The 60,948-nt window shown below is 39.0% G+C and overlaps 2 protein-coding genes and 1 long non-coding RNA gene across 3 annotated transcripts; 1 reads left to right on the forward strand and 2 right to left on the reverse strand.

The window, feature by feature from the left end:
- Positions 1–19,333: 19,333 nt before the first annotated feature.
- Positions 19,334–21,534, reverse strand: LOC127427457 (uncharacterized). Its single transcript, XR_007894944.1, has 3 exons — positions 21,456–21,534; positions 21,271–21,345; positions 19,334–19,891 (listed from the first exon to the last, which is right to left on the reverse strand). It is a non-coding gene; the product is annotated as an uncharacterized LOC127427457 (long non-coding RNA).
- Positions 21,535–32,381: 10,847 nt separating this feature from the next.
- Positions 32,382–35,779, reverse strand: LOC127427452 (suppressor of cytokine signaling 3-like). The gene is made up of 2 exons (XM_051675070.1): positions 35,566–35,779; positions 32,382–34,620 (listed from the first exon to the last, which is right to left on the reverse strand). Exon 2 carries the CDS (start codon positions 34,444–34,446, stop codon positions 33,772–33,774), a length of 675 nt encoding a protein of 224 aa, XP_051531030.1. The 5' UTR covers positions 34,447–34,620; positions 35,566–35,779; the 3' UTR covers positions 32,382–33,771.
- Positions 35,780–37,195: 1,416 nt separating this feature from the next.
- On the forward strand, positions 37,196–60,524 carry LOC127427446 (CDP-diacylglycerol--glycerol-3-phosphate 3-phosphatidyltransferase, mitochondrial-like). Its single transcript, XM_051675056.1, has 11 exons — positions 37,196–37,319; positions 40,193–40,394; positions 42,705–42,782; positions 43,763–43,859; positions 45,016–45,205; positions 45,516–45,694; positions 50,508–50,923; positions 51,467–51,542; positions 53,669–53,817; positions 54,530–54,694; positions 57,984–60,524. Exons 1-10 carry the CDS (start codon positions 37,204–37,206, stop codon positions 54,647–54,649), a joined length of 1,623 nt encoding a protein of 540 aa, XP_051531016.1. The 5' UTR covers positions 37,196–37,203; the 3' UTR covers positions 54,650–54,694; positions 57,984–60,524.
- Positions 60,525–60,948: the final 424 nt, after the last annotated feature.

The following is a 60,948-nucleotide window of genomic DNA, read 5'->3' on the forward strand; positions in this document are numbered from 1 at the left end:
TGCCTCAATTCGGCGTGGCATGGAGGTGATCAGTTTGTGGCACTGCTGATGTGGTATGGAAGCCCAGGTTTCTTTGACAGTGGCCTTCAGCTCATCTGCATTTTTTGGTCTCTTGTTTCTCATTTTCCTCTTGACAATACCCCATAGATTCTCTATGGGGTTCAGGTCTGGTGAGTTTGCTGGCCAGTCAAGCACACCAACACCATGGTCATTTAACCAACTTTTGGTGCTTTTGGCAGTGTGGGCAGGTGCCAAATCCTGCTGGAAAATGAAATCAGCATCTTTAAAAAGCTGGTCAGCAGAAGGAAGCATGAAGTGCTCCAAAATTTCTTGGTAAATGGGTGCAGTGACTTTGGTTTTCAAAAAACACAATGGACCAACACCAGCAGATGACATTGTACCTCAAATCATCACAGACTGTGGAAACTTAACACTGGACTTCAAGCAACTTGGGCTATGAGCTTCTCCACCCTTCCTCCAGACTCTAGGACCTTGGTTTCCAAATGAAATACAAAACTTGCTCTCATCTGAAAAGAGGACTTTGGACCACTGGGCAACAGTCCAGTTCTTCTTCTCCTTAGCCCAGGTAAAACGCCTCTGACGTTGTCTGTGGTTCAGGAGTGGCTTAACAACAGGAATACGACAACTGTAGTGTCTGTGTGTGGTGGCTCTTGATGCCTTGACCCCAGCCTCAGTCCATTCCTTGTGAAGTTCACCCAAATTCTTGAATCGATTTTGCTTGACAATCATAAGGCTGCGGTTCTCTCGGTTGGTTGTGCATCTTTTTCTTCCACACTTTTTCCTTCCACTCAACTTTCTGTTAACATGCTTGGATACAGCACTCTGTGAACAGCCAGCTTCTTTGGCAATGAATGTTTGTGGCTTACCCTCCTTGTGAAGGGTGTCAATGATTGTCTTCTGGACAACTGTCAGATCAGCAGTCTTCCCCATGATTGTGTAGCCTAGTGAACCAAACTGAGAGACCATTTTGAAGGCTCAGGAAACCTTTGCAGGTGTTTTGAGTTGATTAGCTGATTGGCATGTCACCATATTCTAATTTTTTGAGATAGTGAATTGGTGGGTTTTTGTTAAATGTGAGCCAAAATCATCACAATTAAAAGAACCAAAGACTTAAACTACTTCAGTCTGTGTGCATTGAATTTATTTAATACACGAGTTTCACAATTTGAGTTGAATTACTGAAATAAATGAACTTTTCCACGACATTCTAATTTATTGAGATGCACCTGTATATATATATTGAATATATATATATATATATATATATATATATATATATAATATATATATATATATATATATATATATATATATATATATATATATATATATATATATATATATATATATATTCTACAGTAAATCTTATGAACTGATGAAAAAATGGTGTAGTTCCTCCCAGATGGATTCGAAAGTCTCCAAATGTCTGTAAGACCAAGATTTTTACACATCCTCTGAAGTGTCAACATTGCTCTAAAGCAGGGGTCGGGAACCTATGGCTCGCGAGCCACAAGTGGCTCTTTGTTAAAAATCAAGTGGCTCGCCGGGTGTCTCACCATTCACCAACAAGTGATCGTTTAAAATTTTCTAGAGAGAATTGTCCAGCAGAAAGTGTGGATGCGATTGCAAAGCTTGAAGTCAATGACACTGTTTTGATTTCCTTTCTTCCAAATTTGTCGTACAGCCTACTTCTGGTGAACAAGGTTTGATATGAACATCCGCCAAATGCGGATTTTCATGCAGAGTATTTTGCTGATGTACCAGCCACTGTGGAAGGCGACCAGTAAGACTTCTCTGAATGATATATTACAAGAAACTAGACACAAAGATGCGTGTTTGATGAAACGTGATTATATTTTGAAGAACAGACATAAGAAAAGCCGCCGATACACATCTGATTTTATATGTGCGCAGTGAGCTCTGCTGTTCACGACTGCAATGAAAGCGCTTCTCCTAGACTTGCACATGCATAAAGTTCTGGGCCTCGTTTCCCAATAACTATTGATCTATTGAGCATTTTCTACGAGTGATTTTATGAACGTTCGTTATTTTTTATGTGCACCCAGGGTGTGATATAGCACCCGCTGGTGCCACCTGCAAAATTCGACGAGGCTCAATCCAGTTCGCAAGCTCCTCGTCCAAATGTATTTCATGCGTGAGTAATTTTGCTCATCTACCCACAACAGGCAGGTGACATGTAAGACGTCTCGGAGTGACACAAGAAATGCTGTTAGTCAAAAAGACGTGCTTGAAGAAAGACACTTTATTATATTTTTAAGAACAGACAAAAGAAAAGCCGTCAATGCTCGTGTCTGATTCGCTGTTTTTTCAGAGGCGTGCAACGGGACCCTGTTTCATGGAGCAAGCGCATTTTTTCTCTGTTTCATTCGACTGAAAACTGTTTGGAAGAATAATATAATCTATGAGAATGCTGCAAATGATCATCTCATGAGGTGCTGTGAGTTTAGTTCGCTTTAATTTCGTTTAAAGTGCAATTTGAATTTAGAAATATCTTGTTTAAGTTTTTCATGTTTCAATAAATTAATTTAATTTTTAAAGCAAAATCAATAAAGCAAAAATATTCACTGACCTTGGGGGTTGACCATATAATCGGATATCGCAATATTTTAAATGTGATTATCATTCAAATATTTTTTTACATATTGCCCAGCACAAAAGGGAAGTTAAATATTTCATGAACAACTGTAAAATTAAGTAATTTTATGGAGACCCGCACAAATACGTGTACTCAGTTCCATATTGCAACATGTTACCTATTAATTTTTGCATATTTGTTTTTGTGTAGTCTATGGGCAATAGAAACATTTTATTTTATTGAAAAACTTTGTTTAGAAAATAGTAAATTATTCATTTGTGGTATGGCTCTTTCATAAAAATGCATCAACCAAAAATAAAAAAATTGGCTCCTTAGTGAAAAAAGGTTCCCGACCCCTGCTCTAAAGGGTCTACACACTTTTGCATCACTATGATCAAGGACTGGATCCATTAAAATATTGAAGTCTCCATCCAAATACATATCATAAAACGATCCCAGCGGCTTGTAGCTTCCCCTCAAGAACTATGAAAAAGTTATGATCATCAGCGTTGGGTGCATAAATACTAGCCAAAATAAGGTTTTGCCTCTGTATTTCAGCCAAAACAATAATGACTGTTTGAGACATTTAAATTGTAAATGCTTACTTATCAGTGTGATGACTCCTCTGCTCTTACTTGAACCAGCACTGCAAAACACATTCCCACCCCATGCCTTGCCAAGTTTTTCAGCTTCCTGTAAAGAAATGTGCGTTTCTTGAAGGAACTCTATCATATTTTTTACACTTAAGGAAAGATACAACCTTCCTTTTGTTGGGCCTCATGTATTCAGATAGAAGACAAAGGCAGGCCTAACACAGTCGTAAAAACCTAACTCAAGCCCCCACATTCCAAGTCGTAAATCTTACTGATAAAAATCATGCCAAAATCAAACAAAGGGAGTCCAAAACAGACTGCAAATCCCATGAAGCCTTGCTCACTAAAGGATCGAACTCTCAACTCCTATTGGATGAGGCACACAACAGAACATCCCTTAAACATGACATCATCAGGAGTTGAAATACCTCTGAAATGCTTTCGTGATTTGCTTCCAGCGACTTTGTTCACCGAGTATAGACGTAGTTTATTCGCTGCTCTCAGGTGCAACCTCGTGGCACAAGGAAGTAACGTCCGACTTGAAACTGTGGCCATACAATCTCCATCTCGCTGGACGAGTTGAGATTACTCTGTGTTCAACCAAACACTCTAACGGATCCGAAGGAGACCGCCGAGCAATTCGCATCTTCATCCGTTTGCCTACAGAAGTGAAGAGATTAAAGATTTCTCTTCCATCTTCAATCAAGTCAACATTTCTGAGTTCTCCGCCAGCCCGCCGAGAATCAACAGCCGTACCGCCCACCGACAGAGCGAGGAAACGGCCTCCCGTCATCACCTGAGCCTCAAGGAACCGGGTCAGAGTTAAAGGACGGAGGAAAACACATTCTACCTGTGTCCTCATGCGATTCAAGTAAGAGGTTTACGTCTGGGCAGAGATAGAATATTATAGTGTGTTATTCTTGTGTTTCAAGGTTTTTGCTTGTACAGTTTACGGACCGCCATGTCCGCTCATTATTAATACTCAGGGTATTAATTATCATGATTTTGTTTTGCTGTATTGTGGTCCAACCAAATTGGACTGTTGTGCAATTTCGCCATCGCGGGTGAGACAGGTAAACTGAGTTCATCCATTAAATAGTCAAAGTACAAGGGACTGTTTACGAGCCGTCCACCACGTCTCTGAGTGATGAACTAAACAGCTGCTTTCTCTCCCACGATCGCAAAATCGGCTTTAGGGCCGTCACTTCTCTCTCTCTCTCGTACTAACCACACACACACACGCAGGCACGTGACCCCTCACAAACATTCTGTTACACATTTTGGCTCGTAGATAGCTTAAATGCTAAAGCCCAGCTTTGTCCCTAAGCTATCGTACAAGCGGATACACGCGGTAACTGGTAGACGCCATCTCCGCCCCCATTCGCGGTCATATTCCCTGGCCGGAAGTCTCGCGTGACATACTCTCCACGAGAGTCACGTCCGCCATTTTGTGCGCGTCCCTCCTTACAAACACACACACACACACACACACACACCTTGTGTTATAGAATTATTTTTATTTCCATATCTAATCACATCACTGTTTAGTTTGTAGTTGTAAGTCGGAAGTTTATTGACTGCATTGTACTAATTATTATTACTGCATAAATAAACTTTGTTTATATTACAAAGAGAAGTGTTTTGGTTTGTTTTGCATACGCCTGTGTCATGCTGACGGGATGTCAGTGCTCGGATTCAAACCTTCATTGTTTTTTTTCCAGAAAAATCGATATTCTTCGGATGTCGATTTTCCTAAGAAAACTAATATTGAGACTGTTTTACTATTTGGTTATTAGTCCCTGATTTCAGGGTGGTGCCCCGTCAATGTTAATCCTTATTAATATTCTATTGATTTGTGATTGATAATTATCTTTGATCAATTAGTATTAATTTTAATGTTTCATCGATGTTAACAATTATCTTTGATAATTGTTGATTTAAAGGATTTAAAAAAGCTAACATTGATTCTCAATGTTCTATTGATTTTAATAATTATCTTTGATAATTATTAATTGCTAATAACCAAACTGCTCCTAAACGTAGCACACTACATTTACTGGAGCCCCATATGAGGTTTTAATGAGTTAGATTCAACTGATTAATTAATAACTAAAGAAATAATTATTTCTGATAGTAACACTGATCTAAACAACCAGTAAAGCCCTACACTTTTTATAAATGTCACAGAGAAACTCACGGAGGCAGGGATATGGACTCAACAGTGGGGTTTTATTGAATAGGTGAATGGAAAAGCAATGTAAACATCAGTTGAGTAAATCCAAGAGCAGGTAAGTATTTGCAGACAGGGAAATAATGCGATGTACAGATGAATAGATAACTCACAACAGTCCTTTGATCCTTGCAGGTAACTTTGAAGCAGGAGAGTCACAACACTGGACGATAACCAGAGGAGGAACCAACACATAAACCCAGATGAGGAGAACAACAGTGAGGTAAATATCCACAGAATATAACACCAGGTAAGTACTAACAGGTAAGTTAGTCAATACTAGGAAGTCCATTGTTTGCTCAGAAACTTTGACAAGTACAGACATAGAGAGTGTGTAAAAACTGGGTATAAATGTGTCGGCAGTGAGGGAGAGAGAGCGGAGTGTGGTGTGAGAGAGGGAGTCCTGTGGATCTGTGACTGACCCCCCCCAAAGGGAAACTCCTGGTGCCCAAAAATGGATGAGGATGGCAGGAAGAAACAGATGACAGGGAAGGATCCAGGAGGTGATTGAGGACAAGGAGGAGTTGGCAGATGATCTGGTGGCCAGGGAGGAGTCTGCAGATGATCTGGAGGCCAGGGAGGTAACCACTGGGCAGGGACTGGGTCAGGAGGCTTGGGAGATGGCCACAGAGCAGGGACAGGAGGCTTGGGAGACAGACATAGAGCAGGGACAGGGTCAGAAGGCCTAGGATGCGGCCACAGAGCAGGGACAGGAGGCCTAGGAGACGGCCACAGAGCAGGGACAAGGTCAGCAGGCCTGGGAGGAGTCGGAGGGTCGGAAATTCCCCTTGTCCAAGATGTCACACGGGGCGATGGTCGAGCCAGTGACTTGGGGGGAACCAGCTGATCAGGAGGAGGAGGAGCTAATGTCCTGAGTGGAGCCAGCAGAGGAGAAAGGGCCATCGTGCTGGACAGAACCAGCGGAGGAAGGGCCATAGGCAGATCCGGAAGCGGAGCAACAGGAGTAGGAGCAGGCTGAGTCATAGGAGGTGGAGTTTCTGGGGTTGAGGGTGGAGCCAAGGGAGGCTTGATGAAGACAGGCGGAGCAAGAGGAGTAGGGATTGGAGATTCAGGAGGTGGAGATCTTGGTGAAGCGGGCTGGGCCGTAGGAGTCTCTGAGGGCAGAGCCGTTGAAGGCTCGAAGGCAAGTGGATCCAGGAGAGTCTCGATGGGCGGAGACAAGGAAGGCAGAGCCAGAAGATGCCCAAGGGGCGGAGCCATGGAAGGCTCGAGGGGCGGAGCTGTGGGAGGCGGAGCCAGGGAAGGCTCGAGGGGCGGAGCCATGGAAGGTGGAGCCATGGAAGGCTTGAGGGGTAGAGCCGTGGCAGGCTTGCAGCAAGGAGCCGTGGCAGGCTTGGAGAGAGCTGGTAGTGACTGGGAACTGACCTCCATGGATGTAAGTGCCAGCATCAACTGGGGAGCAGGAGTCCTTTTTCTTCCCCTCCTCTTCTGGATAGCTGGGAGCGCTGTTGCGGGAACGGTCGAGGCTACAGGCATTGGCTCTGGCTCGTTTACCATGGCAGGCATGGGTGCCGGCTCGTTTACCGTGGCAGGCATGGGCATCGGTAGCGGCCCGGGGTTCCCGCCATAACCCACAGTGTAAGAGGAGAGTGTGATCTCCGTGGTCATTGCCATTGACCGTGGCAGAGAAATCGACCACCGGAGCTTGGAGAGGGTTAGCCCCCCCCCAAAAAAAGGTGTATTTAGGGGGAATGTTGGGAGAAGAGTTACCTTGGGGGTCATGGTGATGGGAGTGACCTTCTCTGTCCAGCGTGTCAATAATGGCGAGGGGTAATGGATGGCCAGCATGGCTTGGACATATTCCACAAAAGAAAGGTTCTCTACCTCCGGAAGAGCTGTACATCGGTGGAAGTTCAGTCCCATTCCATAAATGGATCTGAGGTAGGAGTCAGATAATGTGGTTGGTGTAACGAGTTGACAACTTTGTTGTATATTCCAGAAAAGGAAGATCTTGTCTGAACAGCTCCAGAAATAAACCAGTCAGCTCCATGATCCTAATGATTGTGCTCGGTGTTGGTGGAATATTGGAAGCCCCCACTGAGTCCTTTTTGGTGGTCTGTTCTTCTGTCACAGAGAAACTCATGGAGGCAGGGATATGGACTCAACAGCGAGGTTTTATTGAACAGGTGAATGGAAAAGTGATGTAAACAACAGGTGAGTAAATCTAGATATAGTAGTGTTGCAAACAGCAGGTAAATAACTTCCAGACAGGGAAATAATGCGATGTACAGATGAATAGATAACTCACAACAGTCCTTTGATCCTTGCAGGTAACTTTGAAGCAGCAAGAGAGTCACAATACTGGACGATAACCAGAGGAGGAACCAACACACAAACCCAGATGAGGAGAACAACAATGAACAAAGAGTGTGTGTGAAAACTAGGTATAAATGCAGTCCTTGATTATTCACTAATGATGTGCAGGTGTGTGTGATCAAAACCTCAGGGAGACTGAGTGCTGTGTCGGCAGTGAGGGAGAGAGAGTGGAGTGTGGAGTGAGAGAGGGAGTCCGGTGGATCTGTGACAATAGAGTGTCCCAGCCCATTAACATTCCACATGGAGAGAAACATTTTACCTACATTAAAGTGTGACATATTGACATGTAAAGATAAATTGTGTACCCAAGGCAAAATAATATAGACCACTTTCCAACTTTGATGTAACAATCAAATCCTGAACAACCCACAGAACAGAAAAAAAATGTACTTCAACCCTGTGCACAACAGTCCCAACTGGCATCCATCCCCTGGAAATCCAATGGTCTATGCGCACTCTTGATCTACCGGATTGCTCAAGTCCGGTGTTTTTGTTTGTTTTTTTCTTCTTGCTTTGTTTTGTTTTTGCTTTTGTTTTTTAACATAAAATAAGCCCCAGTAAATAATCACATCGAACCCACAAAATTAACAAATGAACTCAACAATAAGTCAATAAAGGGAGAAAAAGAAAAAAGAAAAAAAAAAGAGTAGAGTGAGAGTCAGTGGGCAGCCAAAAGAACAACAAACCCTCTCAGGCTGTATCAGTAAAATGCATGATGTGTAGTCTGTATTGTTTTTGTTGCGCTCTAAATCCTTGTGGTGGCGTAGTGACTCACCTCAATCCAGGTGGCGGAGGACAAGTCTCAGTTGCCTCCGCATCTGAGACCATCAATCTGTGCATCTTATCACGTGGCTTGTTGAGCGCATTACCATGGAGACATAGCGCGTGTGGAGGCTTTACATTACACTCTTTGAATCTGTCACGCTTTGTTTGAGTTGATCTAGCAAAGTCTGGAAAAACCATGATGTTGTGGTCCTCCCAGCACAACTTGCCTCTATTCCTCGCTACTCATAGAACAAAGTCTCTGTCAGCTGACTGCAAGAATATTGCCAGGATAGATCAGGGTCTGTCACCCACCCTGGGAAGCTGACAGAAAACTCTGTGAGTGCGCTCAATTTCTTGTGATCAGTGTGGAAAATTTCGCCTCCACAGATGTGATCGTTCGATGTATTTCTGCAAGGCCCTCCATGTCAGTCGAGATTTTTGTCAATGCTGCATAAATGTTCAAGATTTCTCGACCTACTTCACGAAGCTCACTGCCACCATCGACTGGACCTCCGCCATTCTGATCCTGTGAGGCGTCCAACATATGAGAATGTAAGTGCTTTTTAATGTCCCGACAGGCTGACGATTTCACATTTTTTGACATCCTGCCCTCCCAGCACAGTTAGCAAACAAAACTATTACAGATATCACTGGTTAATATTGCTTAAAACGATAATTGTAGCAAAGTTTAAGCAGAGCTCAACTTTAAGCGACCAAACTTCGCATAGCGTCACATGACTCAATGTAGCAGCTCTTCAAACTGATTAACCTGCTCTAGACAGGGGTACAACTACCAATTTTCGAGGATGGATGCAAGACATACACTCTTAACAATAAAGATTCCAAATATGGTGTTTCACGGCGATGCCACAGAAGAACCATTTTTGGTTCCACAAAGAACCTTTCAGTGAAAGTTTCTTAAAAGAACCATTTTTAAGAATCCTTTTCTAGTCCAAAGAACCTTGTTCCACTACAAAGAACCTTTTGTGCAATAAGAAGAGGTAAAAGGTCTCTCATGGCACCATGCATAATGATAAAGAACCTTTATTTCTAAGAATTGACATTGGCGGCCCACTTTTGCCTTCAGAGAATTTATGTTAATGAATTGATTAAAGTATTTGAATAAAAGGATGACTATATTTTTCATACATTAAAAAAAAAAATGCCATAAACATGGTTCATTTCTGACACTGGTGTGTTCACACTGAAATTGCAACAAAAAGAACAGTACAACGAGTACCTGGAGGATGTACTTCTTCAACCGAAATAACAGTGTGAAATGTTGGATACTTTACGCACTTAGAGGTCGCAGCTTGCCCTATTTGGCGGAAGGGGCAGTGTTACCTGGCCGCTGTACTGGCCTGACAAAAAATGGTGAATGTGGCAATTACCAAAACTTGTGTGAAGACAGCATGTTACAAATGAGAATTCAATGCTTTATCATCACTCCATGCTGTGTAAATATGTAATTTTTTTTAGATTTAAGTATTGCACTAAGTTTGGCTAATGTGCTAAAGCTAGCGCTAGCGGCAAACCATTGTGTGCATTTGTTGAAACGTCACGTCCATCAACTAAAAAGCGGCGAATGCTTCCATGTAGTCAAATATTTTAGTGTTCCATTTGAGACGATAATACACTTTGAAAATTCCTACACTAGATGGCCAAGTGCATAGTGTAAGTGCACAGTTTATTGTAGCCTATGGTGTGTCATTTGGGACAGCTTTTGTCAAGCCAATAACCTCTAATATTCTAATAGAATGATTAGGTTGGACAGGGATGTTATGTGTGCAAGGAGGGTTTTTCACATTTACTTCCCTCTGAAATCCAAATATGAGTCATATTAGACAGGAAATGGCCAACAGTCATGATAACTACTGTAGTTGTCTAATCAGCTTGTAGTCTTTTGTTACTTAGACAAAGGAAAATAAAAATATTCTAGTAAGTGTGCCTTGGGTCTCCCTGGGGCCAGAATTTCACCATATTTCTGGTAATTCAGGCCTGCTAGTTGTGTCTCAATGCCAACACACACTCACAAAAGCACACACACATGAATGGCAGGACTGAGGGATTCTGTTTGCACTAACATGACACATCACCATGAAGTCACACATTGCTTTGATAAACTGGCTCAGTTTACCAGAACAAACAATTTACAATGAATGGAATCCCAGCTGATCTCATCTGGACCTCCCATCCCCCAGGGCATTATCAAAAACAGTTGTTAGTTTGTCATATCAGCTCCACAGCATCTGGGAAAATGGCCAGATGGAGAATACCTGGTAAAATTAGAGATCAGTGTTTCCAAGAAAAGGTGGCAGGAGATTTATTTTTGTTAAGTTGATTGTGATGTTATAGGTGAAAGAAGGGGAAAGAATGCCAAGCAAAACAGAGATAAAGATGACAGCCAAGTGGAGTAGATGAGGATGGTACACATTTAAAAACTGGGAGAGAGAGAGAGAGAGAGAGAGAGAGAGAGTACAAATCATCATAAAGCAAAAATATTAAAATTAAAAATTAAAGTCTTTATCATACACTATACCAATCGAAAATTTGGACACACTAGACTGTTTAAAAACATTCCAGGCAGCACCTCAATAAGTTGGCTGAATATACAGAGCTGTAGGCCATGTCCACACCAATATATTTTCACTAGAAAATTTATTTAGCTATTTATGCCTCTAATCCACACTAGAAACTGTCGAAATCACTCTATATTATATATTATATATATATTTTTTTAATATGCAAATAAAATAGAATGGAAGTAGAACAAGGAGTCCTACAACAGATGGCATGGCCCCCACAGAGTCCGGATCTCAACGTCATTGAGTCAGTCTGGGATTACAGAAGCAACTGAGACATATATAGTTTTGATGACTTTACTGTTATTTTAACGTGAAAAATAGTAATAGTTCACGTGTCCAAACTTTTGGCTAGTATGTCATTGCATAGTCCTGTATCATATACTAGAGGTAGACCGATATATTGGTTTTACCGATTAATCAGTGGCGATAGTTGCTTTTTGAAACTATCATTATCTGTAAAAATCGATGGCGATAGTTGCCGATAGTTTTTTCTTCACTTGGTCATTTCAAATTAAGAATCCCTGGTGTGTTTTTGGCTTGTTTATACTTAAAAGTCCCGCGTTATTCACCAAATCTTAATTTTTTTCTGATTATTTTTGGGACTTTAGTTAAACAATAAACTGCAACTGGGATTTTATTCATAGTAAGGAAAAAACAAGACATTGTTTGACATTCTATAAATAAATGTTAAAATCTACCTGCCGAATAATTGGTTATCTGCCTTTCCCACCACCTTAGTTATCATATCGGCAAAATCCACTATTGTTCAACCTCTATCATGTATGTCTCACATGAAACATACTTTTACATTTCTAGATCTTTATATGGGAAAAAGAGGATGATGAAGAAGGATTACAACCGCTTTCATAACATTACATTTAAAGTGGACAAAACTGCTGCAAAATTCATATGTGTAACCTTTGGTGCTTTTAGTGTTGAAATTAATAGTTAGTGAGATGAATAAGCCTGCATACTTCATCAATGGTCATGTGATTTCCAGACATGGAATTACTATGAGGAAACTCTATCACTCTTTTTTGCCAGATGGCCAATGGGAATGAGACTCCATCTTTACAAATTGGTCAGCCCACAGTCTCCTGAGATGACCCTGCAAACCAGTTTAAGGCTTTGTTTGTTTGCATCGTTCTGTTTTCTTCATCTCTAAAGTACTTTGAGAATAATGGGGTCTTGGCGGCTTTCTATTTTTGTAGCTATGGTATTTTGAAATAGTTTCAGGAAGGAAGATACATTGTATAATGGCTGTTCCGTTTGCGTCAGTGTTGTAGACGCTGCACTAGCAATTGCTTTTCCAGGACCAGCACACAAAGAGAAGTAAGAGAAATTGGGAAACAGCAGAAAGGACACGCACAATTCCTCAGTTCAATTTCTGTATTCGGTGATGTTGATTACATGTAAAGTTCTCATAAAAAGAAAGATAACTCACAATTGAGATCTCTTAAATTTCTCAGTTGTGGAGAGCAAATGGAGACTTTTGCTGTAGTCTTCAGCTCAAAAAAAATTCTCTTCAGAAAAGGGCTGCAGTAATCTCACATGTCTTCTCATACTGTGCTCAGATGTGCCAAAATGCTGAAGTCTGCAGTCAAATGCTAGAAATTTCAATATGAACTCATATATTTCTCATCAAATACTTCCAAGACCAATTTATCTGTGCTATGCCATCCACATTCATTTTTATAGCTCTATAATCTTACTGTATGTCAACAATGAACAATCGTCTCATTTGTTTCTATTTTTATTTTTCCTAAGGAATTTCAGGAGAAACATCTGAGACAACATTGATGCTTAAATGAAACATTACTCATTAAGTCTCCAGATTCAAAGGGCAACCTCTTAGTAATAGCATTTTCCAGGGGTCACTTGATGCTATGCGAGAAGCAGACGTGTGAATCACAAGCTCTGTGCACTTTGCTAGTTTTTTAATTATTTTCATGTTATAACCGGTGAGATTCGATATGCCCAGTTACATATTTGCTCTTTGAGGCAAACATGGCAAAGAAGTCAAAATCCTCAGACTCTGGAGACATTAAAAGACACTTACGTGTTCAAGCTGAGGCCTCTGACGGGCCTGCGAGCCGGGGACTCGATTTGGAAGGCATGTCGGGAGAAGAAATCCAGCATCAACTGTCCAACTTCTCGTGATGCTGACGAAGGTTGTCGCTGACTTGGAGGATCTTGCTGTAATACGTTGATCGATTACGGCGATGGAAGCAAAGATCTCTGAGTTGGTCACACGAGTGACAGATATTGAGAAAAGGATCGATTATCTGGAGTCATTGGAAAGGGAATTATCCACTAATCCGCCCGCATCCAAAACAGACTTGGAACACATTTTGGAAAAACTGGAATATCTTGAAAATATGAGCCGAAGGAACAATATACGGATTTTTGGAATTCCTGAGCATGAAGAGGGCAGAGATATGGTGAAATTCTTGGATGAATCTGCTCGACATAACAGGCCATAAGCTGGAAATCGAGCGAGCTCACAGAGTCCCGGCACGGAGATCTGCTGAGGGAGACAGGCCGATCAAATCTGGCCAAATTTCTGAGATCATCCGATAAAGATCTCGTGTTGCACCAGGCGAGGAGCAAAGGAAAACTTTCTTGGAAGAATCACAATATTTTCTTGTTCCCGGATTTTGTGAATTCGACAAGAGAGAAACGCGATCGGTTCAAGGAATGTAAGAAACTCTTACATCAACGGAAGATCGCTTTTGCACTGATGTTTCCGGCCAAACTGAGAATAGACACCAAGGATGGCAGCAAAGTATTTTTATGCCCCAAAAAGGCACTGGCCTTCATACAAACTATGGGTGAGTAAACCATCGGGCGTTTCTTATGTGAGTGGACTGACTCGCTTTTCAGTGACTCGACAGTCTAAGGAAGCTGGGCGCCATTTTTTGTTTCTTTTTGCATTGGCTCCGAGTGTGTTTTGTGGCATGACATTCCAAGAAACTTTCCAGAAGATCGTTTTTACACTGAAGTTTTGATTGAGAATGAACACTATGGATGACCGCAAAATATCTGCATGCTCATATAAATGACGTCTTTTATAAAGTTGACGGACTGAGTAAGTCATGGTGTATTTTATTTACGTGGCCTCCGAGTGAATTTGACTCTTTCTTTTCATGCTGGTGAGTGGTGGTGGTGTAGTGGACTAAAGCACTGATCTGGTAAGCAAAAGGTTGTTGGTTCAGTCCCTACAGCCACCACCATTGTGTTCTTGAGCAAGGCACTTAACTCCAGGTTGCTCTAGGGGGATTGTCCCTGTAATAAGGGCACTGTAAGTTACTTTGGATAAAAGTGTCTGCCAAATGCATAAATGTAAATACTCCATTTGACAGTGTGTGCATACGCAGGCAGTTGGCACATGCGTGCCACGTCTGTACGTGACACTGGACTATTTCTCTTCAGGAGTTTAGACCTATAAAGATATCTTTGTAGTCACTTTGGATAAAAGTGTCTGCCAAATGTGTAAATGTAAAATGTAAATGGTTCTGCCTAGTGGCTGGAGTTTGTTTTGTGGAATAACACTGCTTCAGGACAGTGTTGTGGATGAATCTGTTCGTTCTTTGTGCTTATGCCTCCTGTTGGCTGGAGTTTGTTTTTGTGGAGTATATTTAAGGGACATTAGAATGATTACGTCATCTGCTGCACTCATAACAGCTGGCTCACTGAACAATGTTTATCTGTCCAAGGAAACTGAATGGCTTTATATCGGCTGGAATATGTTTTGTGGAGGAACACACCTTCAAGACAGTTCTGTGAATTAATCTACACGTTCTTTGTGTTTATTCTGCCTGTTGGCGCTGTCGTGCGCGGGGTTAATGCGCACATTTTTCTTTTTTCTGTTTGTTTTGTTTGGGGGGAAGTTCGGGGTATGATTGTTGCATTAATGGGGAATGTGGTCTGTATAATTTTGCTTTTGACATACAATTATTTTTTTTTATTATATCAATATGTAAAATGTTAATGTAAATGGATTATCTCTCTCCACATGGAATGTGAATGGGTTGGGGCACCCCATAAAAAGAAGGAAGGTTATTTATTTTCTTAAGCGTAAGCAAAATGATATAGTCTTTCTTCAAGAAACGCATCTTTCCCTGCAGGAAGCTGAAAAATTTGGAAAGATATGGGGTGGTCATACTTTCTTTAGTGCTGGCTCGAGTAAGATTAAGGGAGTCATTACATTGATAAGTAAACATCCACAATTCAAATTTCTCAAACAGATTAATGATAAATTAGGAAGAGTCATTATTGTTTTAGCAGATATTCAGGGGCAAAGATTGATTTTGGCTAATATTTATGCACCTAACGCTGATGATCAGGGCTTTTATATAGATCTTGAAGGGATGTTGCAAGCCGCTGGCATCCTCATGATATAATATTGGGAGGAGACTTTAATTTATTGATGGACTCAGTCCTTGATCATAGTGAACAAAAGTGTGTAAACCCCCTAGAGCAACACTGACGCTTCACAGGATGTGTAAAAATCTTGGTCTTGTAGATATTTGGTGACTTTTGAACCCATCTGGTAGGGACTATACATTTTTTTCATCAGTCCATAAGATTTATTCTAGAATAGATTTTTTTTATATCTAAGTCACTAATTTCATCTGTTGTTGATTGCTCAGTTGGAAACATTTTAATCTCAGATCACACCCTGGTAAATTTAGAGATGTTGCCACACACAGAGAAAAAGAAATCATATAGTTGCCGCTTTAGTGTATCCCTTTTGCAAAATCCTGATTTCCAACAAATGTTAAAGACTGAAATCAATGTCTATATGGAGACCAACTGGTCCTCAGTATCCTCTGTGGGCATGGCTTGGGAGGCACTTAAGGATGTTCTTAGGGGTCGGATCATACAGTATGCCTCATTTATCAAAAAATCTAAAGCACAAGAACTTGTGGAGTTGGAAGGGAATATTAAAAGTGCCGACGCAGAGCTGAAGCACCGAATGTCGTCTGATGGCCTCAGAGAACTGACCCGACTGAAATATAGATATAATTATTTTTTGTCGCGGAAGGTGGAGTTTTGATTATTCAGGGCAAGACATAGATATATGAAGCAGAGAGAGTCTTTTTCTACCATTCCCTCAGTGAAATCTGCTGGTGGTGAAATTTTTACCTCAGCCATTGATATTAATAATGTTTTTAAAGAATTCAATATTGATCTTTACAGTTCCATGTCTTTGTCTACTTATGAAGATATTAGAAACTTTGTGGAACCATTAGAACTCCCTAAATTGATGACTGAGCAAAAAAATTCTCTTGTTTCTGAGATAACTTTGGAGGAGCTTGACCAGGTAATTAAGTCTTACCTACAGGCAAGGCTCCCGGGCCAGACGGCTTTGTCGCTGAATTTTCTTAGATCTTATGCTACAGGATTGGCTCCACTTAGAAGTTAGAAGTTTATACAGAATCATTAAATAATGGAAAGCTTCCCCCTACCATGAACAGTCTGATTCTTAACAAGGACAAGATCCAAGTGAGTGTAAGAGTAATTTCCCTGTTCCAGCTAGATGTAAAAATTTTGGCAAAAATTTTGGCTAACCGATTAAGTAAAGTTATAACAGCTCTTATACATATAGATCAGGTGGGATTTATTCGAGGCTGCAGCTCTTCTGATAACATCAGGCGTCCAATCAATATCATGTGGTCAGTGACGAATGATCAGACTCCGATCGCTGCCATCTCACTTGACGCTGAAAAGGCATTTGATATGTTAGGATGGGATTATCTTTTTAAGATTTTGGAAATGTATGGATTCGGGAGTACATTTATTGGTTGGATTAAGTTACTTTATAGACACCCTGTAGCAGCGGTACAAACAAATGGATTCATTTCAGATTATTTGACTCTGGATAGGGGCAATCGGCAGGGCTGCCCTCTTTCCCCTTTATTGTTCTGTTTTGCCCTGGAACCATTAGCAGCCGCGATAAGAAAGGAGGATGATTTTCCAGGGGTGATGGCGGGAGGTGTGGCGCATAAGCTTCTGCTTTACGCAGATGACATTTTATTATTTGTCTCTGAACCAACTAGATCTATGCCTTGCCTCCACAGAATTATTAATTCCTTTTCCAAGTTCTCAGGATACAAAGTTAATTGGTCTAAATCCGAAGCTTTGGCTCTGACCGCGTACTGTCCAGTAACGGCTTTCCAGCCAGGTGCCTTCCAATGGCCCAAACAAGGCATTAAGTATTTGGGGATTTTATTCCCAGCAAATTTGTCTGATTTAGTTAGTGTTAATTTTGACCCTTTAATAAAAAGATTTTCAAGCGATGTGGGCAGGTGGGCTTCATTACATTTATCAATTATTGGGAAGGTTAATGTTATTAAAATGAACTGTATTCCAGAATGTAACTACCTGCTACAATCTCTCCCGGTAGATGTCCCCCTCTCTTATTTCAAGCAATTTGATAACATAGCGAAGTCCTTCATTTGGAATGGTAAACATCCCAGATTACACTTAAGTAAGTTACATAGGCCGATGGACAAAGGTGGGCTAGGCCTACCCAGGATTCTGTTTTATTATTATGCATTCAGTCTCAGACATTTGGCTCATTGGTCGCTTCCACCTGAAAGAGCTCCTCCCTGGTTCTGCATTGAACAAGAACTGCTTGCCCCTATTTTGCCATTGCAAAGCCTTTCCATCAAACTAACCAGAGAAGTTAAATCACACCTCGTCATTTCTCATTTGCACTCAGTATGGACAAAAGTGTCCAGAGTGTTTAACTCAGATAATTATCTAAATGTTGCCTTGAACCTATGGCTAAAACCCAAACTATGCATTAATAAGTCCCCTTTTTGTTGGTCAGAGTGGATTGCGAGGAGGGTTAATACACTCTGTGATCTTTATGAGAGTGGTGTGAGGAGATCCTTTGAAAATTTGGTTCAATATTTTGGGATCCTTAGATCTCAGTTTTTTAGATATCTTCAGTTACGCCACTTGCTCTGTATTATTTTTGGGAGTAGCATACACCCCCCTAAAGTAGCAGATACTCTAGGAGAGGTGATTTCTGCTTTTGGAAAAGGTCATGAGGCATCAGTGTATTACTCTCTGTTAATTCAGAGTCTGGGGGACAGAACTTCGACTTCTCTCAAGAGATTGTGGGAGAAAGATTTGAACTTGGTATTGGAGGAGGGAGTGTGGAATAGGATTCTAAAAAACATTAAGTCTACATCTAGAGATGCAAGGGTCCATCTGATGCAATTTAAGATTTTGCATCGATTATATTGGACCCCCTCTAGATTGTATAGGCTGGGTTTAAAAGACACACCCACCTGTTGGCGTTGCCAGTTGGAGGATGGAGATTTATTACATGCCTTCTGGTCTTGTTTGAGGATTCAGGAGTTTTGGTTGAGAGTCCAGAATTTTGTTTCCGAGGTCCTGGGCACTCAGGTTCTGTTTTGTCCCAGACTTTGTGTGTTGGGCGATGGGGGGTTATGGATATAGCTGATGGGTATGTAAAGAAGTGAGTCCTCACTGACGTGATGATCGGGAGACAGATAATTGTGAGGGGATGGAAGTCGACAGGCGCTCCCTCTTTTTATGAATGGTGCACCGAATTGGGCAAGGTAGCGTCATTTGAAGAGATGTCATACAGACGGCTTGGCAATTCGGCTGCATATGATAAGAAATGGGGCAGGTTTTTGGCCTTTTTGGGGGGTGCTCGGTGACGGGCTATGGAGAGAGACATTTTGTTTGGTTTGGATATATATTTGTTAAATTAGATTGTTTATATATATATATATATATATATATATATATATTTATTCTTAAGTGTTTCCTTTTAAATGTTTTTTTTTTCTTTTTTTCCTGTATGTGTGGTTATTTTCATTTTGTGTTGGACCACTGGTTGTGTGTAGCGGGGGGGTGTTCAGGGGAAGGGACATATCATTTTATAAATTGATTCAGTGTGTGTATGCTCTGTTTGTGTAATCCTGTTTGTTTGAATGAATAAAAATTGTAATAAAAAATTTTTTTTTTAGTACATTTTAGTTTAAGACACCTAATATATATTTTTTTTTTTTACCTTTATGGACAAGCTTAACTGCTCAGTCACTATGAACTGTCCTTATTTGGAAAAGAGGTGCAGAAAAAAATCTTCATAATTTATCCTTTAGAAAAATAATAATAATAGCATACAGGTTTGGAATGAAATGAAGGGGACAAAATAATGGCAGAATTTTTATTTCTTCTGTTCCTTTAAGCATGAAGAACAGGTTAGTCTGGGACAGTTCTTGTGTTCATCTGTTAGGCAGTTTTGTTAGAATGAGAGATAGTCAAGGGTGTGACTGCTGGCCATTGAACAGAATTGCGTCTATAGCACACGTTTGGAACTTCTGAATGTACAAAAACACATTTCTTCAAGCTTACTGGTTCAGATGAATCATGCAATTTTAACTACATCCAGGATTATAGACTTACAGTTCATTACTTTGTTTAGACCCAGAATGTTTCATTATGCTGGACAACAACCACTGATACTCGCAGGAATATAGACAATATTTTTACATTTTAGATTGAATCTTTATTGTCCACTCTCATGGAAATTTGCCTTTGGCCCCCCACAAAGTGGAATAGTATACAAGACAATACAAAAAAATGCAAACATTCACACTCTATATCTTCTATAGCCACTTGTCCTATGCAGGGTCGTGGGTAGTGCTGGAGCCTATCCCAGCTGTCTCGGGCCGAAGGCAGGGAAACACCATGGACAGGTGGCCAGTCCATCACAGTGCTTTATACCACCACATTAAAAAAATGTTTTGAAAAAAATTCAATATTCCAAATACATTCAAAATCAGTCAATTCTACTAAACAAATAACAAATTGTTAGATTTGAAAGTTTTAGCACACTAATTGAAATAGCACAATCAGCTATTGATGGTTTGGTTTCTCGTTATCAGGAACAATGAAGATTCAAACAAGGCTGAAAGAAAGTTTTTCTTTAAAACAGTAAATGCGGGCTGTAATTACTGTTATAGGAATATCTTTAGTAAAGAGAGAAGAGAAACACCATATCAGATATCCGTTCAAATCGAAAAGAAATACGCCACCCTTGGAATGGCAGTGCTTTTGTTCCAGTAAACTGACAGTCCATCACTGCAGGTCATAAGGTGAGACAGAAGTGAAAACACAGCAGGGCAAACAGCCAAGCAATCTGACTGGCCTAAAAGAAACTTTTTCTTGTCATGGACCCACTCTATATTTGGTGGCCTTAACTACTATGTACTTAACCATTTGATACAATGTACTTATTATGTACATACATGTTGTTGCATTGTAATTAAATTTAAAGAACTTGCAATTAATTACATTTGTAGTTACACTGTTAACTTTACCCCTAACCCAATCCTTACCCCAAAACCTGACTCTAACCCCTAATCCTAACCCTAACCTTACCCTTACTCCTAAACCTACCCGTACCTCAACCTCAGTAGCGGCAAATGTGGGTATTTTGCATAACAACATGTAGTAAATACATAGTCTTGTATGTATTTAATGTTAGTACATAGTAGTTAAGGCCACCTAATATAAAGTATGACCCTTGTCATTTTTACTTTTAGCAGTTCTCTATATACTTCCCGCTCAGTTATGTTATTTTACAGTAAAAAATATCTACAGTAAACATCCTTTAAGCAAGACACATTTACTTGAGAAGCACAATGACTTAAGATATTAAAAGGATAGTTCACCCAAAAATAAAAATTCTATCATTATTTATTCACCCTCATGTTGTTCTAAACCCATATAACTACTTTCATTTTTTTTCTGTGGAACACAAAAGGATATGTTTAGGAGAATGTACAGTCTCAGTCACCATTCACTTTCATTGTATGGAAAAATATGCAATGAAAGTTAATGTTAAATAAGACTGTATTTTCAGAACAATCTTCCTCTTTTGTGTTCCACATAAGTCTTATGGGTTTCAAACAACATGAGGGTGAGTAAGTAATGACAGAGTTTTCATTTTTGGGTAACTATCCTTTTAATATCTTAAGTCATTGTGCTTCTCAAGTAAATTAAACTTGTTTTGAGGATGTTTAGCTATTTTTACTGGAAAACAAGTCAAAAATCAAGAGTAAAACTTTTTTTTTGCAGTGAACTCTCACTCACCAGCTTCGGTATTGCAGGAGTCAGCCGAGTGATCTCAGTGAGGTTTCTTCCCATCAAAATACGCCTACATGTAACCTGTCAGCACACAAAAAACATACTGCCTCAGGCGATTGCATGCGAGTGAGTGTGAGGAGTGGTTTATTTATGTTTGAGAAACGTATAGAATAGCTTAAGGTGTTACCTACTCTTTGTCCAACAGCGCAGACAGGAAACCTCTCTCATCTCTTTGGCTTCCTGTGCTCAGATCTTTCAAACATTCGGCAATCTCTTTTTCTTTCTGTTTTTTTTTTTCTCTCTCTCTCTCTCTCTGTCTATGCCATTGGTTATTTGGTTTTCTTTGAACTTCATTGTGTGGTCTTTTTCTGTCCATGTTTACAGTTCAAATGTAAAACGCATTTTCAGTTACACTTAGTTATCACCACAGAGCTATGAATATCTGTTTCAATCTTCACACTCTGCATAAAAAATATTTTCCTAAGTTATTTTCAATACAATGATCTCCATTTTATTTCATAATGTATGAAACAATTACATTAAAATCAGTTTATTTGTAATGTCTAAATGTCCCTTAATTCCGACAGAGAGAGTTACTGTTGCACATAAAACATGTTCAAAACAATACAAGGAATGCAAAAAAAAAAAAAAAACACTAAAAAGCAGGGTCACTTGGTGCGTCATGTCCCGCACAATAGAGGGGGTAGAGCAGTTGTTTGGTACAGGGGCCACATCGGGCTTCAAAGGAATAATTCACACAAAGATTCTATCATCATTTACTCACCCTTATGCCATCCTGGATGTGTATGACTTTCTTTCTTCAGCAGAACACAAATTAAGATTTTTAGAAGAATATTTCAGCTCTGTAGGTCCTCACAATACAAGTGAATGGATGCCAAAATTTTGAAGCTCCAAAAATAACATAAATAAGCATAAAAGTAGCCTAATCAATGTGACTTTAGTGGTTAAATCCATGTCTTCAGAAGAGATATGATAGGCTGGGTGAGAAACAGATCAATATTTAAGTAAATTTTTACTATAAATTCTCCTTCCTGCTCAGTCAATCTCACTTTAACTTTCATTTTCTTCTTCTTTTGTTTTTGGTGATTCACATTCTTCATGCATATCGCCATCTATTGGGCAGGAAGAATAATTTCTAGCAAAAATGGACTTAAATATTGATCTTTTTCTCACCCACACCTATTATATCACTTCTGAAGACATGGTTTAACCACTGGAGTCATATGGATTACTTTTGTGCTGCCTTTATGTGCTTTTTGGAGCGTAACAATTTTGGCTTCCATTCACTTGTATGTATCTACAGAGCTGAAATATTCTTCTAAAAATCTTAATTTGTGTTCTTCTGAAGAAAGAAAGCCATAGACATCTGGGATGGCATGAGGGTGAGTAAATGATAAGAGAATTTTCATTTTTGAATGAACTATTTCTTTAAGTAGCACATGGGGGGCCACATTGAACTCCTTTTGAGATTCAATGTTCCACATTGATTTAGTTCTTGTATCTTTTAAGCCCAGAAATAGTTGTGTTCTCATTCTAATTCATGATGCACAATTTTCTGAAGTTTGTGACTGGTGGAATGTTCTGCCTGAAGTATTGCTCTACAAAGGATGATACTTTTCTATCAGGTATTAGAAAAAACTTGATAAAGGCTAAGCATAATTATAAATGATTTTATCATCTCTACTTTCCTGGTAATTTATTATACAAATGAACAATCTCTACATCAGGGGTCGGTATTATTAAAAAATATTATTATTAAAAATGTCACTGTTTTATTCTATTACATTAATACTTTTAAAGCTACTCAAGTTATTCAGCCAAAAGTAGTGAGGGGTTTACTCGTTTCCTTGTTATTGTTGTTTGATTAGTAGCCTTTATATGACATAGACAGTGCTCAATTTGTTTACATGTACACTTCAAGTCCAACATTTTGATGCAAATACGCTTTTTGTCCCACTGTTTACATTCACTTTAGACCAAACCAACTGCGTTTACATTAATGCCTCACCAAGACAGGCATTGGCAGAATTATAAAGTGTATCTGATCATTTAGGCACATGTAAAGTGCACAAACATTAGCCGTCAGGAAGAAAAAAAAGTCAATCTTTTATATTTTATCTAGATCAACCAACCAGTGGTTGTCTTGCTATCGTGATCGATGTAATGAACACCCCTGCTCTAGATGCAGAACATAGGCTAAGTATAGAAAATTACTCAAAATTTTATCATCGATATCTCTTCTTTTTTTTTTCTTTGTTTTTTCAGATAAACATCAAGATTATTTTATCGCCCAGCCCTATTGATAACATTGCCTTAATCTCTCACATCAACCCAATAATCTCAGTGATAGATAGTTAATTTACAGGCTACATTATAGACACACAGAATCTAGTAAACAGAAATATTAAATTTACCTCGATATGTTTCTTAAAATTAGAGGCAGGATTAATGCTGATATCTGGCTTGAGCAAGCTAAACTCACATGACACAATCAAGCAATTGGCCTTTTTCATGGCGAAAAGCCCTTCCTTTCAGGTGCGGCCATGATGTTCAGGTGTTGAACTGTGTTTGAGGCATCCTCCACATCCATAACAGTTGACACCGGATCTACAGCTGCCGTTCAAGTTTTTTACGTGTGATTTGATTTGACGGGAGTCACGAGACTCTCCCTAGCCAATCATTTTGATAGATAAAAATAAAAATCAGGACATGGAAGTAGCGAACACGGAGGGAAAATAGCGCAGTAAAAGTACAGTTACAGCACTTAAAATTTACTCAAGTAAAAGTATAAAAATGTTAAACTACTTAAAAAAGTACAATCCCTTGGAAAAACTACTTAATTACAGTAATGTGAGTATTTGTAATTCGTTACTTTACACCCCTGATAAGTTCTCCTTTAATGGGAATGTATTGGTGACAGAAATAAGAGCTGAGTGAATAAGACATGCACATACATGTAAGGATTACGAGAGTTAAAATATGTTGGAAATCTACAAAAATGTTGCAGGATTTATTTAGCTTCATTACCATTCTTAAAGGGATAGTTCACCCAAAAATGAAAATTCTCTCATGATTTACTCACCCTCCTGGCATCCCAGATGTGTATGACTTTCTCTCTTCTGTAGAACACAAATTAAGATTTTTAGAAGAATATTTCAGCTCTGTAGATCCATACAAAGCAAGTGAAAGGATGCCAAAATTTTGAAATTTTTGACTACAAAATCCTCATAAAGGGAGCATAAAAGTAATCCATATGACTCCAGTGATTAAATCCGTGTGTTCAGACACGATATGATAGGTGTGGTAGAAACAGAACAATATTTAAGTCATTTTCTGTCATAAATTCTCCTCCCTGCCCATTAGGGGGAAAATATACAAGAAGGATGTAAATCACCAAAAACAGAAGAAAGAGAATGAGAAAGGGAAAGTAAAGTGATAATTGACTTAGCAGGGAGGACTTAAATATTGATCTGTTTCCTACCCACACCTATTAAATCACTTCAGAATATTTTAATTTAACCACCAGCGTCGTCTGGAGTACTTTTATGTTGCCCTTATGTGGATTTTGGTGTTTTAAAATTTTGGCACCCATTCACTTACATTATAAGGAACTAAAGAGCTGAGAAAAACTACTTAAAATCTTCGATTGTGTTCAGCAAAAGAAAGAAAGTCATACACATCTGGGATGGCATGAGGGTGAGTAAATGATGAGAGAATTTTTATTTTTGGGTGAACTAACCCTTTAAGAAATGCAAAACTAAGTGGCTTGTATGTGACTATTTAAGTTCATGAATGATACAAGGACTTTGTGTAACTTGATCTCATGGCTAGAAACATATACTGTATTTCCCAAAACAATGGAACAGAGAAAGTTTCTGACATTCAAATGAGGGTAAGCAACTCTTGATCAGTCACTCTGAACTTCTGTTTGTAATCCTTTTTTGGGCATATCACTCAAAATAAAGCTGCCTGCTATTGTTAGATAAACAATATTTACGTAATAATATTTAACAGTATATCTGTGACTTTTTAGTCTAGTGGTAGAGATTCTGACCACATGGTTGGGACCAGGGTTCCAATCTTGACCCTATATACAATTATTTTTTATTTAATTTAATGTAATTTATTTATTTTATGAAGCAAACTTGCAAATGAGCTTACATCCAGAGATGTCCATGTACTTTTAATGTATGGAACAGAGCAGCTTGGACATTTTTCAAAATAATTATCTTTTGTGTTTTTTCAGATTTTCAAGCAACACGAATTAGATGATGACAGAATTTTTTGTTTTAGGTGTACTATCCCTTTAAGCCAAAGGATCTGCAGAAGGTGCAACTTGGTCGGACTGACTACATGAGTTCTGCAACTTCATTTTTACACAAAGACAAAAAATGTTTTTCTATAATACAGTACCTGTGCAATGTAATTATTATTATTTGGAAGTTGCACTCCTTCAATCCACTTGGCTTTACATTTTTAAATAGGGATGACACTTCTGTTCGAAAGGAAAGTCTAATTTTCTTTAGTTAACCAAAATGAGTCAGTTAAACATGCACTCGTATTGCATGACAGTGCAATGATGGAATTAGTACATTTTTCATTTGCATGTTCGATAAAATTCAACATGCAATGGAATTGTACCGAGATCGACCCAAATAAAGTGAAAAGCAAGGGCACATAGAAGGAAAGGGTGCCGAAAAGAAAAAGACCAGCCAGAAGGGGGGAAATGAGTTCTTACAGTAAAGGAACGCGTGAGTTTGTGCATGAGCTCCCGCTCTGCACCTCCCCTTCCTGTCTAAATGTGTCCTCTCTTTCTCTCTGTCTCTCTCTCACTCACTCACATTGCAAGAGCAGTAAAGAGTCAACTCAATTAAAGAGCCCCTTTCCTGGAAACTGAGCTCTGATGGCACAGGAGGTATGAAGGGAATGGGAACCATGTGTGTTAGATGGGGAGGGGGATAGTTGGACTTTGTTCCTTTGCAAGTGCGTGTGCACGCGTGAGGAGTGAGTAAAGAATTGTTTGGATTTGAGGATAGGGAAAGAGCGGGAAGAAGAGTGTGGTCTTGGTTGTGACTGGGTGAAAACTGAAAACACAACCTATTGTCCCTCTTTCATTCATGAGTCGTTGGAAAATAAGGGCAGAGGGAATCTCAGCTCTTTCTTTTGCTCGCCACTCAGTAACCCCTCCCCTTTCCCCCTCAATATCTCGGACATACTCAAGTAATTCCTCAAGCCATTAGCTGTTTGACCACAAAGTCCCTGTTGTAAATCTGTCCCATGAGGCCTCTTTCATCCCAGCCCGCATTCTATGACCCCCACAAGAGTCCTCTCTAGCAGGGAACATAGAGTAGGTCCAACCAACACTCCCTCACTCAACCCTCTAACTCAAACATGCTGCTTTACAGAGCACACAGGTCCAACTAACAGTCCGAAGTAGATTGTAACCTTTAAAGGGATCTAATCTAAATCTAAAGGCTTATTTTTGGGTAAGCAGGGTATGCAGTCATACTGGAGGGAAAAGAACTTCAATGTATGTCTGAAATATTATGTGTTTGATTTGTGACTCTGCTGTACATTGTTTTTATTTCTGCTTTGTCTGTTGGCCAACAGTAGCATCACAAATGCATATGTACAATGCAAAAAACATCATATTTACAATCTGCATTTTTGTCTTGATTGCTCTAAAAATATCTACCATAAATGTTCTTAAAGGTGGAGTGTGTAAATTCTGCACCAATAGTGGCACTAAAAAGAATTGCAAAAATATTCACTGTTTCCACACTGCGCCCCTCTTCCATTGTTCAGACAAAATATATATATTTACTTGTTTTAAAAAATAAAATTTTTAGCAAGAACACATTATTTGAGTTACATTCTCTAAAAAACAAGTCTTAATATCGTATGCAATTTTGTTTCTCAGGTAAATTTGTCTTATTTAAAAGATGTTTACATATTTTGACTGGAAAACAAGATGAAGTCTTGATTAATAATAGAATAGATATAGAATAGAATTGCAGTGCAGAATCAGCTGTTTTGTAACAGACTTTTGCAAAGAGGTTATAATATTAAATGCCTTTTTGAAAAATATGTAAATAGGAAACCTGACTTGGCATTTGGAAAACACATTGTATTTTGACAGTGCATGTATACAGTGCATGTATACGTGCATACTTTGAATGTGCATGCCAAGATTATCAATAGATCAAAGGGACCTACCTTTTTCTATGCTGATGATGTCATTAAGCTAAAGCCTGTGGAAACCATAGGGTAACTGAAGGACACTGGAAACACACATCATCAAAGTTCCATAAATATAGCCTATATGAATTGTGTGCATTATTTCATGTCTTATGAAGCCATACAATAGCTTTGTGTGAGGAAAAGATTAAATTTAATCAATATTCACTGAAAATCTTCCCCTCTTCCATTGCTATTACACTTCATTTACACTTTTGCATATTTAATCATGCCGCATTATAATTGGTCACAGGATACACAAGAACAAAAGGTGTTTGGCATGACGGATGTGAAACTCCCGTGATACGTCTTGGCACTCCATATTTGAATATGCAAACCCAAATTATATTTGAGAGCTGTGGCAGAGGGTATGATTTTCAGTGTACATTATGATAGAATTACATTTTGGGGTGAACCATTCCTTTAAGTGAAAATAGTACAAGAGAGAAGAAAGAAGAGACAGAAAGAGAGAAATTGAGAGAGAATGGAGAGCCTCCCTCATTCTCTTTCAGCAAAGTAGCTTTCAGCAGGAGTAGACTCAATGCTTTGATGACAGCAAAACCATGTTAGTTTGCCATTTTGCTTTCACTGGGAAATTTTTTGTGACATGTTGTTAACACAATGCTTTCATTCTATGCGATTACCATTAGACTTGATTACAGACTTTATAATCATGTTGTGCAAATTTGTGTTTCACAACAAGGATCTTAGTTATCCTCACACATCCTCCATCTTTTACACATGTATGCCTATATGCATGCACACATACACACATTTGCAGAGTCTTCCCGGGGCCCCTGCAGCAGGCCAGGATGTATAAAAATGGCCTCACATTCCTTTCCTGTTAAGTCAACCACAATATGGGACTGACACACACAAGAGGACTGGACTGTTTCCCAGTCCGATATACACACAGTCACACACACACATGTATGCACATATTAGACTACATCCACAATAGGTGATTTGCAATACAGCTCATAACTTATCTGTTAATCGTAATAATCTGTGTCCGTAATAATCTCATCAGGAGTATCAACATATCCTGGTTTACAGTAAATTTGCGAAATTAAAAAAGAATCAAATTCAAAATAAAAAATTAAAAGAGAGAGAGAGAGAGATCACAGAGGTGATTTACTGTAAAGCCTCAACTGAAGCTGGTATTACGGCAGTAAAACATAAACATCCTGTAGACAATTACTGCAACTGTATTTTCACTTTTCTGCACACACATAGCCTATATTTTCTCATAGGTTGGGGTGCTTAGTTACTGTATACTTACTGTGCAGATCTGTCATTTTATCTGTGAAAAAAATATTCAGATAAATTCAAATAAATAGAAACAGTTGTTTTGGGTGAATTGTTGTTGGGAACAAAGATTTTTAGAAGGATATCTCAGCTCTGTAGATCCTTACAATGCAAGTGAATGGGTATCAACATTTTATAGCTCCAAAAGCACATAAAGGCACATAGAAATAATCCATACAACTCCAGTGGTTAAATCCATGTCTTCAGAAGTGCTATGATAACAGATCAATATTTAAGTCCTTTTTTCTATCATTCTCAACTTTCACGTTCACATTTTTCATCTTTTGTTTTTGGCGATTCACATTCTTCGTGCATGTCATCATCTATTGTGCAGTAAGGAGAATTTATAGTAATAAAGGACTTATTATTGATCTGTTTCTCATCCACACCAGTCGTATGGATTACTTTTATGCTGCCTTTATGTGCATTATGGAGCTTCTAATTTTTGTTAGCCATTAATTTGCTTTGTGAGGATCTACAGAGCTGAAACATTCTGCTAAAAATCTTTGTTTGTGGTCTGCATAAGAAAGAAAGTCTGGGATAGCATAAGGGTGAGTAAATGATGAAAGAACTTTTATTTTAGGGTGAACTTTCCCTTTTAGATGGCTCTTCTTTACCACTGGTTGCTGTCTTGTTCAAATGTGTGTGGAATTTACAAGCAGAACAGAGTAAAGGAGATGCTAATCTCTAGGATGTGGAAAAGTTTATTGTGAAATCCTAATAAAATACTGTACATTACACTAGATAAGTCATCTCTGAGTACTTTTGCACTTAAAGCATTCATATTCCTTTTTGTACAGAATGGAAATGGAAGTGATACATTATTTGACTTCTCATGTATCTAGACCTACTATAACAGCATGCAAATAAAAAAATGTTGATTTGTATGCTTTCCAAAGTAGCTATAGATACCAATCAGCAGAATCTATCAGTGCTGATTGTGACTTGCTTTAATACCTCTATATACTGTATATGCCCTATTAAAATCTGGATTTACTTTTATAGTTGAATTAACTATTATTTTTATAGTTTTATCAAAATCTTAGATAGTAATACACTGATATACAGTATGACCACACCACTACAGATTAACACTATTAATAAGAACTTCTGAAAAGACTGTTATTGGCCCTTTTTTTTTTTTTTCCCCCAAGCTTATCTTTCAATTGTATAAGAGCGTTTGTCCTCGTATGCTGAAAAGACTGCACTGTAAGAAAGAAATCTTATCGTTTTGGGCTGTATTGGGTTTGCTCAGGAAGTTTATCAAGGCTTATTGGGTTTTTTTTTCTCTTAGACATTTAATGGTTTGAGTTACTACTTTTACTATGTGTTAATTACCACCTAATAAGAGGGCAGAGAGCTGATAAAAGCCTTTACTTAAATGGAGAGGAGAGAAAATTAATTGGAGAGGGGTTAATCAATTAAAAAAGTAGAAAAGCTCAGGTCTTAGATGCTGAAATGCATGATCTGCAAAAAATCTCACTAGGGTATACACTGGAGTATTACTGGATTAGTGATGTTAAAGCGACACTATGTAACTTTTTTTTTTTTGTTAAAAAATTACAAACATTTATTAATGAGAGAGTGCAACAAAAATCCATCTTCCAAAGCATGTCTTTACTTTGCCCAAATACACTTTGATAAACCTATAATAATGATTTATATTTTAGAACTGTCAGGATGGATTTCGCGGGAAATTGCATACAGACGTCATTCGCCCATGCAAGTTTACGTCATATCCGTACAAGAGAAAATAAGCTCTGGCTACTGTACTGCGTTTATGGTGTGGGAGTAGTGTGAAGCTGAAAGTTTGTTGTCACAACAAATGAGAAAAATTGACCATGGATCATTCAAAACGGCAAACCTTCGGGGAATCACCGGTGTAAAAACAAAGAAACCCCGAACAGAGCAGAGTCTATAAACAAAAAGGGAAAGCGACTGAGTTCGCAGTAAAACCCAAATCAACATCAGCTTGGCTTTTCAGAGGTGGCAACAACTTTTAAAGGATTTAAAAGTGACCCAGCGATGGCTTTTTTCTAACTCAACAGGTAAGATATTTTACTGATATGGTTTATGCATAGTTCTGTAATCACACACACACACACACGTCTGTGTTGTGAAATACAAGAATTATACTGTAATCGGTGCAGAACTTTTCACTTACTAGCACACGTGAGTATTTTTCTTTATAACAGCAATGATTTATATAAATAAATCCTTTAGTCCTAGGCTTGCCAAGGACATGTGAGTCTTGAAATGATGTTGACCACTGGTTGGTAACAATGACAGTCTATAAATTAGTTAATACCGTGGTCTATTTGGCCAGAATTTCCTGTAGTTATAAAAACTTTACAATGTTTGATCTTATCAGACTGGCAATCATTATGTCTAATGTTAACAAACGTTGCCTAACTTTTGTAATTCATTTATTTCAAAACATCAATGTTTCCAGTAAGTCAAAACAACAGCATAAGATATGGCACTTATCAGCTCAGATGACATGTTTTCGGATATCCGTCTTTTCCTTTCTTTCATTATTTATTTGTCCATTCGCTCTGATAAGATGTCCTAGTGCCTTGAACCACATTCATCCGCACAGAGGAGCAGAGTCTAAGCACAGCCAAAACAATGTTCTTCTGCAAGATGCATGCAGTTTTATTTTTTTAACCGCTAGAGGACCAAAAGTTACATAGTGTAGCTTTAAAGGTATACTTCACACAAAACTTTAAATTGCTGTCATAATTTTAATAATCTCATGCCTTTGTCATTCCAAACCTGAATGACTTTCTTTCTACCATGGAACACAAAATGAGTTGTTTATAGCAGAATGTTCACGCTGGTTTTTTTTCCATACAATGACAGTGAATGGTGACCATGGCTGTCAATCAGATGTTCAGAGAATAACAACATAAACTGGAGTCTGTTTCTTACACAAAGCTTTAGAAGACTTGGAATATCATGCACAAGCCGTATGGACTACTTTTATTATGCTTATTTGGAGCCTGACAGCCACTAGTTTCCTCAAAAATTTTAATATTGTAACAAACACATGCTGTATCTGTTTCTTTTGTCCGTGGAACACAAAAGAAGATGCTGGGGACTGATAGTCACAATTGAATGATGACTGAGGCTTAACGTTCTGCCAAACATTTCCATGTTTCACACAAAAGGAAAAGTCATTTAGGTTTGGAAAAACATGAGAGTGAGTAAATGAGGACAATGTTTTTTATTTTATGGGCGAACTCTCCATTCAAGATCACTATAAGTAGAGGCAGATGGTTACATTTTGATAAAAAGAGAATGCACTCAGTGACATCCTGTAAACACTCTCACATACACTTCAAGGTAAGCCTCAGACCTGTTTTTATGAAAACAACAGCAGTTGTGGTAATTTCACGTGTGTGTGTGTGCGAGTATACAACAAGAGGAAAACAATGCTTTCTTCAGCAGTTGTCTAAATTCAATCATGAATACTTAACTTGTGCATGCAGACTGTGGTGTGGAAGAATAAAGTTCCAGTTGACAACAAGAATGTGAGGCACTCGTTGGGGTCCGTTTTGTAAAAATAGTGCTCTTTAATATAAATTATGGAAACATCTTATAAATATAAATATGTGCAAAGTTTCTTGCTGCATTTTCTATTTTAATGCCTTTGTTTTCTGATCTTCAAGCTTGCACTGTGGTCATCAGACCAGACCTTAAGATGAGACATCTTTATAAAAGACAGAGTAAAAAACATGCTGTCCTATTGGTGGCCACACATGTAAAAACCTTGATTTGACAAAATATGAAACAAAAAGACAATCTACAAGTGGAACCATAAGCCCTTCCATAGACTCATAATACATTCAGTGAATAGCAGACTTCAAGTCCTGCTAGTGAAACAAACACTGTGTCATTGTTTTGAAGCATAACTGATTTTTCATGAGCACATAAAGTACAAATGCTTCTCCGTGTGATGAGAGAAGTCACACAGTCCTTCATGTCAAACACAGTAAATCAGTTAAGAAAGATTTTACATACTGTGCTTGTACTTGTTTCACAGTTTAGGAACGTCAATTTATTTAAATGTTCATATCTTCTTTGAATTTCATCATAAACACTGTTCGATTGTTGCCAGCCTTTTCCTAGCACAAATGAAAATACTGTTTGCTTTGGCTCCTGTCAAGTGACAAAGTAACAGTCCACTGAGCTGTCCTCAGGGGCCGTTTTCTCCAGAGAGGGCTAAGGGAGGTCAAACTGGCCAAAGTTACAGACCTCTCGTCCGGTTCACATGTTCTTTAACTCTAGTCCCTTGTATTGGCCCTTTTCTTTCAGTCACCAGAGTAGACACAGCAGTGTCAGTTGCGAGCAATAAGTAGCCACCCAGTTTGCACCCCCACGCCCACTTATGAGGCAATTACACTTGGCAAGAAGCAGTGGAAATGTGTATGTCATCGCAAACACCAATGCTTTCCTTCCAGGAGAAAGTAAAAAATGTCAAGCTGGATAAAACGGATTGAGAGAGCCTCTCCCGATCAATGGCGATGAGCTGGATCGTAGCCATTGCAGCACACTTAACTCCTGTACTGATCAGCTATCACTTGTGTTTATCTTCAGCAGTCTGTCTTGGAGACTGGCCAGTGGAACACAGAGAAGGATGGAAGGGACAACAACCGTGATCTGCGCATCCGTTCGTGTCAACAGCCACTGAGATGTCAGATCCTTGCCACCAACCACTTGAGTAGAAGTACATATCTCATGCTGTCCTTCAAATGGCTGCACCCTGCCAAAAAGTTCACAATCCAGAGGTCGAAGGCACATCTGGCCTGCAATACTGGCAGACACCGAGGTCAGGTGCAATCAATCTCCACTTATGCAACTCTGCGCCATTGTGAGCATTTATTGGCACGCACATGTAGCTCTTCTCATCGAAAACACATATGGGGCTCTAAAGAATAGCTAGATAGGGGCATCATACTCCTCGAGGAACTCTTGGAGTGGATGAGGCAGCTGGTCCCGTTTGGTGGACACATCTATATGGCCATTTAAAGTCTTGCGACAAAGGTGCTGCAAACTAGACATACTGGATGTCAGTGGACGCAGTAGCTCCAGAGGGATCTTCTCCCCTCCGGAGTAAATGAAGTATGCACTCCCATCTCCTGCACTTCCACCATGTCCAACACTGTTCCCAGCAGCCTGGACCTTGGACGAGGTCCCGGTTCCATTGGCGGAGGGCATGTAATGATGGATGAGTTTGAGAACACAATCGAAACGCGGTACCGCCTGCTCACTCCGCGGGTCTGTCTGCAGGAAGAAGGAGCTGGCGTCACACTGGATGCGGAGGTTTTTGGTGCCTGTGGTTGTTTTCACGCTGAGGGTGAAAAAGTGGTGGTGGTCTGAGCTGTCCCGCACCAAGAAGGTGCCCGGGGGCTCTGCACTCAGAAGTGCGCTCGCCTCCTTCCCATTCACGGTGTTCCAGTAGAAGCCACTCTCTTGCAGTTTGCGCACAGCCGCGAGCACCATCTGATACTGCGCCCTAGAACTGAAGGTTTTGTACCGGTGGGGGGGCAGGCGCACGCCGCCTTCAAAGGGGCTGCTGCTCATGGCGTTGTCAAACCTACTTTGCGTTACCATGGCGCTCTGCGCACCCCCTGTACCACCCGGCAACCACTGGTGCTCGGGGTCCAGGGCCGACTGGCCGTCCCAGCCAGGGTGCTCATGCACCGGAGAGCACCAACAAAATGCCCAGAGCTCTGTCGCCTCTTCCACATCCAGAAAAAATGGTGTCTCAGTGGGTATGGAAGGCAGCTAAGAGAGGGGGGAAAAACAAAATGGAAAAAAGTCAGCATCTACCAAACAGTGAAAATAGATGCCTGTGCCAGCGGAATACTGACATCTCCTATGACATCAAATTTATGAGGGCTCAGATTTAAACGGGCAGATTCATAGTCCTTATAGCTGGATTGGATGTTTCTCACATGTGTTGCCAATCAATTAAAAGCAACCCACTCCCCCATCACATTTACACTTTAACCATTTCAATGATGTAATCGTCCTATACGAAGATTTATATTTTTAGTCCAAGCCAACTGCTCTGCCGCCGACCGTGTAAATCCGATATTCACTTCGATCGCTCTCTCGAGCTATTAGAAAACAGGCCATGAATGAGGTCCTCCAGTTCGTTGTGAATAACCCAATTCCTCATTCATGACACACGGTCTGTGGATCGTGTTACATTGTAAATACCCCTTCACTGACTGGAAAAGAAATTCACCAACTTATTCAGGTTACACTGAGGTCGTTTTAGTCCGAATGGCGCACATTTAAGGGGGTCTTAAACCAGACTTTGAACTTGTATACAATAGCGCTCGTACAACAATTGATGAGACAGTTTATTTAGACAGCATATTTACAGTGACCGCGTTGTGCATAGTAAAGTGTCGTTCACACCGAACGCGGTTTTCCGTCCGTCCGCGCTGTTTACTATTTGTTTTTTCTGTTTGTTTTCATGCGCGTGACGGCCGCCTTTGACCGTATCGCCGCGTCTCGCGCAGGAGTTTTAAAAAGGCGCCTCGCGACACTTGCGTTCTATTCCATTCGCTGCGCTTTTAAGCGCAAGGACGCGTTCGGTGTGAACGGCCCCTAAGAAGCTATACTAACTAATGCAAGAATGCCCGCAGACGCACAGCGTCTGTGTATGCTTTTTAACGAATTGCAGTGCATTAGAATAAAGAGCAAAGCTTTTATATTTACCTTCAAAGCGTTATCCGACTCAGTCTTGGACTTTTCTTAAAACATAGCTCCTTTTGTGACTCCCTCAGAAATGTTTATGCAAAATAGAGCCCCTTTAAAAGTGATAAAGATCAGTTTCATGTCAGTTGTTGTACAGTTGATCTGTGATCAGCTGTATTAAAGTCTATCAGAGGTAGTGGAGGTATCCTACTGCTTGTGCCATCGAGTTGAAGTACAGAATGATATTTCTAAAAAGCTCCACCCCTCAGTGTTCCAGTAAAGTAACCGCACACACTCACACTCGCGCACATACGCACGCACATGCACGTGGCGGATTGCCAATAAATAATCAGTGTGACCCTTTTTTACGGGATTTCTCTCCCCTCCCTTCCCCGTTTACACAAGGTGAAAAAGTTGCATTGCCCTTGCGGATAAAATGCGGTCGGTGTGTTATGACTAATGTTCACTGACCAAACACATGTTGCATATTATTTATGTTTTATTCACACTTAATTAGATTTATGCATTGATTGATTTGCATTGATTGCAGAGTCTTAGATTATAAAGTCATTTACGGTCATCCTCAAGGATGCATAATGGAACATTTAAACTTTTATGAAGAAAAAAATAACAAATGTAGGGAGCAAAGCATTTTGCATATCATCAGCATTTATGTTGTTACCATAAGGTTATTCAAGGCTATACGGCGAAGTCTAGAGACCAAATTCCTATAATAATATAACATTAGGATAGTAAATTCAAGGAACACTCTATTATAGACATACAGTACATAGCCCATATACTCGCTGGATATGTTCCATACGCCATCTATAGGATGACAGCAGTAGACCACCCTACACTCCAAATCACATCATTGGGGATATTTGTGCAGTTAAAGGGATAGTTCGCCCAAAAAGGAACTTACACTCACCCTCATGCCATCCCAGACGTGTATGACTTTCTTACTGCTACTGAACACAAATGAAGGTTTTTAGAAGAATATTTCAGCTCTGTAGGTCCATACAATGCAAGTGAATGGGCACCAACATTTTGAAGATCCAAAAGCACATAAAGTCCAGTGGTTAAATCTACAGAAGCGATATGAGAAATGTTGGTAAGAAACAGATCAATATTTAAGTGTTTCAACCATTAATATTCTTGTATGTAGCCTTTTTATGGTAAATATCCACTTTCACATTTTTCTTTTTCTGTTTTTGCCAATTTGCATTCTTCGTGCATATCGCCACCTACTGTGCAGGGAGGAGAATTTATAGTAAAAATGGATTACAGATGGATCTGTTTCTCACCCACACCTATCATAATGCTTCTGAAGAAATAGAATTTACCACTGGAGTCTAATGGATCACTTTTATGATACCTTTATGTGCTTTTTGGTGTTTCAAAATGTTGGTACTCATTAACTTGCATTGTGAGGAACTACAACGCTGAAATATTAATCTATAAATCTTAGTATGTGGTCAACAGAAGAAAGTCATACACCTCTAGGATGGCATGAGGGTGAGTAAATGATAAGAGAATTTTCATTTTTGTAGTGAACTGCACTCTCATCAAGCGCTCTTGACGCGTTCTACTTGTCGCGTGCAATGTAAGTAGGTCCGAGTTTAGATAAAGTTTCCATATTCAAATTCCTGTGAAAACATGGCGGCGCCAATGATATGGAAAAGACTTGTGTTCTCCGTTTACACTCCAGTGCTCTCCAGGGTTTTAACGAGGATTTCAGACAGATTCTTCAGGACACATGATCGGAGAAGAGGGTTAGTGATGGCTAATCTACTGCACAGTGTCATCACATAGATACAGTTGATCGAAATCGAGTTATGATGAAGTCATGCGTGTTTGGCTAACGTTAGCTTGTGGTTGTGAGAGGAAGAGATCTTGCATTCTGGTGTAGATTTGCAAACCAATTTGCAAATATGTGCTGTAAACGTGTGAAAAACTGAGATGATCATGGTTTTACTTCAGCTTACGTTGACTGGAGTACTTCCAGTAAGCACCACCATATCTTCTGTCTGTCTGTCTTAATGAGCTGTCATCTGTCATACTACCAATCGGGTAGTGTGATGAAGGTTACAGCCACTAAATAAACTGAGACTGGAGGAAATGATCAAATATGGTCTCTCAGTACTTGCATTTTTGTTTTCTAAAGAAATGTTATCTGTTCAGGCGTGTCTGATCTAGTAGTTACACACCCAGTTCATGCTTATTCACATCTGGTTACATTTAGAATATGGACATTTGTTCATTTAGCCATGCGTCTTTAAATGTTTTATCCCATCGATATTAAGAGCACATGAGCCGGGACATAAACAGCATCTAATATAAGTATGTAGACCAAGTAAAGCTGATCTGATTGTCAGAAAGCCACTGATCAGAGACATCCAGCACCTTATTGTACTTTTCACATCTAACAGGCTAAAGCTTGCTGGAGTACTATTATCACATTGCACTGCAATAAAAGGACTGGTTTGCAATGCAGCCATTCAGAGGACAATCAGTAGTCTCATGAGAAGGTGACTTCAGTCAAATCCCCTTCCAGGCTGTTTATGCAATGCTTTTAGGGCTTTTCTAGTGTATTTTTTATTTTATTTAATTTGTAATTTGTATTTATTTATATAATTTTTTTTTTGGCATGAAGCCTACATGTTGTGGCAGATTTGGTAGGCCTTGTTTTTTGTATGTGTGAGACATGCAGTTAACTAGTAGAGATTCTTAATCAGTGGTTCACCTACCATTTCCCTTCATGTTATTTTACACTACATTCAGCCTGCACAGGGTCATGACGCTCTCAGAGGCGCCTCTTTTCGTTTTGTTTTTTCAGGAGTAATGCGAGATCTACTGTAATGTGTGGTGAGACTCTGGATTCAGTGAAGAAAACACCTTCTGTGTTGTGGAGAACTCAGCGTGACCTTAGTGTTTGGCAGTAGATCTGAGTGAGGGATTGCATGGTTTTAGACTGCATACTGTGTCATACAGACCATATTACTGCCTTTGTGTCTTCAGAATACTGTTGCCTTTGGAGTAGGACTTTGTAAACTGTTTAGGGCCATGTTTGGGGTCCTAGTCAAGAGTGCTGCTGAGTAGTTTGAAATTAGGTTTGCAGTCATTTGGTTAAATGCTATTATTTGCAGTCAGTATTGCTGTTGCTCATATGCAGTGTTTTGTCCAGAACCCTAAGATTTAAACCTTGTCCCGCACCATTTGTTCTACGGACATTAATGATACCTCAGATTGTGTAGCATTGTTGAGAAAAGGTGTGTTATTACTTGTCTAAGTGATTGGATTTAGTTTTCATTTGGTGGACAATAAAAAGGGTGAAAAATATAATAGAATTTCACATTTAATTTAAGGAGCGGCCCCAGCACAGTTTGCACGGGGATAGACTTTAAAGATTTAGACTAACATGCATAAGATTTAGTCTCATCATTTACTCACCCTCATGCCATTCCAGATGTGTATGACGTTTTTTTTTCTCCTGCAGAACACAAACAAATATTTCTAGGATATCTCAGCACTGTAGGTCCATTCAGTGCAAGTGAATGGTGACCCAGACGTTTAAGCTCCAAAAGCACATAAAGGCAACATAAAAGTAATCCATACGACTGCAGTGGTTAAATCCATGTCTTCTGAAGCAATCCAATTGGTTTTGGGTGAGAACAGACCAAAATGTAACTTTTTCTCTATAAATCTTGATATCAGAAGTTTCCTTGGCGATCATGATTTCAAGCTTGATTACTCTTCCTAGTGCCATCTAGCGCTCTGCGGATGCGTCAAGCACTAGGAAGTGAAGCTTGAAATCATGATCGTGCCTAGAGACTGCAATGACAAGATGTACAGTGAAAAAGAGCTTTATTTTGGTGTGATCTTATCCAAATCCGATTAGATTGCTTCAGAACACATGGATTTAACAACTGGAGTCATATGGATTACTTCTATGCTGCCTTTATGGCTTTCTGGATCTTCAAAGTTTTGGTCACCATTCACTTGCATTGTATGGATCCACAGAGCTGAGATATTCTTTTAAAAATCTTTGTTTGTATTCTGCAGAAGAAAGAAAGTCATACACAACTGGGATGGCATGAGGGTGAGTAAATGATGAAAGAATTTAGATTTTTGGATGAACTATTCTTTTAATAACAGCCTTACATACAGACCAGAATATAATGGCTCTTTTGAACTGCGACAGTAAGCAACTACCCAGAAACTCCCAAGCAACTGCATAGTAATGTGCTTAAAACTGATCGGAACAACTTAGCAACTGCAATGCCTTGGCAACTACCCACACCACTCACATTTACTAGTTTTAACTTTATGTTCAAATGTGGTTTGTATTGCTCAGTCATATCTGTCAGTTCCCTGTTTTGGCCTTAACTGTGTCAGCTTATGTAGTGTTGAAAACTCCTGCAAAATCTGATGTAGAGAAGGACACAAAGATAAAGTAAATGGGAGAACACAGAGTTTGAAATTAGTGTGTTGTTGTATGAGGCCAACAATAAATGCAAACCATTGTTCAGCCACCAGATTTTGCAATGTTAACAGTACCGGCAGTCATATTCTTGGAAATGGAGTAAAGGGAATTGTCCGTCCATCCCTCAATTACTTCTCTCTTTTACTTCCTGTCATCCTGTAGGTCCGCTGTGCTGCTCTTGGCCCCTCTCCTGGCAGAGGCTGACCCAGCACCCCTGGCCTCCTCCAGGCCTCCGGGCTTCACTGGAGCTGAGGGCCTCCACTCTAGGTTCCACTGGATGGCTGATTATGCACCCGCTTTCAGGGTCCCGGGGGGCCGCATCCACATCCTTAATTCACCTGATGAGTTTTATCAGACTATGAAGGTATGTGTGTGTTAATCTTAGTTTGGGATTAAGTATTAGATTTGCGATTGTATTAGATTTGCACTACCCATGTGTATGTGTGTATGTATGTATGTGTGTGTCTGTACGAATGTGTATAATTAGTTTTATTTTTTATTATTATCTATGTCTTGCTGCTGTTTTTGTATTGTGGTACACTGGAAGCTCCTGTCACCAAGACAAATTCCTTGTATATGTAAGCATACTTGGCAATAAATCTGATTCTGATGTAATTACACTTTTTGTAAGCCATAAATACTGGGTGAAAGCTAAGTAATTACACCTTCAAAGGACACTACAAATATGACTGTGTGGTTGTAAAAAAATAAAATAAAAATTGTGCCAGCACATTACTGTGTATATATTATATACTGTTTATGCTGTGTGTGTGTGTGTGTGTATGTACAGGTGCATCTCAATAAATTAGAATGTCGTGGAAAAGTTCATTTATTTCAGTAATTCAACTCAAATTGTGAAACTCGTGTATTAAATAAATTCAATGCACACAGACTGAAGTAGTTTAAGTATTTGGTTCTTTTAATTGTGATGATTTTGGCTCACATTTAACAAAAACCCACCAATTCACTATCTCAACAAATTAGAATACATCATAAGACCAATAAAAAAAACATTTTTAGTGAATTGTTGGCCTTCTGGAAAGTATGTTCATTTACTGTATATGTACTCAATACTTGGTAGGGGCTCCTTTTGCTTTAATTACTGCCTCAATTCGGCGTGGCATGGAGGTGATCAGTTTGTGGCACTGCTGAGGTGGTATGGAAGCCCAGGTTTCTTTGACAGTGGCCTTCAGCTCATCTGCATTTTTTGGTCTCTTGTTTCTCATTTTCCTCTTGACAATACCCCATAGATTCTCTATGGGGTTCAGGTCTGGTGAGTTTGCTGGCCAGTCAAGCACACCAACACCATGGTCATTTAACCAACTTTTGGTGCTTTTGGCAGTGTGGGTAGGTGCCAAATCCTGCTGGAAAATGAAATCAGCATCTTTAAAAAGCTGGTCAGCAGAAGGAAGCATGAAGTGCTCATATTTCTTGGTAAACGGGTGCAGTGACTTTGGTTTTCAAAAAACACAATGGAACAACACCAGCAGATGACATTGCACCCCAAATCATCACAGACTGTGGAAACTTAACACTGGACTCCAAGCAACTTGGGCTATGAGCTTCTCCACCCTTCCTCCAGACTCTAGGACCTTGGTTTCCAAATGAAATACAAAACTTGCTCTCATCTGAAAAGAGGACTTTGGACCACTGGGCAACAGTCCAGTTCTTCTTCTCCTTAGCCCAGGTAAGACGCCTCTGACGTTGTCTGTGGTTCAGGAGTGGCTTAACGAGGAATACGACAACTGTAGCCAAATTCCTTGACACGTCTGTGTGTGGTGGCTCTTGATGCCTTGACCCCAGCCTCAGTCCATTCCTTGTGAAGTTCACCCAAATTCTTGAATCGATTTTGCTTGACAATCCTCATAAGGCTGCGGTTCTCTCGGTTGGTTGTGCATCTTTTTCTTCCACACTTTTTCCTTCCACTCAACTTTCTGTTAACATGCTTGGATACAGCACTCTGTGAACAGCCAGCTTCTTTGGCAATGAATGTTTGTGGCTTACCCTCCTTGTGAAGGGTGTCAATGATTGTCTTCTGGACAACTGTCAGATCAGCAGTCTTCCCCATGATTGTGTAGCCTAGTGAACCAAACTGAGAGACCATTTTGAAGGCTCAGGAAACCTTTGCAGGTGTTTTGAGTTGATTAGCTGATTGGCATGTCACCATATTCTAATTTGTTGAGATAGTGAATTGGTGGGTTTTTGTTAAATGTGAGCCAAAATCATCACAATTAAAAGAACCAAAGACTTAAACTACTTCAGTCTGTGTGCATTGAATTTATTTAATACAAGAGTTTCACAATTTGAGTTGAATTACTGAAATAAATGAACTTTTCCACGACATTCTAATTTATTGAGATGCACCTGTATATACATACACATACACACACACCATCATTTCAAATATATATATATATATACACACACATGTGTGTATGTGTATTTGAAATTATAGTTGACATATATCAAATGTTTTACTTTTATCTATCACCTACTTCTATGTAAGATCTTAGAGTCTTGAAAGAACAAACCATTTTAGAAAAAAGTCTAGTGTTGATGTATAGACTTGTTTTAATTGTCAGTTTGCTTTTTTCACTATAATATATTATATATAGATATTATATTTATAAAGCAATATCTCTTTTTAATTTCATTGTTCTCTTTATTTGCCTAGGCTCGAATCAAGACGGCCAAAAGCCGCGTGGTGATGGCATCACTGTACCTTGGCACAGGACCTCTAGAGCAAGATCTTGTATGTAGCCTGTTTGTACATCTTTACTGGCACTGATCACTGCAAGTGACTGTTATATCTGAGTGTGACAGTTTTACTGTACATAAGGAGGAAGCTGCTCTGATTATTTCTGATTGGAGGTTGAGCATATCTAAACTGATCTGTTTTAACTCCTGAAAGGTAAAGAAGGTTTTCACACAATGATCATAAGAAAGATTTATGATTGTTCCTGGTGTTATTGATGCTTTTTGAGGTGAGCATCACTATTAATACTGCTCATACTTTGAGTTAGGGATTTAAACAAACTCCTAACCCCAATTATGGACATGAATGAAATTGTGCAGCTTGTTGAGGAGAGATGTGGTATTACTTTTCTAAGCTACCAGAATTTCAAATTTTCCAGAAAATGTAAAAAATCTAGATTGCAAAATGTAATTACAATATATTGATGTAATGTTTGCTAACATTTTCTTGTTCACGTCAACATGCAAAACCAGCTGGACAAGCCATAAGGTTCCCAAATAATGTCTGAACAAGTAGATGGATAGAAAAATCCTGCAGAATCCTGCATCCATTTAAAGTAATAGTTCACTAAAAAAGAAAATTCTCTCATCATTTACTGACCCTTATGTCTTCTCAAACTTGTATAACTTTCTTTCATCCTTAGAACACAAACAAAAATATTTTGATGACGATATGATGTGAATAAATCCATACAATGCAAGTCAATGGAGTCAATTTCAAGCTCCTAAAATGGACATAAAGTCAGCATAAATGTAATCCATATTTTCTTTTTTGGAGCATGGAGGTGTTGGACCCCATTGATTTGCAATTAACCTTGCTGTAGGTCGGCTTATTAATGGCATTGCTTTGAATTTATATTAGAACTACTATTTAGAACCAGTACCTACTGTATAGGGCTACAGCTGATAGTTTGTTAGTCTAACCTCAGTTATAAAAGGCAGAAGTCTCTTTCGATGACCAGCTCATTTCTTTTAAAGGTTGATTGCATGGAAGTGGCCTTAGAGCACTCACAGGAAGATGATGCACCTGATCTCAAAGTGTCTTTTCTGCTGGATTATACCAGAGGATCAAGAGGTCTGTCTCTCTCTCTCTCTCTCTCTCTCTCTCTCTCTCAGTCTCACAGGTACTGTTTACACCTGATATAAAGGTCCATCTTGGGTGATCCGATGAGAAGTGAACAGGGTCCAAAATATTTTGTGTTCGGATCAATCAAGCCACATTCGGAAGTAGTCAAAGGGCATGTGACCACATTGCCTTTGTAGTGTACACATTAAACTGTCATGATGATTTCATGATGAGAAAATGTGACCACTTGTGATTGGATCAGCCAAGACAGACACAGGCACACATTCCCCATCTCTCACTGTGTCTTTTTTACTTCCTTTTGAACATAAATTCTACGTGTTTTGAAAAGGTAATGTGCATAATAATAATGTAAAGACATAGCTTGCACTTTCTGATCACATTCCAATGAAACTATCAAAAGGAAATAATGCCTACAGGAAATCCCCTGCTTGTCTTTGCTTTCCTCTCTGATGAGTGACTAACATGCATAAGACATGTCTTTTTTGATATCTTTTGTGAAGAGCATGGGTGTAATTTTGGAGGATTTCCTGTTTTGATAATTGTAGGGTAGAGTTCAGACCTTTTCCCTGTTTCTTCTTTTTCCTTGAAAACTACTTACCAGGAATTGTTAGTCATTACATTGATCACCAAGATCACAACCACAGTTGTGCTTTAGAATTCATCCAATGATGAATTCAAATTTAATGGTTCATGGTGTCAGAGGCATCTTATCACATCATAGACTTCCTTGATTTGAGTGGTTCAGTTCCTACTTGCTTCTGATCTTCTGGTGTTTTAATTTATAGTGGGCCGTTCATACTGACAGCGATTTGGATTGACAAAGTAACCTGAAGTCATTCAGTTTCAATTAGAGATGGTCATTTCCGGCAATAAGAGTGAAGCTGAGCAGAGCTCAACTTAATGAAAATGAGCAGCGACGTGACATAACGACTACCAATGGTAGTGCAGCACCTAATACTGTTGGATACAACAGTAAAGTAGAAATGCCTACCAGTAACAGAGACTTGACGACCTTCAGCAGTTTAGTCGCTGTCGGTGTGAACATCCCTTTAGTGTATTTCTTTTATTAATGGTACTGTAGCTTTAGTGCATGCACAGTTCCTTTTCTTTGTTTCCCTAGCTGTTGTTATTTTTGCATATGCAGGCAAGCACAATTCGCGTACAATGTTATTGCCGTTGCTCCAGCGTTTCCCAGAGCAGATGAGAGTGTCCCTGTACCACACTCCAGACCTGCGCGGTCTGTTGCGCCTTCTGGTGCCTGAACGCTTCAACGAAACCATAGGGGTACAGCACATCAAGGCGTACCTTTTTGACGACAGTCTAATCATAAGTGGGTGTGTATGCATTCTGTTTACATGCAAACGTATGCATGAACTGTATACACGTGACGCATGATTACGTTAGGGTTTGTTGACAAAAATATGCTCAATTTAAATAACATTTTCAAGTATCAGCAATCATGTTTCATTGTAGATAATTCTACTGACGGTTATCTGTACAAATATTCCCACAAGCGCATCGTAGAGATGATTATACATTTCATGGCTTGTTTATAGACTTTGTGGAAGCTATGCAAACAGCTTCCACTCATTAGAGGAGGGAATATCTGTTGACTTACTCTGAGTGTGATACCATCTCTTACAGGGCAAATCTGAGCGACTCCTATTTCACCAATCGTCAGGATCGTTATGTACTTCTGGAGGACTGCCGGGAGGTGGCTGATTTCTTTGCCAAACTGGTGGGAGCCGTGGGTGATGTGTCATTGCAGCTCCACTCTGACAACAGTGTGCACATGATGGAGGGGATGGTGCATCCCTACAAAGGCAAGTGGCGTTAAATATGAGGAACCTTTGGTAAAATAGAAGCTACTTTCTTAAAGGAAAATTCTGAGTTCAATCCAAGTTAAGTTCAATCATCAGCATTTATGGCATAATGTTAATAACCACAAGATCTGGGTCCCAGTGAGGCACTTACAGTGGAAGTGAATGGGACCAATCTGTAAATGTTAAAGTACTAACTGTTTCAAAAGTACAGCCACAAGACAAGTGGGCGACCCAAAAATCATCCAATATTCCGAATGTTTAATTATCAGCATTGGCCAATACATTTTCCTGTTTGGCCAATTAGTTTCTCAAGCCGTGAGGGCACTGAGAATCGCCTGCTTGCATGTGAAGAAGCTGCCTGAGACATGTAAATGACCAATCGCAGTTTGTTTTGCTGTTACGTGACCAACACACAACAATGTCTCATTTAAACCGTCCTGCATATCAGAGCCGCAACAGACGCACCACAACTCATGAGGTTTAAGGTGCTCATTTCATTCTCTCTCGCTCTCTCCCCTTTGTCTAATCTACTTTAAAAAATGTCTACATAAAAATCACATGACATCTGAAAATATATGGACACCTCGTTGAAACAGATGTAATTCACGAACCTCACAAAACTTAAGCAAATCCAAGGTTTTCTTCTTGTGAGTGCTCATCTTCCTCTGAAGCGGACATTCTATCAGCCTGGATCAAAACTGTGTCCCTCTGACTCATGAATGTTGCACGATGACAAAGTAAATTTTCCCATGAGTTTTGAAAAGGGATTTGTCCTTAGGTATTGTGTCATTATTTGGATAAAGGAAGTCTATCAAAATGCACGTGAGCAGCAACTTCGTCAGCATTTTTGGTTGATGATCTCTTTACTATCAAAGTATTCCTGAAAAGACGTGTTTAAAATAGTTTTTTTTTTTTTTTTTTTTTTTTTTATAGAGAGAATGTCACTTGTGGTTCCCCCGTTTTACTCTAAATTAATCCGAAATTATGATGGTAAGTCCAACACTCATTTCCTTTTAATACTGGCATTGTGGTTACATGTTGAATAACAGGAACATCGAAGTCTTTGTGAGCTCCAGGACTTGGTGCTCTTGTGATGCTGAGCTTCAGGAGTGATTGGTGTATCTTTCTGTCCAGTTGTTCCCAGAGTGAATGAGTGATTATGCTCATTCAGCCCAAGTCCATATCCATAACAGAAGCGCCACCATGCTGTTCGATGACATAATCGTGGTGGAACGGGCCCACAGTTTTTCACAGATCCCAGAAATAGTGCAATGATGTCACCTTGCTGGTGGTAAATGATCTGTGCTGGGAGGGAGGAAAGGAGAGATGTGGGAGGATGATAGGTTCGGGAAGGAGCTATTTGGACCTTGCTATAGTCTGTCAAGACAATGAGGTCAACGGGAAATGATGGACTGATAGCCAAAAACAAGAATAGTTAACTATGACGGTAAAAGGAGGAAAATATCAGTGTGGAAAAAAATCCAAGACTAAAAAGCACATGAACTTGAGTCAGGGTGACATTTCTCTGTGCTTCATCTGTGACAGTACATGAATTAGAGCTTGCAAAACTACAAATTTATACTGATCGGTGGGTCAGTGTGTACCTTATGTTAATGACTTAACATATGACATGGAGCATCAGCGGTCTTTGCTGTTTCTGGCAAGTCCAGAGCTGTGCTACCGGAGAGTGTGTGAGTGGAGAGAAGGGTTCGCGCAGGTGAGAAACGAAGTTGTGCATATGTCCATCGCAAGATAAATGTGACTTGCATTGTCATAAATGGTGCAAAAACAGCCTTTTTCCACTTATTGTTTCTGCCAGCCTGTGAGTGACACTGGATTAGCTTCGGAGCAGTTTGCAAGAATTTGGGCTTGTATGTGAATACTTTAACATCTGCAACACAGTTTGCACATAACATGCTTTGTGAATGCAAAGTCCTCTAGGTTCACTTTATTTTCACTTTTGGATCATTTCAAATACATTTTACAGGTTATTATTAGGGCTGCGAATCAATGACTTTTTTTATGTATATAATAATTGCAATTAATCACATGTTAATATTTGCTGAGAAAGGCCCCTAAATAAAGATAATTTAATATAAATAATACATAATTATTAATATAATTTATATAGTTCAGATATTCAGATATATTTTGCATTATTGGCAAGTAAAGGATTGATTAGGCAATACAAAAAGTGGCCTTAAGCCTAAGGTATACTTCCATTTTGACAAACACTTGGCGTCAGCGTACAGTCGAACACTAGCCTGGCCAAAAGCGTTCAGTGCTCGAGCACTCTGCTGATGATGAAATTTGCGTCATGCGTCCAGTACGCAGATGCCTAGCGTTCACATCTGACCAAAGTATACTTTGGGCTTTAGATGTCAATAGCCTATATTTTTTTTATTACCATATCATTGAATGTACTGTAAGCCTACAGACATCAATCCATTTTGCAATCGCACTCGCCAATCTGTCCTGTTCTCACAGGATGCATTTTTACTTTCCATCTGCTCTATTTTACATTCCATCTGCTCAATGCACAATCATGTTTCTTTCCACATTATCCTCACCGAGAGCCCTCCAGAAAGGCCAAGTAATTTTCCCATTTCTTACCATACACGACCAATCTGCCAAGCTGTTTATATGACATCTTTTCAAATGCAGCCACTGCGCTATTTATAATTATATTTTTGCTCTATATACATACAGTGTGCGTCAGACGGACGCTGACTGCTTTACAGCATCGTAAACGGCACTTTTTTGGCATGCTGTGTTAAGTTTAAATTTGTTGACACTACGAAAATCACGTCTCGACATCCTTGCATTCTGTTGTGCTTTGTGTCATCCTGGCTCTCTTTCTGTTTGTTGAATTTGTTTGAGGCATGTTGACTGCCCCATGTGCCCTTTAAAACACCTACTTACAGTAAATGATACATGAACTTCAAGCTTGAATTGCCCCAATAGTAAAAAAATATGTAGTAACAGAATTTACGTACGGGTCAGGGGGTATGATTAATTGCATACATTTTAATCACACTAAATTAATGCATTAATTCAACAGTCCTAGTTATTATACAACACTAATGATACACAGTTTGTGGAGAGAGAAACTGTCCTCACCATTTACTGTACAGAACAAGCACGACTCAAGTCAAGTCATGTGATCTACAGCTGGTTGACACAGACCCAGAGTCAAGAACTAATCGACTAGTCGGTGTAATCCTTAATATGAATTGCCTGCAAAGAGATGTGTGGAGACAGGGCAAAAGCCTAATTTTCCAGTAAGAATTACTGGAGCCCCGGTCCATTGAGGAGCTCATTCGCTATGTTGGCAGTACAATCTTGCATCTGTATCTCAAGTAACTGGATGCCACAGTCTGTCGGTAAGAGCCGCTGAACTCCAAGGCCTGTTAACTGGATGTGTTTGGACCTCTGAGGCCTAGAGCTTGGGGTGGCTGGCTCTGTGTCCGTGGGGAAAGCCCTGTATCCTGCTTCAAAGAGAAACTTGTTTGCTGTCCGCTGGCCACACATATTAGTGGAGGCTTTTACTTTTGTTGTTCTCTACTTTTGACAAACAGAATATTCAGAGCAGCTTTTTCCTCTCCATTTTTGCACATTCTCGCTGTTAACCAAATAAGCAAAGAGACCATAGAACAGCAGTTTTCTGCCATACATTACCAACATGCAGCGTTTTCCCCTGAAGCTAATTCATTATTTACAGATTATCTCTCTTGCTATGACTCACCGTGGCACATTATGTATAGCAGAGGCGCCAGGGTTTGACAGAGCGCCTTTCCAGACAGTCAGCAGTTATTGACCCGTGTCTCTGAGGTTTTGATCATGCATTTGCAGGATCTTGTATGAGTAAATACCTGATAGAATGGATTGGATTGGAGAGGAATAGATTACGTTTCATTTCGTGCTGGTGGTGTTGTACATACTTGTTCAAATAAGTGTGAATATGGTATGTCCTGTTGAGAGCAGATTCTCAGAATCAATTCGAATCTTTGCTATGATAGACTTTTGATGGACACGTTCCATTCCAAAACCTAGAGCGCTACCTTGCTTTCTACAGCTTTCTACATTGACAACTGCTTTTTAAAACCACATCCTAACTGAAGTAGAACCTTATAATTTGGAAAGCTCTACACAGGCAACAACTTGTGTGTAATACAAAAAGCACTCCTCACGCGAAGCTCGTAGGAGACTCAACTCATAATTGTTTTTAAACAGCTTGTTGTTACCATGTTACTAAGTACACTCTAAGCACAAATTTTTTTTTTGGTTAAATAGTCATTTTTTTTATTGGATTGAACTATTACTATTTTTCAATATTGTGTAAATAAGTATATTTATACTAAACATTTATTTTGTTTTGTCCACTATCTTGGATGAATATTTTCAGTGCTGCCTGAGGACCATTCACACCAAAATCTGTTTTTCAATTGTTCTTCTATAGATAGATGTCTTTGTCCATAGTGCTGCATCTCGCTGTTTTTTCAGATGCTGTGTCAAGTTGAAAAGAACTTAAAACTTAAAAAAAAACGTTTTGTTCTATTCAATATGCTGTGTCTAGCATTTGTTTCATGCAATATTGTATTCGGTCTGAATAGCCACTTAGAATTGGCCCAAAAAAAGGTGTCTTGCACCTTTTGGTACTGCTTTTGCATTGGAAACGAGCCTATGATGCCTTAAAATGCTGCTTACAGGCCTAAAACAAGCTCACTAAGTTTTGGAACAGATCTAAATGTATCCAGTATTTGTAACTGTTCCACAGAGTTAAGTGTTCTCAAATGGTCTTGTGGTCAAACAGGTAATAGAGCAGATTTCTCAGCATCAGCACAGAGACGGATCATGGACGTGGTGAACACTGCACATGTCCGGCAGAGCATGCTAGAAGTAGAATGCTCGGAGGTCCTAGACTCAGATGGTATGGTGCCAAATGACACTTGGATCTTTCCTCTTGTGCAAATGAAGCCCCTGGGCATTTCCCTGGATGAGCAAGTAACAAAGCGACTACTGACAGAGGCAGGTGGAGACTCAACTGTCTACCTGACGTCTGGTTACTTCAACTTAACGCACACCTACATGCAGCTGGTGCTGGGTGCTGCAGCAGACTACCGTATTCTCATGGCCTCACCAGAGGTTAATGGGTTTTTTGGGGCCAAAGGAGTAGCAGGGGCAATCCCTGAGGCCTACGTTCATCTTGCCCGACAGTTCTACAACCAGGTGTGCACTTCTTTATAGTATGGCACAATGTAATGGTGGGTCAGCAAGGACAAATCAGTGCTTTTTCTGCTAATATATTGTATGTTGAAATATTTATTGTTTTTTTCTAGTATTGATTTCTTTAAAGGAATAGTTCACCCAAAAATAAAAGTTGTTATTATTTACTCACCATTTTGTCGTTCCAAACCCATATGACACGCATTCTTCCATGGAACACAAAATTAGCAATTTTGAAGTTGCTCTTTTCCATGCAATTACATTGAATGGAGACTCAAAAGCCTCAAAAATTGTGCAAAAACACCATGAGAGTGGTACATACAACTCTTGCACAATATTCCAAGTCTTCTGAAGCCATTTGATATGTTTCTGTGAGAAAAAGACCAAAATTTCTCCTTTTGTGTTCCACAGAAGAAAGTCATGAGGGTAAAAGATGACAGAATTTTCATTTGTGTTTAAACTATTCATTTAATCATTCTGCTCTCACTTTTGCATGCTGTATTGTTGGTTTGAAAAGTGAAATGTACAGCAGCCTGTCCATTTCAGGTGTGCCAGCTGGGTCGGCAGAGTCATGTCCACTTGCATGAATACCACCGTCCTGATTGGACCTTCCATGCTAAAGGTAGGTGTTTATCTTATGCACTTTTTTGTTTTTGTGTTTTTAGCAGTGAGGTAGCAAGTTCCCAATTCCCCAAACCTTGGGTGTAACAGGAAAGCTTATAATTTAATGGACAGAGCAGGTTTCCCAGCACCTTCTATCTGATTGAATAGCCTCTGAGTTCTTCCTGGACTGCTTCAGGATACAGAGGCTGCCAGACACATGTGATGTTTTCTCTGTAAACCAGAGGTACGCTTTGGCCACATTTTTTGGCTGTTGTTGAATGTTGAGCTATTTCAGCTTTACTGTTTCAGTATGTTATTTAAGACCAATCAAATGCACCACAGAGCCAAAAGTAACTCCACCTCTGTGTTATTTCTCAACCTGCTGCCGGTTTCTGTAACTGCAACCTTTTCCTGTTTGATTAAACGTGCATTCATTGATTTGTAATTTTTATTTGATTGATTGTATTTATCCTGATGAGATGCATTTGAAGATGTTGTGAAATTACTGTAAATGTACTCATGTGAAGTAGATTCTATATTAATGTCTTGCTTGGCGACTGCAAACTGTCTACAGTACAGAATAATGAACTACATTACTTGGCCCAAGTAATGTTTGTTCCAATAATTAACAATAAAAAATGGAACCATTGTTTGAACATTGGTGTCTTTTATCATAGTGCTGTTGCAGGCTTTTTATATAAGCAATACACCACCCTAATCTGTGCGTTAAGGCCAAAATATAAGGTGCGTTCCATTCAGAAGTAATCTTCCCTATGCCCAATTCCCTTCGAATCTTTTGCCATCCATTCTAAAAGCTTTGAAGGCTGAAAAGTGTGGGGCTTAATAATAACAGTCATTTGGAACTGACTTTTTAGGTCATTTGTTTATTAAAAATTCAGTTTGGAACGAACTTACAGCATGGCTTTCATGATTGTTCTCCCTTTTGTAGTGTCCTTTTGAAGGCATCATTAAGTAAGGGAGTTTTAACCAATCTTGCCACACAACCTCTTGTGGATTATTGCTTAATTAACTGGGTGGTCTCATACACTTTTACAAAACCCCCCTTCCTGGAAGGACAGAATAGAATAGTGATGGCCCAGAGAATAAACGAGAAAACTTGGGTTAGTCAGTCAGTGGAATTCAATTTCATGCTCCCATTGAGAAGTCCAGCTTATTAGATAAAGCCTTGTCATGCCATCATTTCTTGTAAACAGTGAAGTAGAAGTGGGAAAAGACAGGGTGCAGAGGTCCCCACAGTTGAGCTAGAAAAAGAATCATTGACCATTAGCTGGCATTCTGACGCTGGCCTTCACCCTACTGAGGTCTGTGCACCCCAAGAAAGACAATAAGCTGGACTCTGTTATAGACAACTTGGCCAAGTAGAAGGGAGATTTTACAGCTCCCCTGGTTGATGACATGTTTTAAAATGTGCTTGCTTGTATTGGTTTGAAATTTAATTTTGTGTTAATAAGCTTAAATGCATATGTAGCAGCATAAAAGGGCTAATTGGTGTTGGCTCTGTGTGTATAAGGAAGTCCTGAGGAATTAATTTTTCAAGGATTCCCGGCAGTTGTGTTACCTGATATTCAACTTCCAGCAGTAAGAATGTTACCTCAGGCCAAGGAGTTTATTGTTGTCAATTGTTTGAAGTGGCAAGCAATTCCTGCTGCCTAATAATAGAACATATTTAGTTTGCTTGTAGGTAATTGATTAAAATTGAATTATTAAGCAATATCACACAAGCAGGACTGCTGTTGTTTTAGATGGCTGTGATTCACGAAAGGCACTCAGTGCATTTTTTAGTTTACACTCATGTGACTGTCACGTACATTGAAATGGCTAAATTGGATTACGTACAGCAATTTGATGATGCTGACAATACTGGTGCCTTTTAATTTTGAAAAGAACCAAACATCACAGGATATGGCAGTAAGTCACAAATTCTTTTCATTAAATGGTATTCCCTATAGACTTGCTAATTGTTTTTCTTTTAGAGTGGTTTTTAGTGTAAGGGGAGACCGGGTTCTAGTAATTATGAAGGGTTGTTTTTTTTTTTTTTTTTTTTTTTTTTTAACTGTTTGCACTTGGGCTCATCATTTCAGACCTGATTAATTTAATTTCATGTCAAATTTTCACTCTTCACAGGGTTGTGGTACTATGTGGGAAGAAGGGATCGCCCCTGCCTCACTCTTATTGGCTCTCCGAATTTTGGGTATCGCTCTGTGCACAGAGATCTGGAGGCTCAGATTGCCATAATAACAGAGAATGTGGAACTCCAGAACCAGTTGCAACAGGTTAGATTCTCTCTGTGGTCTCGATGGGTGCCATATGATGATACTGGAATAATTTCTTTTTAAATACGGAAGGGATAATGTACAGTCAGCCGGTCATTATCGCAAAATAAACCTAGACAGTGTTTATTACCCCTGAAGGGGGTAATAATGACTGGTTAACTGTATATTATGCTACATGACAAATATGGATTTTGAAAATATTGGCTGAGCTGAAATTAGTTTATGTGAGAAGATAGAGAATATGTAGTGATACGAGAGACATGGAACTAGCATAGCTATGTATGACATCGATCACATTTTGCAGTCGTTATACAAAAATATTGTATATTCTGTGAGTGGCCAATCAGAATCAAATATTCCATGTAATAATGTGATATTCAATAAGACCACACCCTTTCTCTTACCAAAGACTAATGGAGTCAGATTATCTTTCATACCCCAAACTGAATTACACATAAAGGATATGCCAAAGCCATTTATCTTTCATGGTGATCCTGGAAATGTCTTATATAGGCTACAATAAAGCTAGACTAATTGGCAGTGCCATAAGCTTTAATTGTTCCTGAACTGAGATTCCTGTAATTTTCACTTATCAGGTGGTAAAAGATCAGTGACATAACAACTGTACATCATGTGATATAAATATTTAAACAAGCTGGTCTCAGTTCTGAAACCTCTGAACACACAAAACCTTATTTTCTGTCCTCTCCAGGAGCAGGAGATGTTATATCAGGGCTCTACAGAAGTGTTGAGTTCAACATTTAATCAGCCTGACCGCTATGTAAAGTTATGGGTTAAACTGGTAACACCACTCATCAAGAACTTCTTCTGAAAAACAGCAGGCCAGGGTTGACAGATCTCTCACAATCCATGAAAGGTTGGTTGCTGAAATGCCTCTAAAATGAATTTTTCTGTAGAAGACCAGGCACATTATGGTGAAATATAATATGTCTAATTTCAGACAAGAGTAATGGGTTGGTGGTATTGTGTTCGCTTCAATATGCAGAAGCATAAATGAGGTTTTCGCATGAAAGGCTCTCAAGGTAGTAGCCATAAGCATATAAAAAACAGCATTCAGCGTTTTATTCCATTTCCAAATGAATGACTTGGCTCACTTGCACACAGTAAACTCAGACTTTCCCCGAAGATGGATATTCAAAACCCCAGCCTGCCAGACAGTGGGTTCTTAAGAATTCACATTGTCACTCCAGTGGTTCCTTCGACCCAAATCCCCATCACACAGGCCAGTGTAGAATTAGCATGGCCAGACCGCAGCATGAATCTGTCCATTCCGTCTTCCACTACTGTCAGGCATAGGCTGCTCAGCAGACTTCAGCTGCACTGACAGTGACCTCGCTGAGCCCTCCATAGCTGATATCTGGAGTCTGTTATTGCTGTTTTTCTGCATGCCATACCATTCCTTGTCTTCCCCTGATTGGTAGCAGGCTTTGATTCTCACTTGCTAAATGCCTCGTTTCAAATTTGTATTTAAAGAGTATTAAGAGTATTTAAACTAAAGACCACCAATATTTTTAGTTGAGCTTAAATTTGCAGAACAAAAAACAAATCTGTCTGTCTGTCTGTGTGCAAAGTTTTTAGGCAGTCAGAAAAATCTTGATGTTTTAAAAATAATGCCATGAATAATTTATTTAGCAATGCACTTCATACCAACTGTATAAGAAGTAAACATAAAAAACCGAAATATTTTGAATATATTTAATAGATATTTAAATATCTTTAAAACACTACCACTTCTCCTAGGTACACTTGCACAGTTTTGTAACGTTATATAAATGTACATATGTATTATATAACCCCAATTCCAATAAAGTTGGGACTGAATGGAAAATGCTAATAAAAACCTTATTGCCTTCTTTGGCCACATACTGGCCGGATTACAAGTGCGGGTACAGATTGGCCTACATGCAGTCCTGACCTGTCTTCAATTTAGAATGTGTTGCGCATTATGATGCATACAATATTGCAACGAAGGCCCTGTACATTTGCACAGCTGAAGACCGGCATAATGGATGAATGGGGGAAAATTCTGCTTGCTAAACTTAAAGTTGTGTCTTCAGTCCACTAATGCTTAAGTGTTAATAAAATAAATGGTGATGAAATGGTGGTAAACACTGTCACAACTTTTTCTGAAAGGTCTCGCAATCATCTGATATAAAATGAGTGTATATATTTTTTTAAAAACCATTAAACTCACAAGGTATGTCATCAAATAATATGTTGTTGTAGAGCTTTCAATATAGCACAAGATGAATAGAATTTAAAAATCAGTCCTTTTCCAAACTGTCCCAAGTTCCCAACTTTTTCGTAATGTGTATATATGTGTATGTGTGTGTGTGTGTATATATAATATATATATATATATACATACATACACACACACACACACACACACACACACACAACTGGTCAAAAGTTTTGAAACACTTGACTGAAATGTTTCTTATGATCTTAAAATTAATGCTTAAATGTTTGAAATGAGTTTTGTAGACAAAAATATAATTGTGCCACCATATTAATGAATTTAATTATAAAACTAAAATGTAATTAAAATGTTTTTTTTTTTTTTAAATGGATGACTTGGACCAAATAATAAAGAAAAGCAGCCAATAAGTGCCCATCATAGATGGGAACTCCTTTAATACTGTTTAAAAAGCATCCCAGGGTGATACCTCAAGAAGTTGGTTGAGAAAATGTCAAGAGCACATGTCTGCAAATTCTAGGCAAAGGGTGACTACTTTGAATATGCCAAAATACAACACAGTTTTGATTTATTTTGGATTTTGTTTAGTCAACATAATTCCCATAGTTCCATTTATGTTATTCCATAGTTTTAATGACTTTACTATTATTCTAAAATGTGAAGAAAAAAAAACTATAATAATGAGTAAGTGTTTCAAAACGTTTGACCGGCAGTGTATGTATGTATGTGTGTGTGTGTGTGTGTGTGTGTGTATACATTATTTATATATATATATATATATATATATATACTGATCAGCCACAACATTATAACCACCTGCCTAATATTGTGTAGGTCCCCCTCATGGGCATTCTGAGATGCTATTCTTTTCACCACAATTGTATAGAGCGGTTAACTGACGAAGTCTACGATAACTCAAATAGCCACTCTGTAGAGTTGTGGTGAGAAGAATATAATCTCAGAATGCTATTCTGAGATGCGGGTTGGCTATTTTGTCCGCACGAGGGGGACCTACACAATATTAGGCAGGTGGTTTTAATTTTGTGGCTGATCTATGTATATTGAATATAGATGTATAGATTTAATCAAGCATCATTATGAGAAATGTCATTAAGAAATGTTATTTAATGGGAAGAAAGGGAAGGGGGGAATAGGTTAAGCTTTTGTTAAATTGCCAACACACGCCACTCAGCAAATAGTTTGGAATTTGCTTCTTCATCACAGATACCTTATCAGTGACTTCTGAAAAATGGCATTTACATAAAATAAAGTTTAAACTTTTCAAGGAGTGATTAAAGTTTGGTAAAGTTATCAAAATAATAATAACAAAAACGTATGTAACTATATAACTAATAAGTTCATCTGTAGGCAGGAGAAATTCCATTGAAGATCATCTTGCCTCTCTTGTCTACAGTAGTGCTGACTCTGCCCCCTTGTGATAATTTAAGTACAGTACACTGTAAATCAATTAATTCTTTTTTTTTTTTTCCTGTTAGTGGTGCTCACTTAAGCAAGCATCACTGTTACTATTGTTCATACTTGGGTAAGGGGTTATTTAAAACCCTTCCTTATTTAGGAGGGGTGTGCATTTACTTTTCAAAGGAATCAGATTTTCACTGGTGGACAATAAAACGGGCGAAAAATCCCATAGATGTAAATTAAAGGAGGGACCAGAGCCATATTTAGTCCAGACCAGATTGTCAGAAATTGGGGGTGAGCTTATTTGACTTGGGCCAGGAAGTTGTTGGTGTCTTTGTTCCCTATCACATTTGTTCCATGTTTATAATTATTACTAAGTGGCAGGATTAGACTAAAATCAGACTAAATTCTAGATTAATTAAAAATGGTATATCTAGAATATTTCATATTTACATTTAACACTTATTTATTGTCTGGAGTAGACTGAAGCTGGCATACATTTAGCTGGTTTCTCTTTGGTTTTCAGGTTGAAGACCCAGATGAAGGTTGGCCTACACATGTGCTTTGAACACAGGGCATTCGTAAATATTTGTGGTTCCTTGGCGCTCTACGCAGATGGCTTTGATCCCTGTATGACTGATAACCCCCGACTGGGTGTCCCAGCGAGTTCCAGGGACAACAATATTGGAGACCTCTCATTGTGCTCTGTGGTGTTGTTCAGTAACACCCATTCAGCTTCTAACAACCTCTGCTCATTGTTACAAGGAGAAAAAGCATGTAAAACCAATATCATACATGAAAGACTGCAGTGTAAATGATATACAGCCTGTTCATGTGATTGACATTTATTTGCAAGCAATATGACAGATAAAAAAAATGTGTAGCCAGCGGTTTAATGTGCAGTGCATCTTGGAGTGATTATAATGCATTTACTTATTTTAGTTTATTTTATGCATCTGCTGTAAACATTTGTATTGTCTTGACATTGTAATAGAATTCCGAATCTGTTCAACCTTTTTCATTTCCAGTTCCTATCCACAGACCTTATTCACAGCAATGCCATCTTTGACTTTTGACGGGAATGACAACGAGGCTGTGAGGGATAGACGTACAGTTTCTTCAGGGGGCTGTACTACAGTTTAAAGTGTTTTTGGATCATTCCATGGACAAAACATTGAAAAAATATCTTTCCAAGAACATTAATTTGACAAAAAAATGCAAAAATCAAGATGGGATCAAGGAGCCTTGTACAGATTTATACCATGCCAGCCATTGAAGAGATGTTAAAGGAATAATGAAAATTCTCTCATCTTTTACTCGCCCTCTTGCTATCCCAGATGTGTACCAAAAATCTTGCCAAAATGTTGTCGTTCCAAAAGCACAAAAAAGCAGCATAAAAGTAATCCATATCTTCATAAGTGATATTATAGTTGTGAGTTAGAAACAGATCAATATTTTCAAGTCCTTTTTTGCTAGAAATTCTTCTCCCTGCCCAGTAGGAGGCAATATGCATGAAGACTGTGAATCACCAAAACCACAAGAAGAAGAATGAGAAAGTAAATGTGGCGATTTACCGAGCAGGGAGGAGAATTTATAGTAAAAAAGGAATTAAATATTGATCTCACCCACGCCTAGAGTATATGGTCAAATGTTTGTGGACACCCCCTTCTAATTAACAAATTTGGTTTCTCCATTAAATCCAGTAAAGAAAAATCTTAATGTTTCTTTATGTAATGGCTTGGGCTTTGTGTGCTTCCACATTTGTGGCAACTGTTTGTGGATAGCCCTTTTCTGTTCCAGCATGACAATGCCCCTGTGAACAAAGTGAGGTCCATAAAGAAATGGTTTACTGTGTCTGGCGTGGAAGAAATTGACTGGCCTGCACAAAGCCCAGACCTGAACCCCACTGATCACTTTTGGGGAGAACTGGAACAGCAACTGTAAGCCAAGCCTTGTGTCTGAATGAGAGCAAATCCCTGCAGCCATGTTACTACATACAGTATAGTGGAAAGCCTTCCCAAAAGAGTGGAAGCTGTTATTACAGCAAAGGGGGAAATTGATGCCTGAGGTTTTGAAACCAAATTTTCATCAAGCACATATGGTGTCCACAAAATTTTGGCCATATAGTGTATCATGTCACTTCTGAAGACATTGAATTAACCTCTGGAGTCTACTTTTATGCTGATTTCAAGATTTTGGCACCCATTCACTTGCATTGTATGGACCAAAACGTGAGAAATTCCCCTAAAAATCTTCATTTGAGTTCAGCAGATGAAGGAAAGTCATACACATCTGGGACGGCATAAGGGTGAGTAAATGATGAGAGAATTTTCATTTTTGAGTGAACTATCCCTTTAAGTCTATCCCTCACAGCCTCATTTTCATTCGTGTTAAAAATCAAAGATGGCGCTACTGTGAATAAGGTCTATTGTAATCTTATTTTTATCTTTACTACATCCTTAATATTACAGGTAAGAAAGTTGATCTCAGGGGTATTTGAAGTTATACAGTTTGAGTCACATACATTTCACCAAGCATTTAGTTACCTCGGCCTTAATTAAAATATCTGTATTTTCCCAGACTAGATTATAATTCTCTTTGTTTTCCCTAAACATCCACTGTCTGAAATGCAGATTATCAGGCAGACTTCCTGAAACACTCCCTTCTTTATAAATTTTTATCACTTGCATCCCCTGGTGGATTGGTTACACATGAGTACTAAAAATAAGCATATGGATTTCAATATTACTATGAAAGAGATTTAGGGGACAGCTTCAAATACTGACCAGGCTTTAATATTTATTGGAAATGTTTGGAAAAAATCTTAACATGCCTGGAATGGAAATGAGCACTCATATTAATTTGTAACAGTTTCCTGACTGTGTATTACTTTCCCCTTTAAAGGGAACAGGCAGCATCATTTCAACATCAATGTCCAACTTGGTTTTGGACAGTACTTATTTTTTTTTTCTGAGAATTTTTTGATTTTGGTGACAATGTGCAAGAGCATTTGTTTTGGTTCATCCAAAAAAAATAAAAAAAATTGGTGACCTTTATGAAAACAGAGTATTGAGATCATTTGAAAATATAACCCAGCAATTTGGGATTTCTAGGTCTCAATTTTTCAGGTATTTATGTTTGCACCGTCTACTTTGTACTATTTTGGTGGTAGTACACAGCCCCCTAAAGCTGCAGACACCCTCTGTATGGTGCTAACATCCTTTGGAAAGTGGCATGAAGCATCAGTGTATTATTCCTCGTTGATCCAGAGTCTTTGTGATGGGGCCTTAACTGCTCTTAGGAGGTTATGAGAAAGAGATCTGAGCTTGGTATTGGAGGATGGGGAGTGGGAAAGGATTTTAAAATATATTAAAACTATATCTAGGGATGCAAGGGTACGCCTTATTCAAATTAAGATTTTGCATCATTTCTACTGGACTCCCTCTAGATTGTTTAGGCTTGGTCTAAAAGACACACCTACCTGCTGGCGA

This window comes from Myxocyprinus asiaticus, chromosome 36 (assembly GCF_019703515.2).
Source record: "Myxocyprinus asiaticus isolate MX2 ecotype Aquarium Trade chromosome 36, UBuf_Myxa_2, whole genome shotgun sequence".
In the NCBI taxonomy this organism is placed as follows: Eukaryota; Metazoa; Chordata; class Actinopteri; order Cypriniformes; family Catostomidae; genus Myxocyprinus; species Myxocyprinus asiaticus.

Excerpts from the sequence above, each read along its gene's own strand:
- LOC127427452 (XM_051675070.1), bottom strand. The coding sequence starts at position 34,446 with ATGGTAACGCAAAGTAGGTTTGACAACGCCATGAGCAGCAGCCCCTTT.
- LOC127427446 (XM_051675056.1), top strand. The coding sequence starts at position 37,204 with ATGGCGGCGCCAATGATATGGAAAAGACTTGTGTTCTCCGTTTACACT. Across the intron at positions 42,783-43,762 it reads GACCTCTAGAGCAAGATCTT|GTTGATTGCATGGAAGTGGC; the intron begins GTATGTAGCCTG and ends TTTCTTTTAAAG. Across the intron at positions 45,695-50,507 it reads GATGGTGCATCCCTACAAAG|GTAATAGAGCAGATTTCTCA; the intron begins GCAAGTGGCGTT and ends GTGGTCAAACAG.